Source organism: Pinus tabuliformis, chromosome 1_2 (genome assembly GCF_031772625.1).
Source record: "Pinus tabuliformis cultivar Carrire ecotype Pingquan chromosome 1_2, CPIR1, whole genome shotgun sequence".
In the NCBI taxonomy this organism is placed as follows: domain Eukaryota; kingdom Viridiplantae; phylum Streptophyta; class Pinopsida; order Pinales; family Pinaceae; genus Pinus; species Pinus tabuliformis.
Window position 1 is genome coordinate 898,736,847 of NC_142298.1, and position 72,089 is coordinate 898,808,935.

The window sequence follows — 72,089 nt, forward strand, 5'->3', positions numbered from 1 at the left end:
CAAGAGTATATGGATCCCTTAGAATCTTGGTTTCAGATGACTGCCAGTATTCATATCTCCCTTATCATTCAATAATCTGTAGCATCACATCAGTTAATGTAGCTCGTATCTCATTTTCTGGTATTTTCTTACATATACTTTCTAAATTTGAACATGAATATGGTTATCCTCTTCTTGAACACTTGGTTGCACTAGAGGTCCTCATATACTTAAAAGGGATTCTTTCACTTCTTAGAGTAGATTAGGGTAGAAGAATAAAGAAATTCCATGAATAAAGTCATTACAACAATGGAATTGGGGTTTTCTCTTTCAAAGCATAGCCACTGAAAATGCTTTTGATCTAGATTGGTTGTTAACACACACATCTATGACAAATCTTGTTGGGTATGATTCGCCTTAATACCTCATGTTTTTTCAAAATTAACCATGATTAACCACTCTAATGAAGTTTTCATCTGAGATATATATTTTCAGTTTCCCTTAGAAGGTACTATTGGAGAGCCCCCTATGGTGGACCACTCTTGTAAAGATCATAATAAGCTATTCATGAGAATACTATCATTATTAACTTAAAGAATCTTCCAATCATTATCTGGGATATTTTCAATAAGTCTTTAGGGTACATGAACTAGCCAGTAATGATTAGTCATTAAAAACTTTTCACGCCATCCTGTACTCTTAATAAGTAGATCTGCCTCCCCACTTATTAAATAACCTTTGAATTTAATTACAATCAGAGTCTACAAAAAATATTTAGGGGAGGATAGGAGGTCTCGTGATGAGCCGTCCTACCATGATCATGAGACCTAACACGCATGACTTTACTATTGGTGGTCACCAAGATAGAGTAATGGCCTTCAACTAAAAAGCTAGAAGACAGGAGGTCTCATCAAGAGTCGGCCTATTCATCCGTGTTATTTCTTGTAAGTGGCACTTTCATCAGCTCGTTACCAAGCCAGGACAATGGCCTTCATCTAATTTTTAAAATTAAATAATATAACTCTGAATCTATATCTAGTAAGTGGGACACAGGCATTTCACTGGGTTAAAAGAAATCCCTACCGAGGTTATAGACACATGTGGGCAGTAGGGCCATGTTTGTGGTGTCAAAGTTAATTTCATACTAATATTTACTCAGCTATATTTCTCTTTCCCTAAAAATCATCATTTAATTTCTTGGACAATGGTTTTAAGATGATTTGAGCATGATGCTCTGAGTTCTATCTTTCAAAAATTAAGAATCTTTAATGATGTGGTACCCTTAGTGGAGGTAATTCTTTGTACTGGATTAAGGAGAAATTTACTTTCGCATCTGCATGAAAACAAATTTAGAGTGTTCAATTTTCGGATTTGTCTAGGAAGGTGTAATTTTGTTGTATTTTTATCTCCCTTTTCTGGTATCATAACTCACTTAATTTTTATGGTATTTAGAGTGATGAATTGTTCAGCGATGATTACTGACCAGGTGTTGATGGACAACAATGTGTGTTGACTATGATTGCCTCTAAATAAGAACTTTGTGACCTAGGTACATGATTGTTGTATTAGGTGAAGGAATCTTATGGTAATTTACTTGAAATTGCACCTTTTAAACAAAGATTTTATTTTTTATCATGATTGTTAATAAGACTCTGGACATGAATAAGAGCTCTAAAATATATGAAAAGAAGAGAATTTATTTGAAAGAGGACAATGGGCATGTGATTTCTATCATAAAGGTGCAGTACACTTTTTCCATAATGTTTGGTACAAAGCATTGCTTTCCTATACCTGATCTGTTACATTGCAATTTTACCATTTCTGCACTTGATATCTTCATCAGGACTGTAACATAGTTTTAGTTGGCACAGTAATAATAATGTTACATACTTTATGAATGCTTTAAATGATGACATACCATGATATCTGAATATTTCCTTTTGAAGATTTTTGCAGACACTTTTATTGGGAAGCATAGTATGATCTTTAAACATTCCCCCTGCCTTCTTCCATGATTTTATAATCTTATGGTTTTACTTGCATGGAGACATGCAAGAAGGTCAGTGTGGGGTAGTGTTGAGCCTCCATTTTACCCAAATTTTCATGATTTACCTAAATAAGTTTATGCCTGTAGTAAGTGTCTATAATCATTATTATTCGTTTTACACATTATTAAGTTATCATTTAGAGTCATTTAGAGCTGACAATTGTTGATCTATAAACTCTTCTTGTTTTGTTACTTTAATGTGAAAATTTCATTAATGTCAGGCTCTTTTGTGGCAAGTGCTAACATTCTTGTAGTAGAAATTCCTATACCAGTTGTGCCTGCACCAACTCTGCCTGCACCAACATGCCTACACTAACATGCCTGCATTAATTTGTGGCTTTCATACATTGATACATTTCTAGGCAAATATGAAAGAGGCTTTTGTTCAAAATGATTTTTGAACAATTCCACATAAGCTAAGATACACCCATGTCGTACGGATTTATCTTTAGGCAAGAATTAATGCCTTGGCCCCAAATTCGCAACAGTTTCCAGAATACCAACTTATGCCTCAATTTCCATGTATGTGCATGTGAATAGAGAAATTATGGAACATGGATTATGGTCCCAGTATATCATATTGACAAAGCCTCAACCTGATTTCTAAAATTCGTAATGGTATAAAAGTTACATAACAATCTTTGAGGCAATTTTCTAAAAATAGATTGTTTTCTAGAATTTTAGAATCTCAAATTTCAAACAATCATTGTTAGGCACAATTTCTTAGGCAATGGATCTGAACTAGAAAATTATGAGAGAGGTTATTGTTGCAAATATAACAATCTATATTTCCTCCAAACAGTTTTCTGAAATTCGTAATGGTTAAGGAGATACGCAGAGTTCTTTTGAGGCATTTTGTTAAAAAACTGATTTTTCCATAATTGTAGAAAAAGGCCAGATTTGGGAAATTTGTGCTAGATCTTCATTCCTTCAATGGGTAAATGGTTGTACTGATATTCTATTGATGAATATCAGTTGGGATTCAATCCCCATGTTGTTTACTAAGGAATAGAGCCAAAATTATCATGAAAGAACATTCTAAAAGGAAGGAGTCACTTAGGTGTGAACGAATCAATATCGTTGTGTAGGAAGGGAGGAGTTGCACACTAGTGGGATGATCCCTTGAAGGGACTACTAGAACTAGTGCAATTTTTTTTTATGAATTTATAACAAGATTTCTGAAACAAATTTCTTTGGCATTAAATTCTGAATTTTCGTTTCTACTCTGAAATCAGTTTATTTGGAAATCACTTCTGAGTAATTTTTTTTCTCCATACTATTCTAAAGATTGTGACTTATTCGCTACAAGGGCAACGAGCTAGATGGTTGGGCCCACCAGCCAGTCTATTGCCCCAAACCTCTTAACTTTCTTTTGCTGCATTTTAGTTGCTTGGTGTGAGTGTGATCTTAGATAATTTCACAATTTCATTCCATAGCTCCTTTTCTTTTTCAGTCATTTAATTTTCAATTTCATTCCACAAGCTTTATTTTGTTGCTCTGGTTATTTAAGTTTAATATCAATGCTTTTTATTTTATTTTCATAAAGGTTGAACTAAATTAAATGGTGAATGTTTTAACTGCATCTCTTATTTATTATTACAAAGATTTACCCTAATCTCATTGTTGCATAACAAAGTCTATTTCCAGGACACAATGGTGAAATAATTGCTGAGAAAGAATTCTGGTTAACTTAACTTAACATGTATTCATGATTGCCTTTGAATATTATATGAGATGGATTCCTGCACTTTTGTAGAAAAACATTTATTCCTGCACTTTTGCAAGAAGATGCCCAGATGAGCATAAGAAAAGGTTGTGAATCTTGTTGACAAAATGGTCACAGAATTCTTCATTATAATTAAATGCTACATATATTATAAGGAAGTATTTAATAAGACCCGGGTAAATAACATGAGTTATATATTGGTTATTATTGCATATTTCTCTTACAACTAAAGTACTGAATTTTCTTTAAGAGAAGTAGTGCATTATTATCTTGATTCTTTTTAAAGCATTCAATTATTTCCTTATATTAGTTGGAATGAATTTGTTGTGTGATTTATAGTTTCATGCTTGCAACATAGCAGTAATTTTTAAGAGATTTTGCATTCTTTATTTATTGAATCACTTTCTTTTGAATAGGGCCTACATTCCTTTGTCCCCTCGACAACTGACGAAGACTTACTGTAGGAGTCAACTCAACCCAGAAGAGGAGCCAGAAGTAGATTCCTAGAGTGCATTTACTTGCTTTGAAGAGTCTTGTTTATTTTTCCTGAATGATGCTCCTTTTGAATTTCTTGCAAGAGCTTAGTTTTTCTTTAACATATCCCTGAGGTCGTATTCTGGAATATATTTTGCTATGCCTCTAAGTTTACTTACCTAGATTGACAAATTAAATGTTGGTGTAAACCTTGCATTTATATCGCCCGACAGTCCTCTCGGTAGACTTCCTTCAACCTTGGTAATGATGGACAATATTTAACATTATGTGATTCTTCATGGACAACACAAATATCAACATCTTCTTTTTCTTCATCTTGCATTCTTAACATTTCTACTTGTTCACTTAGATTGCTAAGAATTTATGTTTTAAAGTTATCAAGAAAATTTCCAATTTTATCTTGACTTATCGATCTTGATGTTGATTGACTTACTCTTGTCCTCCCTTTTCATATGTGTTTGCATGTTTCACAAATTTCTTCAAATGGTAATTGGTATACATCACCTCTACTCATGAGATGAAGGAGATCAATCCATTCATCCCTAATTGTTCTAAGAGGGTTTTTAGTGTGTCGGATCCTAAATGATATAGTTTTTCCCTCTTAACATTATACATGACCCTCTCTATTAGATCATCAAGGATCTCCTCTTCTTTTTGATTCATTGTAAATATTTCTTCTTTAAGATCATGATATTTATATTTTTCTAGAAATATCTTTTGCATATCATTCCATGATCTTATTGAATTAGTCCCTAAACTCATGAACCATTTAATATCTCTACCCTTCAGTGTTTCCAGAAACAATCTCAATTTTTGAGTTCTTAATAAGTAACCATAAGATCTACAAACAATTTCAAATTCAAAGAGAAAGGTTTCCAGATCCTTTGACCTTATAACATGAAATTTTGGAAGAAAAAATGGAGGGACGTTCTTCATGTGCACACTACCATCAGTATCTTGAATAGGAAATCTGAGAGGATTTTCCTCATTGTCATCATCTCCATCCATTTCTTCTACGTCTTTGCCATCTCTTCTTCTTGTACCTACAAAAGTGGATGGCGATGTGGATTTCACTTCACCACGTGATCAAATGGGGGGGTAGGTTGGTGTTGGATATTTTTTTGTTTTTATGATTGAATGAAAATACTAATGCAATGCACTTTTCTATTTTTGAAATGAAATATGCCTAACGAAAATATTTTTTTGTTTTTGCAAAAAGTAAAAATAAATGAATCAACTAGGCAAGAAAATAATGCATACTTTGACACCTCCCCGACAACAGTGCCAAAAAGTGATGAGACCTGGTATTGCAACAAGAATGCTGCAACTCCCAAGCTTACCGACTTTTAATTATCAACCCAGGGTTTGTAAAAACTTAAGAGGTATCAACACTATATGTGTAACATACAATGTGTCATTCCTTTGCTGTCATGATGTAATGGAGTGCATGTACTGAAATTAATCCCTAAAATAATTACAGAAAATGAACTGAAATGGAAACCCTAATCTATTGTAAGAAATAAAGTACAAAGAAAGAAACATATTATAATTGCATAAAGATCATGAACTGAATGTAAAAGAAACCTAACTTAACCATATTTATCACATGGGTGATGATCTAAACTAACTAAGCATGGAATCTAATTTAGAGAGTGCTAACTGTTTTGTGAATGAATAAATATAAAATAACTATTTCCTTTTTATCCTTTTTCTTCAAAAATTTAAATGCTAATCTTGCTTGGTTCTTTGGCAGGGGAGACAGGTGTGGAGGAAAAGGAATACAATGGTTTAGATGGCTTGGAGGGAAAGTAGGGGGCTAATCCTCGCTTCTAGTGATGATTTTTCTCAATTTGGGCTCAAAACAGGCCACTACAAGTTTCGTACTGGAAGTACTAGTTCCTACAGGACGTCTATACGATCTCTTGTTTTATTACAAAAAGCAGGTTGAAGGCTTGGGAAGTGATCTAGAAGGTGGAATGGAGCTTGGGAAAGGTGAATAATGGAATAGTAAGGCATGGAGGTGGTGGAAACTACCCAGAACTCAAGCAAGGGCTTCAATATGGGTAGATTTGCTCAATGGAAATGGAAATTTTTTTCTTATAAAACAAGAATTCAGATTTATATTTTAGTGGATTTTGGCGACATGGGTGGCTGAGTCTTGGATGAGGCAAATGAGATGAGGTCTCCCTGCAAAGTTAGAAGCTCCTGCAACAACACACATTATTTTCTACATCTATCCACAAATTCATCTTTACATGGCAAAGGTCTATTAAATAACGAAAATTTTCTTAGTCAAAAAATAAGAAAATCGAGAACTAGTGATCTAGTAAATCTATCAAATTCATAACTTAATCAAGTGCAAATGCAATGGGGTAATTTTTTTATTAAATATAATTTTTTTTGATCTAATTCAAGTGGAACCAACTCAATTGAAGCTCAATAGCATGCTCTAAAAAATAGCAGAAATTTATTATTCTTTGCTGCAAAGGAGTTCCAGAAATCTAGATTTGGGAATAAGAAGACTAATCCAAGTAGCTCAATGATTAATATTACCTTCCAAATATTTTCCAAGGATGAAATGATACTTGTGATCCTACAAAATAACTTATATCAGCCATTTAACCCAATCATATAACAAGAAATCATTAATACTAAATGCACAAATAGAGAAAAACAAAAACAAGAGATGCATGTGAATAAGAAGTGACAAGAAGAAAAATAAATGATACGTAAGGGATCTGAGGCTCCTGGGATGTCCAATCCCAAGGAAACTCAGAGACCTATGGATGATAACAAGATTTAGAACTTGAACATGACACCAATCTTCATTATTTTCATCAACACAATTACATCCCTGCAAGAAAATACAATGGAGCTACAAAAAGACTAATCAAAATCTCTCCCTAGAGGAAAATTTGACTTGGTACTTATACAAAATAATTAGGAATCATTTCTCATGAAAGGAGGAAGCTTTCTCCACCACAATCCCTTTATTAGTGGATATGGTTCCCAATACTAGGAATCTACATTAAATGGCAGGGAACACATTCATAGATTTTCTCAATCATTGGAGTTCCACAATTTGTGCCATAATTCCATAATATCTTGTTCATTTATTATTTAATATTGATCCTCTTGTAGTAGGTATCGAGTCCCTAAATTATCTCCTCCTCCAAATCTTCATAATCATCCCAATATTCTCATAATATTCTACAAAAATAAATAATATTAGGCACAAATATGCAATTATTCATAAACCTTCCTAATGAATATATTAAAGTTAAAAATACATTATCTAATGAAAAAAAGAGGTTTAATGCGCTGAAATATAGTGAGATGGGCCTTATTTATGTTTAATTCAGAGGCATGGGCCTTAATTTATGTCTAATTTAGAGGCCCATCAATAGTCCATCTGGTTATGGATGGAATTTTATAGACTTCTTCAAATTAGGGTTCATATTTTGCTACAAAGTAGTCCAAAATTCACTGAGAAATCTAGTGTCCCCATCTAAAATGATGCTACATGGTATACCAAAGTGTACCTAGACCTATCCAAAGAACATGTTTACTACTTCCTTCCCAATTATGCTCTTATTACAACGAACGAGAATGCACATGTTACTAAACCTATCATTTACTATAAACAAGTAGTCATTCCCATTGTTGAGTACTAGTAAACCTCCCACAAGTTCCATGCAAATGCTTTCTCAAGGACGAGTAGGTATAGGTAAGGGATGGTATAAAACCTATTTCTTGTTACAATGCTTCTTAGTATAAAAAACATATATTGATATATATTGAATAATTATATGGTTTTTCATTGATATCGATGTTTTAAAAGTGGAAAAAATGGATGAATCAACTCATAGGACCATTTTTATTTGTGGGACCCAACTTAGCAAATTGGGGTCTCAAACCTTATAGGAGTAATGTGAGGCATCAAACGACCTTTTCTGGGGTAAATTTTTTCTAGTTTAGTATGATACTCATTTCCTTCCTATTCTACATATAAATACCTTTCCAATGGAAAATTCCTCAATCAAAGTTTGTATTTAAAAGTTGTGTCTCTATGAATTTTACCTTCCTATTTTGACCACTAGAATTCAAGAGGATGTCATGTCAGCGCCCATTGCTAGTGGAAAAAGAGTTATTCATGTGATCATGATGAAGAAGATTCTAGAAGAGTAAATATTGTAATTATATTTAAGAGTTGAAATAGTCAAACCTAACCACTAGTAGCCTATCGAGTTGTACAATAACTAGGCCACTAGGAGGAAAATGTGTCCCATTCTATTTGAGTCCATTTTGTTCCATAGGTGAGAAGAGAAGCCATGATTGGATAGGAAGAGACCAAACAAAGAGTATTGTGTAATGTAGCAATTCGTGAGCCATATGCCTCACCTCTTTGTGCTTGCATCCATTTTCCATTTATAGAAATAGAGTCTAGTGGTCTCACCTTCCAACTAGATTTGCCCCTAAAACGGTTTCCCCAGGTATATCTTGTGTAAATTTGTGATTTGTTAGTTTTTATTTACTATTCTCTATTTTTAGAATAATTATAATTCGCTTGTATATGCAATAAATTGTAGTTTACACATCCAAAAATATAAGCAGAAATAAACCCTCATAGTGTAGCTTTTGAATTTTCTAATACATTTTATTAAATATGTTTTCACAAAGTATTGAGTGGAATCTCCACATAAATTTACAAACCATATTGGTATTAGAGGAATAAATCGATAAAATGGGAGATGAGGAAGAAATAGAGAAAATGTTGACGAAAGAACCTGGAACAATCAATCCAATTTGAGTGTCGTGAACTATTCATGGTCCTTGTTCAAAATGGAAGAGAAATTTGGCATCAAGCCCTATCATGGTGATATTTATGCTCTAAATCTAAATAATTGGTTGCAACAATTGGAATTTTATTTTAGTATTCATCATATAGAGAAAGAATATAAGATTCCATTTGATTGACTAAAACTAGAGGGTTATTCCATGGCCTAGTGAGAAATCCACATTGAGAACTTGTAGTTGGAGGGAGATCCTCCAGTGACTAAGTGGGATGATTTGAAAACCTTCATAATGTCACAATTTTACCCTATCAGGTATGTAGAGGACTAGTGGATCTAGTTGCATTACTTTAGGCAGAAGTAGGGGTAAAGTATACAGGAGTACACAACAATGTTTAGAAATATGGCATAATGTTGGGTATCTCCCCAAATAACCTAGATGCACTCCTCAAGCATATAGGGGGTGTACATATCCATATATAGAAGCACATGATGTTGTTTCAACCTACATTTGTGGTTGAGGCTTTATGTATAGGAAGATGACATGGAGAAAATAGGACAAAAGAAATAGAAACCAAGTGGGTCAAAGTAAAAGAAGCAACAAGACATTTCTAAGGAGGGGAAGAAGAAGTGTAATGGAAGAAAAAATAAAAATATGGAAGCCACAACCTATTAGTGCAAAGATCCTAGCACCCACTACAACCACTGTAACATTGACAGTCATATAGAGGAGAAATACGAGAAGTTCATCTAGAGATTAACTTAAATAAGAAAAATAAAAATAATAACAAGAAGAATCCAACAGTCATTGATTCAACCAACCAAGTTGAAAGTAGCTTGGACATGGACAACAAGATCATTTGTACATCAATGTAGAAGAAGGTGAATTTGACTAACCTTTAGCAATAAGAAGAGAATGAAAAGACCAAACTCTTATGTATAAAGATACATGTTAAAAAGGAAAAATAGTGATGCTCTGTTTGACTCATGATCACAAGAAAATGTCATTGCTACAAAGCTCATCAACAAATTTCGATTAGAAGTTCATGATCATCCAATCCCATATCCATTTGGATGGGTTAATAAGGATGGAAAAATGAAGGTAACCAAACACTGGAAAATTAGATTTTATAATAGTGATAATTTTATTAATGAAGTAGGACTAGATCTTCTTCCCCTTGATGTATGTGGAGTGGTGTTTGGGAGTCCTTATATGCACATTTTGGATGCAATCTTCATGTCGAGAGGAAACTGGTATCAACTATTAAAGGATGGAAGATCATTCACCATTAACACACATAAGGCAAAGTCTAATTTTTTGTTGATAAGTTCTAACCAAGCCAAGAAATTGATCAGTTCTTGAAAGAAGTATGTTTTATTATTTTTAAGATAAAATTGATTTGTAGAAGAATCAGTGAGAGCAAAGGCATCCCTAAAGGGATGTAATAAGAAAAATAAACATACACACAAGTATGTGTTCCAAGAGCCTAAAGGGATACCAACAAAATGGGAATGTAAAGCACAAGATATAGTTGTTTCTAGAGTCCCCATTACCAAACATTTGGCTTACTTGAAATATATTATATAAGTGAGGTGAAGAAACAATTGCAACAACTATTGGGATAGGGTGGCATTCGACCAAGTACTTCGCCATGTGGGTCACCCATTATAATTATTCCAAATAAGGATGGGTTTTGGCATATGCGTATAGATTACATGGATAAAAATAAAGTACGTATGCTTAGGATATATGATATACTAGATTAGTTGCAGTGAGCAAATTGCTTAATCAAAATAGACTTAAAAATTGGATATTACTAGATTTGAGTTAGAGAAGAAGATACTTTGATGATCACCTTCAAAACCAATCAATTTTTTTTATGAGGGGCTATTCATGCCATTTGTCCTACGCAATTCATCAAGTACATTTATGAGGTCAATGAATCGAATACTATGCTATTTTATGAATTCATTTTTTATTGTCTATTTGGATGATATATCATTATATTGTGCTACCTAGGAGGAGCACATCTCACATATGACTGAGTTGTTAGATACATTGAAGAAGAATAAAATGTTGGAAAATCTCAAGAAGTGTGAGTTTGAACAACAATTGTAGGTGTATATGGGGTATGTGTTAGATGGTGGAGAGCTAAAGATAGATCCTACCAAGATGGAGGTTATCATGAACTAGTTGGTACCTATTAATTTTTCTGATGTTAGGAGCTTCAATGGACCAAAACAATACCCGAGGAAATTCATAACCTCATTTTTAGCAACAAAAACACCACTTCAAGCCATAAAAGCTAGTAGCAAGAGTTGCCAATGGGAAATGGTTAGAAGAGGGCCTTTAGGGAGTTAAATAAGAATATTAATCAACCACTAGTTTTGGGTTTACCGAATTTGCAACATCCCTTTGAAGTGGAGACAAATGTGAGCGAGTATGTTATGGGAGCCATCTTAATAGGGACACAATATTTATTAATGCATTCTCGACTACATTCTGGGAGAATATGGACATGGAGTTGAAGAGGTCTACATCATTCCATCCATAGACAAATGGGTAGGTAGTAGTCAATAGGACTTTGGTGCAGATTTTGAGGGGTTGAAATCATCAGCATTCGAATACTTGGGGAAAAAATATAATATATATACAAGACTCTTATAACAGATAAATCCACACTTCTAATGGTATGTACCACTTTGAAACTAGTTTTGGATATTTTTTACCTTCACTTTTGGATATTACATATGGGAAGCAAGGAGGACTAATAGAGGATATTGTAGGAGATTTATTAAGGGAAAAATTATTTTTTGAGAATATTAGGTATATCCATCTATAGGTAAGGAGAAACTACAAAATTCACATGAAAAATACAAGGCCATGCATGAACAACATAGAAAAAAGAGGTAATTTAAGGTGGGAGACATAGTATGTTTATAGTTGAACAAGGAGAGGATACATGGTTCTAGTAAGAAAATAAAGGCTCTACGATATGATCGTTTTGAGATACTAGAAAAGGTGGGTGATAACACCTATAGACTCATTCTACCTCCATACATACACATTTACTCAATGATTAACGTAGATACTATGAAAATCTATGAGCCTTCCATGCTAGATAAAAAAGAGGAACAAGTGCTACTTTCTATAGAGGATTTATCACTAGATGCTTAAGAAGACTTTATAAGGGATATAATTATGTAGATGAGTTCTAGAAGTACAAGACAAGGACAACATGACCATTTATATATTGGGTTGAAAGGATAACTTCCAAGCAAAGCTAAATGGTACACCTGAGAGAAGGCAGAAGAAAATTTTCCTCACCTCATTTAGTAAGAGCTTTTGTGGCCCAAAAGACTCAAAAAAATGGGGATTTGTGATATAAATTGGATCATTATATTATTTGTAATACATCTCAATATTTTTAGGGTGGAAAAAAGTGGAGGAATTATCTCGGAAGGCCATTTTTACCAATGAGACCCAGTTTGGGAAATTGGGGTCTGAAAATTATCGAGAGAAGTTTGAGGTATAAAAAATATTTTTTTTGGGTAAATCTTTGTCTCTTTAGTGTGACACCTCCTTTTTCCTATTTTACTCATATATACCTTTCCAATGACACAAGAATCACATCAATGAGAGTATGCATACAAAAATTATGCCACTCAGAAGTTTACCTTTCTATATTTACCAAAATAATTCAAGAGGATTCCATGTCAGCCCTCGGTACTCATGGAAAAGGGGCTAGACACATGTTCATGATGAAAAGAAATTTATATGATTCAATATAGTAACTCTAGTTAAGATTTAAAGGAGTCAAACCCAAGATTAGTAGCTATTGAGTTGTGTTATAACCAAACCACTAGGAGGAAAAGGCATTCAATTCTATTTGAGTGCATTTTGTTCCATAGATGGGTAGAGTAGCCATAAGTAGATAGGGAGAGTGTGAACATAGAGGATTTTGAATTGTAGCAACCCATGGGACATAGATCCCACTTCTTTGTATTTGCATCCATTTTTATTCAAAGGAACAAAAACAAGAGTAACTTCACCTTCTAGTTGGGTTTTCTCCTTAAAGTGTTTCCTAGGTATATCTTGTGCTAATTTTTTATTTGTGTGTTTTATTTTGTTCTTATCTATTTTCTACATAATTATAATTTGCATGTATATGAAATAAACAATAATTTATAGATCCAAAAATATATGGAGGAATAAACCCTCATGATGTGTATTTTATGTTTCCTAATGTTTTTTACTAGATATGTTGTGACAAACTATCCAATAGAATATCCACAATAGTTTATAGATCATACGTCTTCTTATGAGCTTAGCTACATATTCTTTCATTTTGGGTAAGCACACATACCTCTATAAGTTGGCCACTATCTTCCCTACACCAAAATTCCTTACAACCTTAAAGATGTGAACTTCTCTCATTAGTTGTTACCACTCACCTTTAGGAACACATAACTTGTTTAACTTGTACAATAACCCTTTTTGGAGATGATAGTCAATTGTGCTATAACTAGAGAAATTTTGTTATATAATGATAGTGGAAATAATAAGATAAGCTTAGATTACTTCATCAAGTTTTAGAGGGAAAAATGAAAAAATTACATTTTCAACTCGTATTTTCCACTTATCTCCCTAGGATTTTCCTCAAATTTTGAGTGAGAGCACTCATTTTAAGCATGATTTAATTTTGCATCCAACGAGTACCCATGTTGCATACTTTTGGTGGAGCCTACTACACGGAAAATGTGAAATACATAAATAAATAAATAAATAAATAAATAAATAAATAAAAAAAAAAAAAAAAAAAAAAAACATGATTGCAATCACATTTTTTATGTATTTAACATTTTCTGTGTAGTAGGGGCCATCAAAAGTATGCAACATGCATACTCCTTAGATGAAAAATTAAATCATGCATTAAACGGGTGCTGCAAATAAAATTGGAGTAAAATAGTAGGGAGATAAATTGAAAATACGAGTTGAGAAAATAAGATTTTTTTATTTCTTTATTTTTTTACCTTTTTACTCCAAAAATGGTGAATCATCCCCCAAGGATGACATCATCATATTGAATCCTATTGCTTCTTATAAAGTTGATTTTGTACAACTACTAAACACCTCCTTAAGGTCCTCATCCTCTATATATTTTTGTCTCTATGCATCATGGGTGAAAGGCTCCATGTGAATTACAGTTCCCAAAGCTATGACTTTTGAAGTGCGTGGCCTTGAAAGCTTGTCGGTTGACTTGTTTGTGCTTCCTTCTTGTACTGAATCACTAAATGAAAATCTCGTAAAAATATGATCCACATGTAATGGCTGGTACATTAAAACTTACTCTGAGCTTGTAGGTAACGTAGCAATTAAATATTAATGTGGATGATTGTCTCCTTTCTCATCAAAGAGTGTTTCAACTTCTTAATAGCTTGTACCAAGGCATAAAGCTCCTTACCGTAGGTAGGATATTTAAGAACCACCCCATGAAACATTTAAAAATGGTAGCATATAGGTATTCTTTCATGCATCAAGAGAACTCCCATAACATGCTCATTCACATATGTCTTCTCTTCGAAAGGTTGTTGAAAGTTTGGTAATGCAAGAATTTGTACTCAACTGATTTTCTTCTTCAACACCTTAAAGGTCTTCTCCTCACCCTTCCCCCATTGGAAATTATTTCCAATCATTGTCATGTGTGGAGTGGTATAGCTATTACTAAAAATGAGGATATATATTTCCTTGAGAATTATGTTACCCCAACGAAACTTATAACCTTAAACAAATTGGTGGGATTCAACCATTTATTGATGGCCTTGATCCTCAAAGGATCTATCTTAAACTCTCCTATCTTGAATTGTGTTTCTTCAATGTATCTAGAACTTGCATCAACTCTGTGATGTGTTCCTCTAAGGTAGCATTGTATGCCAATGTATCATCGATATTAACAATAACAAATGAATCTAGAAAATGGCATAGTATGTCATTCATTAATCTCAAGATGTAGCATGTACATTACATATACCAAATGTCATGACTAACCATTCATACAAACCCTCCATAGTTTTGAAGGTGGTACTCTAGGCTTCTTCTTCTCTCACTCAAAATTGGTGATAACTTGCTTTTAACTCCAACTTGGTGAAATATTTTTCTTGTTGCAGCTCATCCAATAGATCATCAATCGTGGGTGGGGGTACATGTCCTTGAGGATAATTTTGTTCAGCACCCTTTAATCAATGCATATTCACCAAGTCCCATCCCTCTTAGGCACACTTATGATAGGTAACGTGCATGGTGAGGTACTTAGTCAAATAACACGCTACTCCCACAGTTGTTGCAATTGCTTCTTCATCTCATTTGCTTCTAGCATGGACTTCTTGTACAACCAAATGTTTGGAAATGGAGAGTATCACAATAGTTGGATCTTTGGCTCCACTTCCCTCTTGGGAGGTAGCCCTTTAAGTTCTTGGAACACTCCCCACCTAAACAAAATATTCCAATTATTGTATATGTTCCTTAGAACACCCCTTCAAGGATGGGAGACTTTTCTTTCATTAACTCTTCTATAGACTACTTTTCTCTTAGGAATAACAATACATACTTTTTGAACTGAGAAATTTTTCATCTTTATTGGCATTTACTAGTGAAATCTTCGATTTGTCATTCTGCTAATTAATAATGAAAGGTTATTTGTCATTTATAAAATGATACTAGTTAGCTCTTCACATAAAGATTACATCCCACATGATAGGTACCCCAAACACAACTCCAATATAGCATATCTCTTCTACAAAATATGAAAAAATAAAAATATTTAGACATTTATACTCTTGATTGGGTGATTGCTGATTTTCATATTTTTTACCGTTTATAAAATCCATTTTATATCTATGTATTTGAATTTGAATGTTAATTTTATAACTATGTATTTCAGTTATTCAAAAATGAAGAAGCTTTTTGATCTAAATTATTATATGCGACCAGAACCAAATTTAACTTGTATTTTTTAAACATGTAAAGAGATTTATCATTCATTTGTTAAGCCTTCTTATTAGTCCCTGCCCTCCAGGCATGGACTATAGTAATCGTTCGCGACAGATATAGCATTAGTTGACCTGCTTTTAGTCCCCGGTCATCAACTATATACCAAGTTTTGTAAAGACATATTGATAAATCATGTTATTTGGCCTCTTCCCGAGGACCTAAGGTAATTCGAAGCTAATCCGAAGCTAAAGCATATGTTATTCGCTTCATATTTTCAAACTGGTAAAAATACTAATCGAATGCTGGCATTAGTCCACAGCACTAAATGCTAGCTCCGATATTTTGGATTTCCATGGTATATCACCACCTATACCCCTATACGCCTGCCTGCCACAACTTCCAGGTGCCTAGGTGCCATCTCTTATGTTCCAGGTGCCATCTCCTATGTTCTGCATGTAACCAGGTGTAATGTTATTCCAAATCTTATTAGAGGACTAGCAGCACTGGAAACTCGCCATACAAGAGGAATGATTCATGAAGAAAGGAAAATGAATCATGAAAAAAAATAGAGAAGCTACCTCCTGCTTCTACCCATGGCCTCTACCATATGAGGAAAGGGCAGAGTTGCTAGTCGCGACCCTCCAAATTCCACAGGTTCTGTGTAATACGACAGCAAAATTTTATTCAGTTTCTTGGAATACGGCAACATTAAGGTCAGAGTATTTATTCCATTCGGAACTTTCATTTTAATTTTTTTTAAAAATTCAATAGTAAACAGAATCTTGCAAACGTTACAGTAATTCACTAATTTCCCCTAAAATCTTTACCGAATTCTTATTAAATTGCATCAAAAGCCTGTTGGGGCTTTTCTCCCATCTTACCATAGCTGTTGTGTTTACTTTAATATTCTGTCCTGATAATAGAGAATATTCTACACTCACATACTCTGCATAACGCCATCCCCAATATCCCCTCCCCAAACTTAAGCTTCTGCCAAGAGATCCTCTGTTGCATAGAAATCTCAGTTTTGGTTAGAGCTTGAGATATATTACGAACGCCCAGATGGTTATAAATGGAGAACAAAGAGTCCAAAGGTATTTGAGGATCAGAAGGGTTCGGGTGCCAAGAAAAATTTACCATTGGTGAACGTCCTTTGAATAATTCTTTAAGCTGCAAGTCGTCTGGGATATATGCTTGGGTTGCACTACTAACACGGATATCTCCATTATTTGTGCAGACAGGGACTTTACAGCCGCTTCCAAGATATTGTTTTGTGAGAGAGGAGGAACTCGAGCACTTATGCACAATATGTTTCCATACCAGACAACACACTGATTCAGTTATGCACCCACATGCAGTCCTCGCATACGGATTAGCTGCTATCGCAGGGCATGTATATACATCGGCTTTAGTGAATTTTCAGCGCCACAGTCTGCAATATCATACAAATGTAAGAAGAATACATAAATGAGATTCTAGAAACAACAAAAAAAATGGATAAAAATATTTATCCTTATATACATATAATGTTTGCAAACAATAAAGCAACAGACATGTTCAACAAACTGCTAGTCTTGTCTGTTACCTGTACAGGAGGCTGACCAGATATTGGACACGGAAAAATTAACCACAAACAGTCTTTCCACTACCCTTTTAAGAGCCTTTTACAGATGCTAGCTATCCATTTTCTACAGGTAATAGAATCAGCCTAGGGTTTCTACCGCAGAGCGCATCCCTTGCAACAACTGAATAAACTAAAATAGTGAGAATTCTACTTTGTTTCAGATCTAAGCACGAATAAAGATCCAATGCTAGAAGCCGATCTGCTAGCAGAGGTCAAGGTGACCCATATTCAGTGCCATTAGCAGAATCTATCACTGTTGTTAAGTAAGCAGCTTCAGTAGCAGAGCCTGTTGTTTAAGATCCCAATTACCCGCCTGTTAAAGAGGCATTTTCTCAAGATAGAGTTCTAGGCATTACTGAGACAGTAAACCTGCTACATTAGCATATTTGAAGACGCAAACCACTCAAGTGAAAGACCACTCTCAACGGAAAGCGCACTGTGCTCTATTCTTCCTTCCTGCTAGTGGCCTCCATTGCTACAACATCTCACAGGACAGGATTAAAGTCGAACGGAACTACTCAACCGTAGAACGAGAAGGACTTATAGTTGTTATTATTGTAGGACTTCTGCTCAAGGAATTGTATTTGCACCTGGAACGACTAGCTCTCGGGCTGCACCTTTAGCTGCTCGTGCATCTTGGTCAACAGAAGAAATTGTTGCTGGATGATCTGCGCATGGATCTGGAACAACACCTTTAACTACTACCTCCGCAGAGCGCATTTGGAACAACACCTTTAACTACTACCTGCACCTCTGCGGGATCGATTAGTGAAATGGTAGCTGCGCCATAAGCATAGCCATGAATGATGAGCATGACAAGGAATGAGAAACATAGCCCCACCACGTAGACACATATCATCCCCCCACTAGTCCACACATAGCTTATTAAAAACTGGAATTTGTGCTGCTTGACACCTGCAATGCAGAAGACACTTGCGATTCATGCAGACACCGCATATAAGTAACATCGTAATCATCGATTTATAATTGATTTAATTAAAAAACTTCTTCTCTCTCTTATTGAACTAACACGCAAAAGTGAATAAGATTAAATATATAGTCGCTAATCTATGAAACAAGTATATGGTAGTTTAAAAATAGAATTGGCACAATACTTGTGGGTTAGACTTTGATGAATATGCCCTGCTATTTCGGTAAACCCTCCATCCATTAATTTGTTCGTTGCCTTGCAAGGTGTTTGGGTTTGCTGGCCTTTAATTTCTATCATTAGCGGTCTGGACCTTCAGGAAGATTTGGCTTTTAGGTCGTTTTAAAGGCCATTGACTTTCTCTAGATTGTTCTATGGACAACATTCGTCTTTCTTCGACTTCGGGATTTGTAAGCATTGATGCTTTTTTATAATTAATATTTTGTTCACCCAGTTTAGGCGTTCAAACCTGGACTTATTTCATGATGAAGGTCGTGTCTATGATATTTTCTTTTTTTGAATTGCGGATATTATTCGTTGTTGTCACGTGCAGTTTCGGTGACATATATTTGTGCGTTTATACCGATTGTTTTAGATTAAGCCTTTGATCAGAGGCAGACTCTGGGTGTTTTAGTTGGGTTTCAGTGTTTATTTAAGCTATCTTCTTGACCTTATTGACCTAGGCGAAACTTTACACCATCTGACTTTGTATTTGAAGCGTTTGGTTAGGCTCTTATACTATATGTCCATCTGAAGCATCTTGGGCATTGGCTATGCAACTATTCCTAAGTCTCAGGAACACTCCCATGTGAACATCCGGAACATCCGCTTTTTGATGTATAACAGACTAAACAAGATGAGCTGAGCGCCTTTGGAAAAACCTGGGCGACACTGAGTGGGTGCATTTGCAGGGACTTGCTGCCTCGCAGCTCATCTTGTTTGTACTTGTGTTATCAAAAGAACCTTTAAATCATTGAATCCGTAAATCCATCGGATCATTAGACTTTTAAAAAGGCAAAACTCTTTAATCCACAAACCGGCGGTGTGTTTAGAATTTTAGTAAGAAAAGGGTCGTTAGGCTTTTAACGAGCAAAGAAGGGGTCATTAGACTTTTATAACGACAAAACCCTTTAAATCCATAAATCCAAAGGCTCATCAGACTTTTAATAAGAAAAGAAGGAAGAAGGGTAGGTATTCAATGAACGTGATATCCATGAACACTTGCCATATAAAATAGCAGCAGGATTTTTTGTTGTTAAAACTGGACCACTCGTGTTCATGTATTGTTAGGCAAAGCCATTATTCATATGTTCAAAAGTCATTCACGAGAACAATCATGATCCATGAAATTTCCAAAAGTAATTAAATCAAATGATCCTTCTCTACCATAAAGTTTAGAACTTTAATAATTAAGTTAAAGTGGTGTTTGAAAAAATAATTTTTAACAATTAATAGTTTAGGACTTTGGACATTTCATCTTCATGGTGAGTTCAAACTGAAGTTTTCACAACTAATTGAATGTAATAATGGGAGGGTGAGGCATGTTTCCAAACATTTAAAAAAACATATAATTTTAATAAGGTTTCCAAATAGGGATAATGTGAATCAAAAAGACTAAATATCAATGTTAATTAATTTTAATAAAATTTTAAATGTTTAAAACTTAAAAGAATAAGAGTTGTTTTTAATATAATTTTTAAAAAATTTGGTGTAAGAATCACGTGAAAATATTTGAAGTTAAATCTTGATTTGTGTTATTTAAACTATTTGTTTCACTGTATATATGAGTTCAGCACCCTAAAAAAACTTCTAAAACATTTTCATTGTATAACCATCAAACTTGTCATTTTAATAAATTCATGCTTGATTTTAGAAAAAAAAACCACTGAAATTTTTTCCAAAAAATAACACTAAAAGCAACTGCAATCTAGAAAACTTCAAAAATAACTCCTAACCCATAAAATCAAATATGAACATTGAAGATGCAGTAACTATTTATTCCATAAGCTTAAAGAGTGTTTGTTAGGGCAATGCCCTTATTGTTAAACTCTCTGATTCTGATCTGATTTTAGATCATTTAACCTTCTAACCTTCATGCATTCACGGTTGGTTTTGCACAAATTTGATAGAAATATTGCCAAGAAAAATTACAGAATCGATAGTTTAAACTACAATACTGTTAATATTTCCTGGCCTTGAGCTGTCGATATGCTTTGCTGTGAGTTTAGCCCGAGCTCGGCGTTAGAATGTACATATTGACACCATGCGAATCAACCATCGATGTGAGGTTGCTTTGTAAATTTGATGGAAGGTATGATTGCTGCAATGTTAAAATAGGAAAAAGTGTCATAATCTTTCCACTATATAAAATAGGAAAAAGTGTCATAATCTTCCACTATATATTTAATTACAGGCACAATAATTTCTTATATCAAGTAAAGAAATTGATGCTTATTGACATCCTAAACCAAAACTTTCTATCTGGTCATGATGATAATCATTTTGCTGTTTAAAGAAAAATATAATATAGCGCAAGAAGAAACAGCCATACAGCCCACAAGTCTCTAGCTTGAACTAGAGCATCAGAGGGAAGGCCAATGTCTTCCCATTTGGCAGTTATGACAGCTTCTGAACCGCTTCTGTTCCACAGGATTACAGCAACTCTGTCATTGGACAGTTGCCCAGCCCAAACCTGCAGTTATTTATTTGTGTTCAAGAATATGGTCAGGGAAAATATAAATATACAATAATTGAAATTGTACATACACTTTGGCATAATCTGATATTTAGCAACATTCGATATTACTCACCCGTACATATGGTATATAGAATTCTGAGACACAAGCAATTTAACATAGACTAAATATTCAGCCTACAAGAAATACATACCTCGAGATCCCCTTCTTGGCGGACTTTCTTCCCTTGAACTCCTAATGGGTCTGCCCAAATCGAAAAGAAATGAAAGATTTCATTGAACTCAAAATAAACTATGAAGATTATACTGAAAAAGCCTTCTTCCAAAGGATTTTCTATAGCTAACCTTGGTTAACATTAATGACTTCACTGTTGCTTAAAATCTCTAATGTTTCTGAGGTAGCAGACCTTATATCACATCCAATCAGCAAGGGTGCCTGAAGGACAAAAGATTATCAACTAAATCATCATCAAACATAGAATTAAATTATTAAAATTTTTATATAAATAGAAAAAGGTGTGGATCTAATTAATACATGAAATGTTTTTTTGGTAGGTAGTAAGAAATATAAGTTTAGTAATAATTTATAAAGGGATTCAACACCTTAATAATTTTGATAATAATTTGATAAGGCATTTTATATTTGTAGAAATAACTCAAATTTATGAATTTTAAAAAATTCTAGCTAATTTAAAACAATATGGCCCAAAAAATATTCAAGAAAAAAACATTTCATCTATTAATTAAACAAACAACAAAATTGCCCAAAAACATATTAGAAAAAATAACATTTGATGACTTGTATGTGTGAGGAATTCATTGACCCTCCATCAAATCCCGCCTGTATACTTTAATTTGGTCCGTTTTTCTGTGTTGAGCAGTCACAAAAGAGATATATTGTTGACTTGAGTTGTTTATTAAATTTTACAGGTGGATAGTTTGTTACCTTCATCAAAGCCCATATGCTGAAGTGTGAACGGTATTCAACGTTGCTCATATTGCCATTTCCAACCTCCAACATGTCAGGATCTGATTCAAACAGTGACCAAAAACAAAACACAAATTGCAAAGAGACGTTGGAATTTATCATAGAAATATTAGCAAAAGCATAATGACCATTTTCTAAATACCGTTGTTAATTTACCATTCCATCCACCAGGCCCAGCATATGCTGCCCACTTATCATTCATGTCAGCTCTAGATGTGATGCTGGAAGAAACAAGTTATAGTCTGAATATTCATGAAAGGCGATTAAATATATAACATACACAGTAAAGGCGATTAAATATATAACATACATAGTAATGTATATTTTTTCAACCTCTGTAAGATAACATACTCTAGCGTATACCTATGCTGTCCATTACCTGTCCCAATTGTCTTGAATGTCACCTGTAGTTCTCCAGCTGTTTGCAATCTTGGGTGCCCAAGTTGCAGGATTCTCATCACCCCTGCAGGATCAAACAAAAACCGCGTGTCGCATCAGATTCACATGAAAAACCAAGATTCTAGGTGTCCTTTATTCATTGATTAAACACAAGATTAGTCAGAAATGAAACCTACCATTCACACATTGAATAGAATATAGGACGCCCTGAGTTAGTAAGAGCTTCGCTCATTTTTGGGTACCTGTATATTTTCCATAAAAGTTTAATACCCATGTTTTATAGAAGTCTAGACCAATGTTTGAATATCAAGCATAGCACAAATAATATGTACCTCTCTTTAGGGTTTATGTCATCATTAAAACAATTATCATATTTCAAGTAGTCTACTCCCTGAACATTCATCCACAAAGTAGTCATCACTTTTTCAGTATTGAAACAATGGTCTGATTTAAGATCCAAATCTAGCAAGAAATGAGTAAATGTATTTACCCATGAAGCAAAGGTTTTAGCATCTTGTTCCTCGTATCCAAGGGAACCTGGCATGGTTTTGCCGCATGTATAATTTCTGGCAAAATATATGAAACTCAAAACCATTCCAAATGCGCAAAACGAGAATGAATCAGATTTTTTATATCTTTAAGACCAGTTTTGATTAATCTAATATTTAATGTACGCTTACCCAGCATCAGAATATATTCCAAACTTGAGTCCTTTAGAGTGTACGTAGTCTGCGAGAGCCTTAATTCCGGAAGGAAACGTTGAAGCCTTAGCAACCAGACTACCCTATCAATCAATATGGTCAGCTTTAGTAAATCAATATTTCTTGCTTTCAGTTAAAAGATTTATAAATCTCAAACAAATCAATAATTGTATCAATTAAAAGATTCATAACTGTGAAACAAATGAACAAGAATTATAACGTAATTCTCTTTGTTTTCTTTTTTTGGTATACCGACCTGATTATCTCTGTTTAGCTCACCCCAACAATCATCTGATAATCAAATAACACAGTCAGGAATTTAACAATATATAACTAGCTAGATTCAAAAACTCATGTTTTTTGCAAACCAAAAGGAAAACTTGTAATAATATATATTACCTATATTCACGTATTCATATCCAATCTTGGATAAACCAGAGGAAACCATTGCATCAGCTGTATCATGTATATTCATAAGAAGTACCCAGTTCAAAATTAAAATTATATTTTAAGTAAACTAACTCTTTGTAAAGACCAACCAAAACCTATTATAAATGATTGTCTGCAAGCAAGATAAGAAAGCTACCTGTTTCACGTATAATATTTTCATCAATGTTGCAGCCGAAATGATTCCAACTATTCCAGCTGAGCACAGATAACACCCAACTCTATCTATGTGAGTATCTGTCTAATTATTATGATATCATAATTGCCAATAACATATTATGCAGAGGAAATTACCCCATCTGAGGCGTCTTGCCAAGCCCATTGGAGGATAAATGCCTATGAATTGGTCGACCTCCACTGGTCTTTTCCCACAACGCAATGAAAACAATAACCACAAGAAAAACAGATACCATCTCTCCTTGAAGGATAAAGCGAGAGAATTGCAATAAAGCTGTTGTGAACCCCAAGCCTAACTGGCTTTATAGATTTTCTTGCCCATCAATTATACAACCTGACAATACTGTGTTTGTCTTTTAGCTTGACAATTGAAAACGGAGCCTCCATCGATAAGTAAGCTTAGTCAGCACTACTTACCATTAATAGTTTTCAATTCACTTTTGCAACTTCCTAATTGGACGTCATCAAACAACTTAGAGTGATAATAATTTGTTTAGAGAAGATCCATGCGCCTTCTTATAAAGTGGTGTTTCTGCTCATCCCCACTTACAAAGTGGTATTTCTGCTCATTCCCACTTATCGAAAGTGCTGTTTCTCACATTCCCACTTATGATATACGTGTCAAAATGTAGGCGTACTATATTTCTTAGTGGAAACTGCACTTGTCTGTCAATTTTTTTGTTTTTTTTGCGAAGGGGTCTGTGTCATATCTGGATAGATGAGCCAATCCATCGATTAGCAACTGACAAAATCTACGCAGATTCTTTAACCGTGCAAAATACTTTGGCAATTGGGTTGTTGGGTATTTCACGAATTAATTAAACAGGCAACGACATCGTGTCTTACATAACTTTTTGCAACGGCAGAAATGGTTGGAGAATCTAATATTACTATTTATATGACAAAACTGTCCCTCCAAGTGTACCCGTTTAGTTTCAGTTAAGAACAGTTTCATTCTAGTTATTTATGACTCAAGTTTTCATGTAATTTTATTTAAGTGATTTGTAATCCCTAAAAGAGTAAACAGAGTAAGTCGTCTAAGTAATCTGTTTCATATTTTGTTCTATTCAATTTTTGTCATGGCATTAGAGCTTTTGTTCTATTCAATTTTTGTCATGGTATCAAAGCTCAGCCTGTCATGGCATCAGAGCTTTTGTTCTATTCAATTTTTGTCATGGTATCAGAGCTCAGCCTGTAACACTTCTTGAGAGCAACAAAGAGACAAATTTACATAAGACTAGCCAGAGAGCAGCAACCTAAGAGAAAGGGGAAACCTCTTTGAGAGAGCAACAAAAAATTGAAAAGCCCTGTGAAAAGCAGCCAGAGAACCAAAAAATCAACTACGTCAAAGCTAAAGGAAAACTGATTGAAAAAAATACAATTTGAAGTCTGAATTTTTTTCCAGAAATTTTTGACATATTAACGGACCCACATCATTGAAGTGTGAAAAAGCAGCCAGAGAACCAAAAAACCAGCTACGTCAAAGCTAAGGGAAACTGATTGAAAAAAATTCAATTTGAAGTTTGAATTTTTTTTCAGAAAATTTTGACATATTAACGCACCCACAAGCATTGAAGAGTGCGTACTAATGCAGCACAGAAATTCGTAAAATGCGTTAGCATTACTAGCTCAACACCGCAGCAAGCAAAGGCGTTAGTTTCAAAAAAAACTTACACCATTTCTTCTCCCACGTGGCCACAGAGACTCGGAAAAGGCGTTAAGCCAAATTCTGTTGCAACAGAAAGAGGTCCACGAGGCACGAGAGTATAAAGGTAAAGGCCGAAGCGGATTTGCAAATCGTATGCCTCAATTTTTTAATTTGTAAAACGGAATATGGTATCATGATATTTGATCAACACATGCGCATGTGTTAAAAGGCCTGATGTAATTTTTGAGTGCGTTGTTATTGTTTTATAAAAGGCTTAAGTAATTTTAAATTGCCTTATTAAATTCGTTTCAAAGGAGGCCTTATCCCATAAAGGCTATATAAGAGGTATTTTTTTTAAACAAGGAGGTGGGAGTGCTTCATCTTGTAAAGAGATTTTTTTTTAAATATGAGATTTAAAAAAAAAGGCATTGTTCTATTCCGTTTTTGGTATTGTAATATTTTTGTGAAATTTTTTTTATAAAGAATTTTTGAAGTAAGGTTTTTGTAGAGTAATTTGTAGATTTGTTTGTTTATGGAAGCCAAGCAATAGTCATATATTTATTGCAGTTAGATGTGATGTCTACAGTTTGTTTTCTTTGTTAACTTGTAGTGAGTTAGCACTCAACAAATGGGAAAATACATGAGATTGAGAAAGTCAAAGGACTACATGAAATACTTGAGATCTTTTTAGATGTGGAAGTGAACATGCAAAAAGATGTCTTTGCATTGAAATGCATAAAAGGATATGTAGATGACAACATTCTTTCCCTCATTTCAGAAGCCAAGACAGCCAAGGAGGTCTTGGATATTCTTGAGACGTGTTTTTGTGCAAGGGGAAGTATTGAAGTTGAAGATGAAAGTGGATCTATAGCAAATGAATGGATTGTTGAAACCCACTTTGCTCAGTAACACTTGGATGATGTTTGTGAAGAAGTCGTAGAAGCAAGAGAGAAGGAGGTAGATGCTCACGAACCCCACTGTACACACAGCCACAAGGGGACAAAAACTTGGAGATTCCAGCAACGGAGCTTTGGTGATCAAAGTTTGGTGAATCAAGAGCTTGCTGAAAACAATGAAAATTCCGTTGGAGTTGTCTATGCTAAGGTGAATTAAGCAATTAATATTGCTGATTTAAAATTTGATGAAGAGAATTTGGCTAATGATGAATGGTTGCAGGTGATGCAACAAAAACATCATATTGACATGATGTTATTTGGTGAGACAGTTGAAGGCAACATGTTTGCAGCAGCGCAAATTAGTGAATTAGTCAAAGAGACAGAGACAGAAACAAAGATAGAGGAAAACCAAAGAATGAAGCTCAGAGAGAGAAAATAGAGACAGATGTAGAAGCACAGCTGAAAGTGCAACAATAGGAAAACGCTTTCATTACAGAGCATAAATAATAGAGCCAAAGTGGTTCTGTAGATGTTTTTAAACTTACCATTGATTTGAAATATGCAGGTAGAGAGAACAATTACCAAGAAGAGTTAAATTTCCTTGAAACATGGCTTGCAACAACATGCCTTGATGAAGTCTACATAGAAGGTGCAGAAATGAACCTTGAAGACAACATGCATGATGAACAAATTAATGAAATTTTCAGGTATTGGAGTCCTGAAGAGATGAAATTATATTATGGTCTAATGTTGCAGCAGATTGAAGATGAAAATCGCACTACAGAAGATAATATTTGGCAGTAGTCCACATACAACTTGTTTTTTGAAAAATTCCATGACTTGCTTAGACAGCTTGGAACTATGGAAGCCCTGCACCAACAACTGATGAAAATGAAATTTGAATCCTACAACAAGAAGGACATGCTGAAACAATTTAGAGGCTACAGGATCTAGACTAGTAGGTATCTTAATTGAATTTTTATGTGGTTGTAATTAAGAGGAAGTGTTAGAGAATCTAATTCCAACCAATTGTTAGGTGTCAAAAATGTCCCTCCAAGTGTCCCAGTGTAGTTTTCTTTCAGTCAAATTAAGTCGAGTTTGACTCCAATCATTTATTACTTATATTTCTAATATAATCTTATTTAAGTGATTTGATGTTTTCAATATAAATTTATTTAAATGATTTGTAATAATTAGAGAAGTAAGTGGAGCAAATCCGCATTTTGTTTTCTTCCATTTTTGTTAGAAACGAAATTGGGGTGAAACAAACTGGAATTTTCATTGCCTAATTCAGCACTCGCTGCAAAATACTTTCGCAATTGTGTTGTTGGCTACTTTACAAATTAATTAAACAGGGAATGGCATCGTGTCTTTACATAACATTTTGGAACGGCAGAAACGAAATTGGGGTGAAGCAGGGTGGAATTTTCATTGCCGACTTCAGCACTCAGAGAATCATACTGTTGATATCACTTTCCTATCAATGCTTTCGTAAAATCTAGAGGTCATAGTGGTCGAAACAAGGCAAAGTACTTTGGAGGGTGCTAGTTGATGTTTCATTTCAATAAAAGCTGGTTCATTCTCTCTCATATATATATAAAAGTTGTATGAAATAAAAGTGGTATGAATGATAATGTATAATATGCGATTATTAAAATTGATGTATGCTTTATAATTATTGAATATATATATATAAAAGTTGTATGAAAGATAATGTATCTTATGTGATTATGAAAAGCAATGTATGCTTTATGATTATTGAAATACTAAATAGTTAAATTAAAAAAATATTTTATATTTAAATTATTGAATTAATATTAGTTTTGAAGACATTTTATTTTTGGTTTGGAATAATGATTTCATGAGATTTTGTTTTTGATAGGTTATATGAGTTTTGGGAAGATTGGCACTTTTCACTTGTGGCTTGAGTAGTCACAACCCAAAGACATCTATGCCATCAAAATCACTAGAGGATTGCACCCTTTTTGGCCACAAAAACACCTAACATGGCTAGATTTTTGTGTGACTTTTACACCATTGAGTGCCTTAACAAAACATCATTTCACCATATGCTCTAGGCCTCAAGGGCCAAGAGAAAAATAATTTTAAAACCAAATGAGTATTTATTTAAATTGAGCATGATCAAAGTTTAAACTCCACTTTGGAAGTATTTTATTTTACTTGTATTATTATATACATGATTTTAGGGTTTCCTCGAAGGTCTACTAATGTTTTTAGCCAAGGATTTTCTAATAGTGATGAACTACCCGTTTAATAGAAAATTTATGGATATATTTATTGGTGCTTATTACCCCCTCACTTTTAGTTGTAATTGGAGGATATTTTCATTGATGATATACATCAAAGGCATTGAGCCTCATGATGACAATTAGGATGCTTTATAGGTAATAGCTCATATATGCCTCTTAGATCATGATCGAATCATTCATTTGACGATTATGGTGCTCGACACAGATTAAGTACATTTGTACATTACTTCAAGTGTTTATGCCTAATTTATTTGGCATGGAAACAAGGATCATTGGTTGAATTAGATAATGAATCATGATGCTTCGAAGGTATTTTTATTGTCTCATTTCACTTGGTGGTCATGACCAATTTCTGAGTCAAGTGTTGCCACTCTTGGGTAGAAGGGTAATAGTAGCGAATTTTGATAAGGGTAATGTGCCCATGTCCTTTCTGTATGCAACATACTCCAACTAGTTCTTCTCCATTGTCATTTCTTTTTTGTTGGATATCTTATGTCTATCCCAAGAAGGATCATGCTTAATAATCCCATGAGAGGAAGGAACTTGGGAGGTTGATGTGGCTTTATAAAAATAAAAATAAAAACATGCAATCTACTCGTTTGCTATGAGTGAATTTCCCTATGTCCTATGCAATAAAGAACATAATTAAAAAGGACCAAGCTAAATTTACCTCAAAGTATCATGCAATGAAACATATAATAAAAAGGGACTACATGGAATTATTTTAAACCCTTATGCAATGAAATGCATATAGAAGAAAATGAGCCATGTGAAACAAAGTAAACGAAAAGAAAAGAAAGCAATAAATAAAAGGAAGTGTTGGGGAAAGAGTAACTCAATATATAAGTGCTCCCTATATAAAGGCACTCATGTGGACGAATATCATGTGGGTCTTGGATGTCAATGACATCATCCGATGAAGTTAAACTGAATCATATCATATGTCACTTACACTTACCATTTGATGGTTTTATTGGGAAATTCTTCTCTTCTTGGTTGTTGGCACACCAAATAGGGGTTATTGATGATATTCACTTACCTAAGCTTCACAAATTGTAAATTTGTGAGCTAGTGTTAAGTTTGAAGATGGAACTTGATGTGATCTACCTAGGGGATTTTACATTGGATATGACTCACTTTCTATGTTGCATTGACTCTTCCACATATTTCAAATGGTCACATATGGATACTTGGAGGGCCTCCTTGGATGATATAACCTACATGGTTGTGAAGGAACTTGAGTTCTTTAGATGACATTGATGAGTCTTCTCCCACATTTGATTGAGGATGTTCCATACCTTTTTGAGGATGATGGACCTTATGATGGCTTAGCACCCTTGTTTAAATTTCATACCACCTATTAGAGATGAGGTGTGACATGTGGATGATGATATGTTTCACCTTGATGATGGATATTGCACCTTTCCATGTTGATTTGATACTTTTTATGAGATAACACACCTCTTGGGACATGATATGACATTTAATGATAAAATGCAGCAACCCTTAGAGGAAATATTCTACTCATGGAGCATGTATAGACTACTTGAGTGAGTCATATACCTTCTAGAGAGAATTTATGCCACATGTTGGGCCTCTCGAATACATTTGTAAGGGATGACGTTAAGTTTGAGCATGATTATTTCATTTATGAGGCATCATTGAGATTCTTAAGACCTATCAACTCTTTATTGTGGATATTTTATGGCTTTTTGCCTTATCTCTTGGGTTTGTAATAAATAAGGCATTATTTTATGTTTTAGGGATTCTCATGGATGAGGAGGGCGCTTGATCTAAGAAATTCTCACCTGGAAATCATCACTACATGTGGAGAAACATCATTACTTCTCTATTGTTGTTACCTTTTATATAGATATAGCCATGGATGTATAGATAAACTAACTTCTTGAGGAGATTATTTTCTAGATGACTTAAATATTCTATGGATGCTTATTTCCAACGTTTTGAAAGATGAAATATTTCTTAAGTAAGTGGTGTCATTTTATCTTATGATTTTGTTTATGAATGAATGGAAGTATAATTTTACTTCTTTAGTGATGAAAATGTGTTCTTTTGGTTTCTTCTTGAATGAATTTCTGATGGAGTACCTTCCCTTGAACCATCTTGAAGTTTTCATTAATGTACTAGTTTCATTTTCTAAGGTTTGTACTAGACAATCTTAGAAACCACCCTAAACTTACTTATATCTCTTTAAGGGGAATCTTCAATTGACCCCATATGCTCCAAAAAAATATAGTATGAAGTAGCCTTCTTTATTTTAGTAAATACTATTTTACATAATCAAATTGTATTTTATATTTTAGGGTAAATTTAGGGTTTTCTTTAGCTTATATTTACTTTTGGATCATCAAAAGCACTAGATGTCTATATTTTTCTTGCACATTTAACCTAAAATCATTTATTGGATAAAATATTCCATGTTGATTTATATTGCTACATAATTGGGGCTATACATCTTGTTTTAGTTGGTTGTTATATTCCTTATAGTTTTTATAATTTAAATGTTAATAAAACCATAGATTTATTTGTTATCTTAACCATATTTTCGACTAACTTATAACATATTTTGAGGGTTAAATTGTAATTTTGTTGTAACTTGTTTACTGATGTAATTTATTTCATTTTATAGAATTCTTACAACAAGCATTCATAATTTTTATATTTGAGTCCTTTGGGGATCATTTTACATAATATAGCTTTTTGGTAAACCCCCTATATCAACCCTATAATACCTTAAACAAAATCTAGAAATGACCTTCACTAAACACTTAAACCCTAACTCAATTGATACAACTCTTTGGTGATGAATTGAGTAGTAACATATGAGGCCTCAAACTTGATTATATCTTTCATAGGATTCCTTAACACAAGTAGGTAAATGATTAATTATGTAAGAGTCATCATTCACTAAAATGACGGAATTTGTTACCTAGGTGACGATGGTAACACTTCCATGTTCCACTAGTCTTAACATCATACAAAAGGCTTCATCCTATGCCACTATATTTGGTGATAAGATTTTGGCACTATCGTTGGGAGAATTGAGTCATTTCAATATATATCCAAAGTATATGCTTCAACCATTATTAGTAAATTTACACCAAATCCTAACCTAGTGAACTCTTCTAGTAGCTCCATAGTAAGAGAAGCCATGTGTTGGAAGTTCCAACTAAAATCCTATCCATAGATACATTGATCCTATAAACTCCTATAAACTAATTTTTCACCATAACTTTCTTGTAGCTAAAAATCCTTTTCAATAATCCCCATCTTTAACTGCAATGGATTTACAACCATAGGATACCAATTCCTACAAGGGCTTAGACAAGTATAGAATTCAAGTTCACCCTCATAATATGCATGATAAATTTGATAAGTGATTGTTGGCTCAGTGGGTCATGAACCAAGTTCAGATTTAATTGTGCCAAACAAAACCCTATAATACTGGCCCTTTTGGCATTAGCCTGCATAACATAGGATAAAGTCTCACTAGAAGAAGTATCGGGGGATGCTGGAACCAAGTTTTCACATCCAGAGATTAATGTATTTTATTGCCCTAGATCTGCTTTTGCACAGATCTATAAGCCCCTAGGGCCCAGCCCTGCAACTCCCTTTAAACAGCCTCTAGACCTTCACAAAGGTATACGATAGGTCTTTGCAGACCCTTAACAGATGAATCATCCACTTACATGCATCAAAAAATACCCCTAGTTCCGAGCTCGTGCAGATTTACTCATGTATTTAATAAACACAACATAATGTATTATAATCTTCACAAAAGTACTTAACATGCATTACATACACTGAATAAGACTTATCCCATAGAGTCATGCATTAATAGATCAATATTTCATAAAGACATTATTCCATCATAGCATATATCACAAACATAAATAATAGAGGTAAACAGATAAATACATATTTTTCAATTGCCTTCTTCATTGATCTTCAATATGGTATTACAAACTCAAAATTTCCCAGTGCACTCAACTGCAGGGGTCCGTGCACTCAGCTGCAGACATTACTCTAGGCTTCCGCGCACTCAACTGTAAAGCCTTTTCCCTGCTATCTACCCACTTCTTAGTTTCCCTTTTTTCCTCTCTCATACATAAACATGCCTTAGACTCTCTTAGACACAACTATTTATAGATTTTTACATACAATCCCATGGTCCATGGACCATGGGTGGATCTCAAAACTGACTTGACTTTAGATAGACAAGGGACTAAAACACCTTTTGACTCCTAACTATCTACGTGTTACACATCCACCAATTGAAGAGACTTTATATATTTTACCAAAATTTACATCAATACTTGGGTTTATAACCCCAAAACTGACCTAGGGGACCCTATCCCAATAAGCCCCCAACACAAAGGTAATGACTCGCCCTCGAGTCACTCAGATGGAGGGATGAACTTGCTGCAAATATCCCCCAGCTCCACCTACACAACTGCAACTTCAGCAACGCTATGTGTAGCTTCCTACTTGACCTATTATACAAGCTTCTTTGTAGCTAGTCCATCTGTGGCGAGCTTCATCATTTGTTGTGTTTGTTGCAAGCCCATTAGCTTCTCCTGAATGTTGATTGTTACTTGGTAAGCCTCTTCTAACCAAGGTCCCAACCTAGCCTTAAGCACGACCTCCTTCTTCTGAGCCTCTTCTACCTGTGTGAGGAGTTGTTTCCCCTCCTATAACTTGGTGAGGTGTTGTGCTAGATCAATTGAGCGCGCCATTGCCCTAACCTCATAATATTGCTTCTTGAGCTCATGAACCTATGTATTTAGAATGTGCAGGTTTGGTTCTTCCTACAGAGTCGTTACCAACTCCATCACCTATTCAAATAAGGCCGAGCAGTCAACGAATGTGACATCCAGAGTGGCCATCCCTTCCTTGATGGCAGATCTGTGCTACTCCTTGACCTTGGGTGGAGTCATAGACTGTAATTTGAGCTGCAGCTCCATTATTTTCATATTGAGTTGAATTGAACTCGTCCAAATTCAACCTTTGCCTCGTGCACTCATGCAGTTAATTTTCGGATCTTGGCTTTCGACTATGTGTCCTTTGGAATGTACAGCTCCGGCACTATTTTGTATGCCTCTGTTACTGCTACCTCCAACCTAGAACTTTATGCCTGCATTGTATCTTTTTCCTTCAAGTATTCTGTTTTCTCAGCGAACACTTGTTCATTATTCACCCTATATTCTCTTATCAAATTGAAAGCGTGCTACTCTTGAGCTCTCAATTCCGTTGTCACCCCTACTTGCAAAGCATGAACAAGCTCATTGGGGAGCATTGCAATGTTTAGCCCAATGTTCTTAAGGGTACTTAAGATTATGTGGTCAACGGCTCACTCTATGCATAGGGATCCTTCCGATAAAGCAATTCTGTGAAGGTCCAGGGTCCTTACCAATTCTACAACCTGACTCATCCCCGGTGCTAGGCTCACTTGTGTTGTGCTCGCTTGACCTGCGCCCACCTGTATCCTACTACATTGGATCTACATCTCATGCAGATCCTTCTAGATGCTCCCGAGCATCTGCATATACTGCTACTCAAACTATTGCAACAATTCAGTTGTAGTGTCCCAGACTTTATCGTCGATCTCATCGAGATGGCCTTCGGTCAACACCATGGGATGAACCTGTGACTTGCCTGATTTCTAATTTTTCTGGGGACCTTCCCATTGCTCCTATCCATGCTTCCTCAACCGAAACATGGTGCTCTACCCCTCATCTCCTCTACCACCCTATTTAGACTATTTGTCTTCCTTTGTCGTGGGAGAAGGGGATTTTCCTCTTCTATGTGATTCGTTCTTCTCTTGCTCGGCCTGCTCCTTAGAAGCGTGCTCTTTCTCCATCCTGGCCTTTTCTACGACTTCCTTCTTCTGCTGCACGACCAACTTTTGTGCATCCTGCTTAGTTGTGTCCTTCCTTTTCTTTTCTCTCTAGCTCCCCGTGCGCTTACTCGTTCGAACATCCAAGTTTGATGGGGCACGCCATTTTGTTGGTCAGTGCTTGATTCCATCATGTATGTCATGATCTGTGACCAAATATGGTAAATCATAGAATTTTTGTTGAGGGTCCTTCCATGTCTGAATGTAGACTCAGTGGAAGTTAGCCTTAAACGCAGAATAAGTTGAAAACTGCTCATACAAGGTCAGGGACAACCTTGGGCACTGGTTGATGGCCATGCGGATGCTTGGTTCCATCAAAACCCAGTATATTTTGATTTATGTGACCCGCGCGGGATCCTTTGTGGCCCATATTTAGGAAAACAGTGTGGCCTTTGACAATTCTTCTTTCAACGGAGGAAACTTGCCATCCTTCGGCAGCTCCCATGCAATCAACATGATGGAGAGAAGTAACCAAGCATAGTGGAATGGCTTGGTCTCATCCTGGACCTTGTAGAAATTCGCAAGAAATTCACTGCACAGGTGTCGTGCCTAGTTGAACTGCACACCCTTCGCACATTGTGCAGCTAGTGAAACCACGGGTGCTGGAACATTATCCACGCGACACTTCCTCATTAATTTCCCTACCAAGATTTGTGTGGCAATCTGCACCGCAGGGTTGTTGATAGAAGTGATAGAGTATCCGTGTTACTTTTTCACAAGGGAAAATTCCTTCTTCATGTTGGCCACCAAATCCTTTTTGTCTGTCTTTCCGTCAAACTCCTTGGCCAAATTCAAACCCTCATGTGGCAGGTGCGTGATCCTATGGATGAGCATGTCAGTGATGGCTATAGGCCCTCCAAGCCATAAGCATCCATCATGCACTAGCGTAAGTAATTAACACATGCATGTTGTGTTAATAGTGGTGCAGTGAAAATGGTACACCCATAGCAGGTTCAACAACCTCAAATTCTCCACTCTACAGATCCATTCCACCATTTCTAACTCAGTGACACCTAAGTACAGGTAATAGACATGCTTCGTATAATTGGCGGTTGATAGGTGAGGAAATCACTCATGATCTGCCAGGTCCCAATCTTGTATTTTTAGCAGAGGGATCCGTGCAAGGCGTGGACCTTCAAAGGGAACCTATTCTAGCAGCAGGGGCATAGAAATGACAAACTTGTCCGAGTCTGGGTCCTTGGTGACCTTCGGCTTCCCCTTGCGTGGAGGGATATAGTCAAGAAACTTGGTGTTGAGCATGGGATCCCACGCAGCAGGTTTTGGGGCTTAAAGCCCGCATTTTGGTCAATTGTATTGTAAGACTCCACGAAGTATGGGTGCAGAGAGCGAAAGTCTAGGATGAGTCAAAGGGTTGTCCACCCTCAGTATTGTAGAATAATGTAAAGTTGTGTTGGCCTACCCATGGTCCACAGACCATGGGATCGTATAAATAGAGAGAGGCTCTAAGTGTAAAGATAGTTTTTTTAGCAAGCAAGTAATAGATAGATGCGAAGACATGGTTAGAGCATAGAGGGAAAGTTGAAGAGTACTGGGTCACAGTAGTAGAAAAAGGCTCTTCATCTGAGTATGCAGAGGCCTAGTAGAGTCCACAACTGAGTGTGTGGACCCCTGCAGCTGAGTGTGTAGAGCGGAGTTAGGTCTGTAAGTGGGATTGTACTTGAAAAGGAATACTAATAAAGATAAGTTTGATTCGGAATATTGTGTATCTATGCTTCTGTTTATCTTTATGCATTTATGCTATTTATGATTATGCGCACTTACCTGAATGTTGAAGGAAGTAGTAAGAATATTGGGCTCTCACAAGTTAGGTTAAGCACTAATATAATAGTGCAGTAAGAATAGAGGTTAGGGTAGTACTTTCTTTGTGCCCTTACAAAGGTATGTGGAGATAGTGGCACAAGTCGCGAAGGATATACAGCTGCACGGAATAGCACAAGCATGCAGGTTTAGACTGCGAACCTCCAAAAACTTCATCAAGACATCCCTAGGGTGCAGAAACCTAGTTCCAGTACCCTCCCATACTACTTCGGGTGAGACCTCAGTCCGCGCTCCACGGACTGTTGCCGAAATTAGTGCGCAGAATGGAAGCCTCAGAAGATAAGATAGTGTGAGCTGTGGACCACTGGCTTGATCAAATAATAGGAGGATTTATCATTGAGTTTGCGGTGGACACAACCGTCAGTTAGAGTGAGGTAGAGTGATGCTTTCTCAAGGTACTGTGAGGTAAGTATATTAAATCTTTGAATACCTGGATTAAGATGTTGTTATGTGACAAGCAGGTTATGCGAATAAAGTAATGTTTCAGACTATGTGGAGCAAAAGAATCTATAGAAGCGGAAGTAGCGAAGAGTTAGAAAACAGTCCCTTGATTTCGCCCTCATTGGAGAGCAAGGACGAGCTCGAGAAAGTTTCTCCGAAAAGCGTGGTTAGTTTGATAAGGCAGCGGATTCTGCGGTTACCACCCACACCGCCACCCACTTCACCTCCTTCACCTCCATCTCCACCCACTCCACCTCCACGGTTCAGTATGGTGAGCACAATCAAACTACCAGTATTCAAAGGAGTAGGGAATGAGGATTCGGACCAATTCTGGTTCGTGGTAAGAGTAGTATGGGAAGCATAAGGTGTCACAGACAACAACATTAAGAGGGCTACATTGGTGAGTGCGTTGTAGGATCATGTATTTACGTGGCACATTAAGAACTCTAACAACCACCCAAACACAGGGATAGCAAAGATCTAGAATGCGTTAAACAGAGAATTTAGCAGGCCAAACTCAAAGACATAGTCAATTATCAGGTTTAAAGAGATTGCAATGCTTCTGGGTGAGACCCCCTGGGATCTGGACCAAAGGTCAAAGAGTACGATCCGCGAGGTCAATATGACGCTAATGGATGCATAACATCGCGGATGGTTTATAGCATCTCTAACGCCACACTTGAGGATGGCGCTATCACAGCAGAAACTTTCTACCCAGGCTGAAGCGTTGGAGATGGCGATGAGATTACATGAGACCCCGATATAGGACTTTGGGTTGGGAGTTCAGCAAATCCATGTGCAACTACAGAATCTGTGTTTGGAAATGCAAATCTTGAATCAGGATAGGGCACCATGGCCAGAGGCGCGCGAAGAGGTATGGTGCATAAGATGGATCATGACATGGATCACTATCCAGTGTTCACGAACTACTTGGTAGGAGGAGGGCCAATCTCGTTGAGACCAGAGGCACAAGTAGGACTGAGCATGGCACCCGCTTTATGGTGCGTGATCTATCAAATAGGATGGAAACATGCATCAGACAATTGTCATTTGCTATAGAAATATACACAGACACCCCAGTAATTTTTTTGCAATTTCTGCAGGTTGGTAGGCCATGATGAGAGCACTTGTCACAGTTACGAGCTAATGATGGATCGGACCCCAGCCTATAGAATGTAGACTGAAACATGAGCCCTCGACCCAGAAGTGGGGATGACATGCACTGGATTTTAGGGGTGAGGTCAAGGAAGAGGCGGAATGGGACCAGGAAGGGGCCATGAATAGTTAATTTGTTACAATTGTAGAGGACCAGGGCACTATGCCCACAACTATACCAAATCGACGAGGATATCTTGTATGCATTGTGCTCATTATGATCATGAAACAATAGACTGTTCTATATTGATCACAAAGATGTGCAAGAAAGGGGTACTCCAGCGTCCCCGACTCAGAATATACAAATGATGAGGTCTGAACCATGTGAAGAGGACCTGAATGTAAATATGATGCTCAGAAGTCGTGTGACCACGGGAGAGAATAAGGGAAAGAAGCTAGAGGAAAGTACGTGGGTTCGCAAGGCTCCTTTAAAGGAACTCGAGTTTGACTTAGAACGCATAAATGAGACATTCATGGAAGCTAAGAATAGCTTCGCGGAGGCCTCCACTTTAGGTAGTAAGGATTAACGAGAGCCAAGAATGGATCCTTCAATCCTTACTACCTTTCTGGAGACATGCATGAAATTGTTGCACAACAACAAGGCAGTTAAAGGACTATAGGAACTGATAACTAGGTGCACGGGGTCAGGGGAACTGCACATTCTCTGCAAATTGGGGAAGCATGCATTCTGCACTGGAAGAGAAATGAGGTTGACTGCACAGATTGGGGAATATGAAATGGATCAGGTAATCCTAGATCTAGGTTTGGACGCGAATGTTTTACTGAATCAAACATGGGAACATATGGGTAGGCCCACGTTACAGTGGTCCCCTATTCAATTACGAATGGCAAACCATCAAAAGATTTTTCCCATGGGAAGGTTACAAGGGGTAACAATTGATATTGAAGGCACGAGTACAGAGACAAATTTTGAGGTGATAGAGATTTTCGATGACAGCAATCCCTATCGCGTGTTGTTAGGAATAGACTGGGCCAATGATATGAATAGAGTCATCAATCTGAAGAAGAAAAAAATGATCTTCGAGAAAAATTTGAGAGCACAATACTGGAATGATAGCGGTTCGATGTGTTGAAATGGGCATTATGTGCAACACCCGCACGAAGGTGGGGTACACATCAAGAAAACTTTGAGGACTGGCATAGATGTAGAAGGATGATGCACCTACGATTTGGAAGCCCTCAACTTCGAATGAGTGTTAGGCAGCCAGGACCAAGCAGCTTGGGTGCCCATCTATGTCAATGGGTACAGACGTTTGTTGTGCAAACCTCATAAGCACACCCCAAACTAAGGGTCGAAAATCAGAAGAGGATGAAGTAGCAGGAAAGGCGATGTGCACCACAAATGTTCCACGTAGAAGCATTTAAGAAGGTATGTGGAATCCTAAACAAAGTTCACCAGGAGAGACAAACTGATTGGGACCTACGCGAGGACAAAGGAACTATGAAGCTACGCGAGGGTGAAATAATGCATATATAGGAAGCCATTTAGCAAAGGAACCTTAAGCTTCATGAACTCAAAGAAGATCGGGTACGACTAAGGAGGAAAAACATGTTAATGGATGTGAAAATCAAAAACCTGGAAAACGAAATCGCGCAAGCATGTCACATCGATAGAATGACATGACAAGATAGGGGAAACCATACTACTGCATTAGAAGATTGCCACTGAAAATTTGTAGCTCTGCTACCATGGCTGTGACTGCACCTTCCCAAATAGAGTAACCAGGGGAGCACACCACGTAAGTAGGAATGTGCGGTGATGATTGCAACAAGGGTAACTGAGGGGCACCCATGGACCAGGCTAGAAGGTGAATTGAAGCCTCACACAGGTAGTGCGACCACCTAACTATCCGTAGGGAGCATAGTCTCAGCGCTCCAAGTAGTTGAAAGAGAGCGCAAGACTATAAAAGAGTCTATATGGGAGCTGCATGATAAGAAGGTTTCACGTAGGATCAATATGTCACAAGGGTCGCACCCACGCATAGGGGCTGACCTACCACACGGGTAGGCTGGAAAGTGACCATTGGTGTCACTGTTCATGACAAGATGTCCAATTTAAGACTATGAGGAGTGGATGGTGGAAATTAAGTCATGCAGTCAGAACTAGATTTGGGATGACCTGCTACCAATCTAGCATTAATGGGCCAAATTTGGGTGGAACAGTCGAATTTGAATTCAAAAAGGCCTATAAATCATAGAGGGCTATCCACCGAGCAACCCTTGGCATTTTGAGAATTCAGTTGTTAAGCTATCAAGTGGGTATGGACCTTATGAATTTGGAGGCTTTGGAAGCAAGTTCAGTGTTTGAGACATTGTCGAAGGAGATGCAGGGCTTCCTGAATAAAATGATGTTGACAACTGAGGAAACCCCATAGAGCCCTATGCTGCTGATGGGGAATGCACTGGAAATTCTGAAGTTGCCCCGGACACCGAAGCCCAAAAAGGATCCATAGGTAGTAGGACCAGTCCGCATGTCTCCTAGAAATCTACAGTTTGGTAAATTGTCTATGGAAGACAAGGGCAAGAGTGTTAATCTTCAGACAGATGAGGAGGAGGAGGATCTCCAAGCTTCCGTAGAATAAATTGAGGTGGGTGAAGAAATGGAGGAAGGCATTCAACCATTGTGCACTACAGTAAAGCTACCCAAGTATGTCCCTCCACGGAGAGGAAAAGAAAAAGTACCCAAGGATTTGGATACCGTTAAGAGCGTACTCCAAACCTCGCTCCTCCCAGATGGAATTATATTTGAAGGTTTGGTTTTGGGCCGCGTGCCCACGATGAAATTTGAAGATTGGGACCTCGTGGACAGCAAAAGGCTCCCACATTTGGAGATTAGCAAACTCATGAAAAAAAGCAAGGAGGGGTTAGTTATAGCACTAGAGCTTCGGAAATGGCTGCGCAGTGTGGAGGAGGCCAGGCTACTCCACCTACTATGGATTCCACACTTTCATCGAGCACCGATCACGATCGTTGTCATCAGGAAACTACTTTTCCTGGTGCACGATGGGTACTTGTGGCTGAAGGATCCTATTCCCATCACGGTGGAGCTTATTCATAGGATTTCTTGGCTTCCCTCTATGGGAAGGGACACTGTGGAAATAGCTCATAAAAGCAGAGATTTGGTGCTCGCAGAGCCCATGAAGAAGAAATACAAGCTGGAAAATAAGCAGAGAGGCTACATAATTAGTAGCATTCAAGACAAAGGTGTGCATGTAGTCACCCAGCTGCTAGTGGGGAAGGTGATGATAAAATGCCGCGGTAACGAGGTACCAACGATGGTCATCGCACTGGTCGAAAAATGTGCAAAGGAGGTCCAATTCAACTGGCTTGAATTCCTCTGTGAGGAATTCCTAACAACTACGATGAAGTTCATGAGCAGGGAAAGACCTTCCACTACACGTGGTTTCTCTTGTATATCTTATTGGTGACAGGGGAACTACCTGAGGATAGCCAGTTCCCTCCCCTTGAACAGGACCTGTGAGAGGCAGCAAAATACGCGTCACTCTGGGTGATGAAGAACACAATGCGAAGCTGTGAGACCAAGATCTTCTGGTTTCTCATGGATCAACCGAGTTACTCAATTCCAGCACCATTAATTAATTCAAGTAATTTGGGAGTCTGTTTCCACTTATCCATTGGGAACAAACAACAAAAATAGTTTATCGGCTTTCATACATCCATCCCCTTCAGTACTCAAATCTTGGAGCCCTAGTTTCTCTTCCTACTCATTGATTCTTCCACAAATAAATCTTCGTAGATTCTTTTATTTATTTTGAAGATCAACTTTCGAGCAAGCTGGGATTGTCGCATGGGGGGGTTGAAAGTTGAAACTGGGAATTTAGGATAAACTTCTGTGAAATTTTGCTTTGAGATGACTCTGAATTCTGTTTTGAATATCAAGGGACGTCACCTTTCAAGCATTACACTTTAAGTTCACAACATTTGGAACCAACTGGAGGTTCAATTTGGACATTTACTTGTTTAGAGTTCAAGAGCCAGAGATTTTTATTTGTTTCCCAGAGTCACAATTTACATATACTTTCATGAAATGAGGACACATTTTGCAAATGGTTGTGATCTTTTGATCTGGTAAAATGGCATTGATAAATTGTCTTTATCTCTATTCAAGGAGGCTTGCAGAGGCACATATCACTTGTCAATAACTATAGACACAGTTTTGGAGACTTTGATCCTGTCAAAACAAATTCTCAGAAGCTGAAAAGCAGTATTATATGGAAAATTTGAAAGAGCCCATTCTTCCTCCTCGACCTTTTGTGTTTGTGGTACATGAAGCTCCTTGTCGATAAACCATGCCTGGCAGGCCTCTATTTCAAGGACTAGGCCATTTGGGAGTTAAAAAGAGAGGGCAGAGGATTCGATCATGGATAAGAATAGATAAAAATCGGAGTTCTCAAGTTTTGGAGGTAGATAAATTACCAATAATGAAGCGTTGTGACTTGCCGCCATCTTGTGGATCCATTATTTGTATACCCCTCCACTATTATGGGATGAGAGAGAGCAATTGTTGTGAATCTAGAACAGATAAGGTGTATAATCACAGCTGATGAAGTATTGTTGTTGAATTCATTTGATAGCTATTTTCGACAGTATGTGGTTGAACTACAAAGGTGTATGAATGTTAGAAATGACATGGTTAACAATATGTGGCATTCTATAGAACAAGGAAGCTCAAGATTTCCACTAGTGTCAAGTAGACAAGAAATCAGGGATGATGCCATGTCTGGTAGCACACAGTCTAGCCAACAAAAATTAATTAGTGATGCTGAACTTTATAGCGGTTCATCTACAAATGATTTTCCCTTTGAATTTAGGGCATTGGAAGTTGCTTTGGAGGTAGCTTGCACATTTCTAGACACCTAGGCACGTAACTAACGTTTTTATATTCTCATATCTTGATTGATATACCTCTATTGATTGTGAAATATGTTTAGTAATACTTTAACTCCTGTCTTGCCTGATTTGTTTTTTGGATATCTCCCTCACACACATACTCTAATACCATATCTTCATACCATGCATGTATTTTCACTTTCCATACTATGTGCAAAGAGCGCATGGGATTTGGCCAAAAGCTAAAGGTTCAATTTCCAGTGAAATGTTGGCAAAAGCTATCAAAAAATGTAGTGTAATTGAAGAGTAGGGAAAAGCTATCAAAAAATGTAGTGGAATGGAAGTGTAGAAACATAGCTATAAATGTTAAAAGTGTCAATTGAATTTGTAACCAATGTCTGCACAGTCAAATGTGTGAAGGCCAATAGTAAAGGATAATGTACTCTTCCCATCTAGGGGCTATTTTATGTTCATACTTCTTGAAGTTATTTTGTTTGACATGTTTAGCCAATTTGTATATGAAATATAAGCCTCAACTTTTGATACACCCTCATGCACAGTTGGTGAACAATCGTATACAATTTTGAGATTACTTCTTATATTGACATAAAAAGTTCTTTTTTCGGATTTTCTTAATAGGTGAAAAAAATCACCGAGTCTACTCCCAAGCCAAACCATACTTGGGCTTGCTGTCAAGCCAAATTAACTCCGTCCTGAGTCTGACTCTTTGTCCATGAGTCAAACTTGCCAGAAGTGAGTTGATTTTATGAGTACTCATGGGTTATTTTCTTCCTAATGAGCGAAACTCATGAGTGGATGGAAACACTTGCTAGGGTATAAAATAAATGCCAAAACATGAAGGAAATGACATTGTTTTTAATTATTTTACGATAGAGTTTTTGCCAATTTTGAGTTGAACTCTTAAACTTTGCCCTTGCAGAGCTTAGTTTTCCAACATTAAATTTTCTAAAGTATCAATGAATTCATTTAAATGGATTTATTTTCATAAACAGGTATTGTATCAAACTAACAATGAGTTTAATCCTGCCAACATTTTATTCTCTTCTTGGTCCAAACTATTGATTTAACATCCAGTTGTGCTTTTATTAAGGTTAGTTGTGTTCACCAAAGGATGAATTTATGATCTGTATTCCAGTGGATGAGTCATAACGTATCTCACTACGGATTTCATTGAACTACTATGGGAAGAAAATACCCATGCATGCATGCTTATATGGATCTCTTTGTTCTATGCAACCCAAGAAAAACTGGATAGATAAATGTGCAACAACACTTACAACATCGCACAATGCATAGAAATTTTTTAAGTTGGAGAAACCCTCACAAGAATAAAACCCTGGCATGTTATTAATTTACAAACCAATGCTTATAATAATTTTCCTTAGGCTTCTGAATTTGGTGTGATTTCGCAACCTCCCAGACAACCATAGGATTCTTGAATTGGTGGCCTTGGATATTATATTCTCACACTATCTCTTATTTGGCTTAACTGGGCTACATATATGATCTTCCCATTGTTTTTTTGCACCTTCCTCTCTTTCAGTCAGTCAGTCTTAGCTTACATGCAATGGACCCACACTCTCTCAACTCTCTCTTTTTTATGCTTTTTCTCCTAGATTTTATTATAGCCTATGTTGATTTTATTTGGGTTGTTGGGATCGGTATTCCTAGCTACTCAATTTGTGACCCTAAAAGAAAAATTAAGAAGAATAGATTTGATTCAAATTTGCCTCCAAAAAATTTAAAGTCGGTCCACCACAAGGAGATGTGCCCCTTGGGCACCTCATGACCACTATAAATACAAAATCAGCCTCCATTTTTTGGCATCAATTCATATCACACAAAAATCATTTGTTTATAGTTCACACATGCCAAGGGGAGAGAGAGAGAAGAAGCAAGAAGTTTGACTAGTGTTGACCATTTTTTGACCGAAATTTCTGAGGCACTATTTGCCCAAATTTCTGAAGCAGTTGACTGAGCTCTATCGAGGCAGTTTGACCAATTTTCCTGGGCATTTGACCGAGTTTCTGGGCAGCAGTAGTAGGTCGAGTTTCGGCCTTGTTGACTGAGGTTGACCAAAATTCTTGGCAACAGTAGTAAGGCCAAACTTTTCTTGTGTGGATTTTGTAGTCAATTTGACTGGAAAATCAGATTGTACTTTTGCTGAATAGAACAATTTCTCCTAAGAAAATATTGTAGGCTTTTTCTTGAGTTTGGGTTTTCACAGTGTAAAATTGTGTCTCGTTTTTTCTTGGATGTCTCTTTATGATCCTAATATCATTATTGCATTACTATTGAGATTTTCTATGTATAATTACTTAATGATGTATGTGACATAAGTGAACTTGGTTAAAGAAATCATTGGAAAGTAATTATAAGATTAGAAGATCATATTATCTGTGAAGAAAGATGATACCATGTTGAAGAATCTAGGGCAAACATAATAAGGTGATTCTTCTTTACTATGATAACAATTTGTGAAGCATTTATACAATTTATCTTAACTTAATGTTCCATCCATTATTAGTGGGTGTGTTTACTTCATCAAACTGCTACCAAAAACAAAAGAGAAAAGAACAAAAATATTTGGCTTTCTGCCAAGGCTAAAACCTCTCCCTCTTGGAGAGGAAAACCCACGCAAAATTATTCTTATAGAGATTCCATTGACGAAATACCAAAACTATGACCCTTGACACAATTTTCCTCTCTAAGACCAAGTCATCAATCCTATTCTTCATTGATGTTGGGATCATCATCCTTTTTGCACCTTTGTCTCACTGAGATCTTCATGATTGTCTCTTGAGATTGCCACATAGGTGATCTTGGCTTTTTCATTGAGATCATTATTGTGACCTTGATTTTGATCCTTGATCAATGCACATAGGGCTTCATTGCTGCTACACCATATTTGGATAATCACTGTACCCTAGCTAGAAACATCATCATGCTAATTGTGAGGAGTAGAGAATGTACTTTATGACAAAAATGCCAAGACAGTGATGGCAACGATAGGATCAATGTGATGCTTCTTAAGCCGAGACAGTGAGACCGAGGCTATATGAAAACAGTAAGGATTCCAAGATTCTTTCCATCACATATATGCATTGATTGCCATGAATTAGGTTCACTGAAATTGTGAATACTTTCTTTCTTTTACTGAGATCTTACTTTCCATTTAAGCTGAGACTGCAATGATTAAAGCTACTCCTTATCATGTGGAGACTATAATAGTGTGAGATCATCGAGATACACATATATATGCCTAGATCAAAACTACAGGGATATATGTGAGGGCTTTACAGTCACCATAATAGCTTACTGTGTCACCCGAAGTCATTGTTGTCCCATCCGAGATTATAGTGATCCGAGAAATGCACCTTATAGTCATGCGAAGGGTCTTAGAGATATGCCAAGATCCTGTCCTCACTCAGAGTTGCATACTTGTCCAAGATTTTTCCTTCCTGCTTCATATACTCGAGATCATGGTTGTACCTAAAATCCAAATGAGGTGTAGTCAAACCCTACTGCGGCTCTAATCCTATATGCAAAATTTCAGAGGCATGCACAATTTTTTCTTCATGTATTCTCGCTAACCCTAGATGGGTATTTTTAGTGGTTATGTCCATATTTGCAATCTGACATAAACTCATGAACCATCGTCACTATTTTATTGAGCTGACATTACTTCCATTTATTTGATTTAATTCATTTTCAAGCCGACATGAAGATCCTCATAATTTTTCTTGCAGTTTCAATGTTCTTGCATTTGGAGGATCATTCTTGGTCTTGGATGGTTGTTACATTTACTTGAAGATTTTTATACCTTTGAATGACACAGAATGCGAGTTCTGTGTCACTTAAAGAAAATGTGAGTTGAATATTTGTAATCATTTTTTTCTTTGAAATGACTTCGCGAATGCAAGGATATCTATAGGATAGATGGGTTATCTTGCATGTAATAAAAGGGATTAATATAATATCTGACATGCAGTAAAGAATATATATCTTCATGAGATCTCATTTGGGAGATATAAGAAAGATGATATGAAAATAATCATCTACCAATCGATATGGAAAACTGCCTACTACCCATTTTTGTGTCAATACCTAACTACCAGGCAATACCATAGCAGGTATTCCAATAGAAAACTTTGGGAGCGGATGAGATGTGGTCAATAAATTGATGTTGCCAACTTCCTTCTCCTAATCACAGATTCAGATTCTTAAATTAGATTGATAAATCCAAATTAGTGTATGCCAAGTTTTCAATGCTCATAGCCGAGTCCTGGCTAGGTATTTAGGTGCATCAGAGGAACAAAACCAAAAGGAATAGTTGAAGAATACTTACATGATTTCTTGGTCAAGTTTAAAACAATGTAAGTGCTTCTTAAAATTTTACTATTTTACATATAGTTTAAGGTGTATTTTTCTTATAATAGGTATTATAGTTTTGAGCTTGTGTTATCCTGTGAAGTTTGAGAAATGTTTTTCTTCCTTGCTACTAAATAGTTTAGTATGTCTAATCTATAAATGCTAATTTTATTATTTTTGTGGGATGGTAGTGGCACACCAACTTGGGTTTTTCTCACAGACACTAGCAGAGGGAGAATGTAATGATGAGAAAGAGAAAATCACTATTGCCAGAGCATTTTCACATCATAGGTCTAAGAAGATACAATTGTTCCAAAAGTTGAAACAACAATGCTCAACATCTAAGAGAAAGATGCTCACCAAGAGAGAGAGAGAGAGTAGAATCCATTATGTTGAACACCAACATTATGAACCTTGGGCTGGAGGAGCATCATAATGGATTTCTTATGATTTTCCCGCATAAGGTTGTTCCAACTATAGTTCTAGTCACAATCCTCATTATCAGTAACAGTTGCATCATCCTACTCTACCATCGTCTAGTACTAGGTTTTATCCCCTAGTTATGTCTATTTTTCTGCAGAGGAATATATTGGTCTCTCTTTATGATTCACCTTCATCCTCCTCTCTCTCAAGGGAAATTATTGTAACAAATAGTTTTCTTGTTGGTGATTGTGTTAGGAGCTCTCTGTAGGAGCCATTTCCATTTCCAAGAGCACTGTCTAGGGAAGTTATTGTAGCAAACAAAGCTGATGCAAATGATAGAACTGTACATAGAATAGCATCTCAGCAAGTGCCCACCCATTTTAAAGAAATTGAGAGAGGCGTAGAGGAATGGATTAAAGGTGATATCCCAAGGGATAACAACATTCCTACATTAGGAATTTCCAATGAATCAAAGTGGGTTGCAAAATTTTCTTCTAGCAGTTTGTTACCCTAGTCTAATTCAATGAAATATTGGGGTTTGCATAGGCAGCAGTAGCAGCAGAGGCAACAATAATGGATGCCACAAACTATTCCTCAACCTGGGTCATCCTTTTTAGCACCTGGATACTATGGGCCTACTTCATCAATGGTTGGACCTGTGACAATAAGGACATCAATACTAGTTTTCTTAGCCCCTCCCTATCAAAGGCCTCATTCGGATTTCCTAAGAAATGACACCAATTTGGTGCCTTTTCCACTCCAAACTGCACATGTAGTTACAATTCGATCTATTATCCTAGTTTTCTCTAGTCCACCTGTTCGGAGGACTTTACCACAAAACCCAAACCCAAGTTCCTTAGATAATGAAGACTGGAACTTCAATTGCTCAATCAGCTTAGGCTTTGAAATTTTTCTAAAACAATTTGATCTATTGACATTCTTCACATTTAACTCTAAAATTTTCCTCTCTTCCAGGCTACTATTGATATGAGAGGGCAGTATCTATTACATATTCTAACTCTGCTTTTCCCTTCCTGTGTTTTATGAGGTTATAGAGTTTAATGTTTATGCCATCTAAGCCCAAATATCTAAGCCTATCTAATGTTTCTAGGTCAACTTCCAATATAAATTTATCTCCTTAAATTTGTTCCTTTTGAGGGTAGAGAAAAAAACTAGGGCTTGGAACAAAATTTTAGGGAGGATGGTTTTTGGTAGCTTGAGAGCATAAAAATCAAGAGGTGGGTCCTGGATACATGACCTATCATTTTGGTGGGTATCCACTCAAATTTTCCCTCGGAAGGAAACCCTAGTTTCTTCTCCCTCAACTTGAGGAATTTTTAAAGGGTTTCATGAGCCTTGGAATAACTTATTATCTTTCCAAGGAACCCTTTCTCTTTGTTCTTGACCTTGTGAACACCTATCACCATTGAAAAACATCAAAACCGTAGGTCTTGAACCTTGATTTCTAAGGCTTTTCTTAGAGAGTGTTTTGCTTCCTTGAAGCTCTGAAACATTATTGAATCTCTCTCTTGAATGAGTCATAGCTTGATCACCTTGTACCTTGTACCTAGCATATCCATTTTAAGTTATCTCTCTCATACCAGGAATCCTCCCATTAGTGAAAGTTCGTAAAGTGTAGGGGTTTTGGCTAAGGTGACATTAGGGCTCCATCCCATTGTTAGCATGTGGTCTAGCTTTTAGTCTTGTAGGGTGTTTCTCTCCAAAGCCTACTAGATTTTGTAGTAACATTTCCATTTGCTACATGCTAGATCTTGTAGATCTATTTGGAAATCTCTACTAACTTCCCTTCAACATGATCAAGGTATACTTCATATTTGTCAATCTTCCTCCTCCCTCTAAGCTCAAGATCACATCTAGTATAATATCTCTCAACACATCACCAATTATAAGAATATCCTCTTCTCACAAGCTTTACTTTGTTCTTCCAATTCTTCCATATGCTGTCTGAGCCTTGGCAACCTTCTCTATGTACCTGCAATCCTCACCAGGAGGTCATGGAAGAACAATTATAACCCAACAAAGAGAAGCAAAGACAAGAGGATAGATAACAACAATAATCAGGGAAGGGAGATATAAGTTACTTATCTTTTGAGGATCATAGGAAATGTTAGCTCCCTCTTGATCTTAGTCTTCTTGCATCCATCTTGCAATTTTATCATCCTTGTCCTCATCATCAACATGATTCCATTCCTTGCATAGGCTAGGGTTTCTTCTTTTAGCAAAAACATTAATCTAGATCTAGGGCTTTATCTACAAACCCTAGGATTTTTACATTCAAAACTTCTAGGATAAATCCTAGTTACATTTTACACCCCTTGCAAGTCCAATCAGACTTTGTAATGTGCCAATTTTCCTTTTCATAACCAAATGTCCAAAAAATCGTAGAGTCCCAATGCCTCATAAAACAATCAAAGGATATTTCATCTTGATATCAAACTAAGAGAATGAGTCAAGATCATGGATCTTCCAATGAGATGTCTTCATCAAGAGATAAATATGATAGACCCATAGCATACTTGGTTACTACTTCAGCAGTACTAGTAAGGATATTCCTGCAACTTTGTACTTTTAGCTGAACATTGATTTTGACCTTTTCAATCTAAGTAGCTCATCCTTTATCATATCAGTTAGTAATAATTCAGTTTTTCAAAAAAATCATCTTTCTTGAGAGTACTCTTGTCTTCAAACTTGAAAGAGAACTCGACCCTTTTCTTCGTTATAAGCTTGTTATGTCAAACAGTGAACTTCCTCCATCACAATGTGCTTTGATAGTTATCTTTTTCCTTATTTCGAATTCTTAACTTTCAATATTGAACAAAAATACGTTCCATCCTTCAAATTCCCTTGATAGCAACACTAACCAAATGCATTGCATCTTCCAGGTCCTTTACTTAACAATGTATTATTCATGACAACAAATGGCCTGATACTTTCATGAGCTTTTCAACATCCTACTTCTGAATACAATGCAATATTTTCAAGAAAAAACACAAGTTTTTTATCTCACACTTCAAATTTTAGCATTGGCCTTATCTTTCTTTGACCCATAACCCAAATTATGATGTTGTCATTTGAAATATCAAGATGAATTTCCTAGATCAAAAGGCGTATCAATATTTCTGTATGATTGAATATCATATTGTGAGTTTCATCACTAAAATTATAGGTGACATGGTTCCTTCAATAGCCATCATAATTATCCTTAGATACATTACTGTGATCTGACTAAGGAGTGGATCACAACTTTGATACAAGGATTTTCAACCAAGCATTTAAGTAGTCATTTCTTCTAGCTGAGGTCTATAAGAATGTTGCCAAAGAAAACCATTGATCCCAAACGAGATTGTAAGAAAATTGGTAGAATATATCTTACATCCAAGCATCAAACATTCGACTATGGTAGACTTTTGCTAGTCTCTTTACAGGGTTGTATTTCCAAACTTCATACTCATCTTAGAATCATCACTATAACGTGCTTTCCATGGAATCTATAACGACCCCTATTTTTTTTTATTTTTTTTTAAATGAATAATACATTCAACACACAACACTTAATTATATATCTTGACACCATGTTGTGATAAGTAATGCATTTAACACACAACACTATCTTGACACCATCTTGATGTGTATATTCTAGTAAATATACACTAACGTTAAATGGGTAAAAAAACAGACATCACTGGCAAAGATTTTGAGCACACAGAAGCAAATGGTTGATGTAATGAGGTAATAATTTTGTGATATATCGGCGTTGAGCTTGTTACCACTCATCAACCAGAATAAGAGATTACAGACAGTACACTATCAAGGGAAGAAATTTTAAATGGATTGATATTAAGGCCTAGATGTAATTATTTCCCATCCATTCAATAAAAATGAATACTACCTAATTGGTTTACAATTTTCCATTTAAGAGAGAAGAAAATGATTTATTTTTGTAATTTTTCAAATGTGGTCGATTTGATTTCATTACAATAAGTCTACCATCTAAATGAGCCAATGCAATCTGAAGAAACAAAACACTAATAATATTCATTTTAGTTTATTATCTTGCAAATCTTGTCAGCTGGTTTTCATCATAATAATTGGATTGACTTCGTCACATTCAATGGTTACTTGATCTAAATATCTGATCTCAATTGACATGAGGATCCTATTGTATTATATTCTAGATATACATAACGAGTCCCTTTTATAAAAAAATTACCAACATAGAAAATATTTTTTGAGCACATTGATAGATCCTTTATTATATCAGAGGTCTTATGGCTATATTTACCTCACACTGCACAGTAAATTATCTAGTACATGCACCAAATATGGTTGTTTGACTAGTAGTATCCATGCTAGATTTAATCTATCCATACCAGCTACACAACCACTGATAAGGCATGTTAAATTATGAAACAATTAGGGACAAGTGCAGAAAATAGTAGGCTTGTGATCTTTGTGTATGAGATAGTGAGGTCAATCGTAAACCACATTATTGTTTCATTAGGCTTGAATTAAGGATTGAAATGCCTTTTACCAATAATGTTGGATATAACACACTGATGTTAAGTGGCATACTGGTGCTTAGCCTTATTTCAATACCTCTAAGAGTACCACTATCCATACAGCCTGTACTTGCAATTCATGGGGTTACCAATGATGCCTAGTGAGAATCACCAGTAGCATCACATGGATTAGCTTTCGATGAGTCTAATAATAGATTATGATGTTGCTGACTACATATTGTAATGCTACCTTATGCTTCTATGGTAAAACAGGGTAGTGAACCAATGACCTCACATGTACCATCCACGCTAAAAGCAATCAATTTATTTACTGTGATGATATGTCATGCAAGGGTATTGTATTTTTGGACGATAGGTCCCATTTAGATAGTAGGATGCATACTAAGATTTCCTACAAAGTTTTTGTCCTGTCAATACTAATCCATACAATGGGGTGGCATACAACCAAATGGTTGAAAAGATTACCAAATACTATTTAATATGGCAGAGTGTTAAGAAACTCACAATAGGAGAGTAAATCCCTTGTTATGATTCCCGAGGATTACAAAATGATGCACATACTGGCCACTAAAATGCCTGATAGTTAAACCAATGTAGGAAACAGGGCACGTATCTAATCTTATATGTCTAGGCACTATACATACCTTGAGACTCTCATGCCTCAGGATAATATCCAGGGAAACTATGTGTTGTCCTTCTTGAATCCACTCCTTTAACCATAACTAAGCATGCAATCCTGAAGTTTTGTAAGCGAGCCAAGGCCTTAGGTTACTCAACAACGTGTGATCTGGGAAGGGAAATGGGACCAAACTCACAACTCTCTGCCCATTTGTTGACAACTGCACATATAATGTTTCCAGGTCAACTTCCAAGATAAATTTATCTCCTTAAATTTGGTCCTTTTGAGGCTAGAGAAAAAAACTAGGGCTTGGAACAAAATTTTAGGGAGGAGGCTTTTGGTGGTTTGAGAGCCTAAACACCAAGAGGTGGGTCTTGAATAAATGACCTATCTTGGAAGTTGGCTTGAAATCATTTTTTCTATAGTGTTCTGATCCTTTGTATTCGCTACTCCACCTTGATTTTGTTGTTGGGATTACATTGAAGGATGAGCCAGAGGATACTACTCCAGTGTAAGTGTAGGATGTCACCATTTTTATCTCCTCTTCTTTATAGGTGATAGTAGTATTAGATGCCTCATTCTCAGACATGTTGAAAGCCTGAATATTTTATTTTGTAAAGTTTACCTAAAAACCATAAGCATCTCTAGATTCCCCAAGAAGCAAGAAACACTTGCTCGCATTTCAAGATATTGTGAACAAAATGACATCCACTCTCCAAATGTCATAGTCTTTGAATCACTCGCGTATTCTGCATGGCTCCATCTTCCTTGCGAGGATGATGAGAAAACTAGAATGGTTGGTCTAGATTTCCCCTTTGCACGCAGTACTCGAGTGAAATATTCCCTTGTTAATGAGCTCATGCAAAAAGCTTGTGCTCATAGATTTTTGTTATTACAATAAACTACAGATTTTTGTTGTAGAAGTCATGGAGCTTGTAGAGCTCACTCCTTTGAGAGATTCTCTTATAGGGTTGCCTAGAGTGACAAGTCTTTCTACAGAGCAAAGGAAGAGAAGCCATAGCAGTGGAACTAGTTGCCAATCCTTCTATGATCTTCATGAATGAGCCAACTTCTAGACTAGATGCCTGTGCTGCAGCAATAGTTATGCGTACTATTTCCAACATAGTCAATACAGGTTGAACAATTGCTCGTACCATCCACCAACCCAACATTGACATATTTGAAGATTTTGATGAGGTTAATTCAAAAACTTTCATGATCAATCTATGTGAAAAAAACGACATTTTTTATGTTTCTTTTCTTGGCTTAACAAAAGGAAAGGGGTGCAAAGGGCTAGAATAAAGCAAGGTTCCACATAACCAATAATTGCTAAATCTTCAGTTTTATTGGTTTCTTGAACTACAACTCTTTCTCTTGAAAAGGGATGGCCAAATCATCTACATAGGTCCTTTGGGTCGTCATTCTCATAAACTCATTGAGTATTTTGAGGTAAGTGTGATTTTTTCTTTGGTGTATTTTATAATCTATTTAGTAAATGGTTGTGCTTAGCATTATCAATCCATGGTAGAAAATAGTGATCTTGTCTGATTCATGTTTGGTTTGTTAGGTCGTTCCAGAAGTACCATAGATTATAGAAGGATACAATCCAGTGACATGGGCACTATAAGTGAGTTCCATAGTTGTTGAGGAAAGGCTTGGTGTGGACTTTGTTGAAATCTATAGAAAATCAACACTTTATGAGTATGTCTAGACGTAATTGTAGGAACTTGTTTGAGAAAGAGCTTTTTCATTGCGCATATCTGATTTTGCTATTTTTTTTTCACTTGTAGCCCCGAAGAATAGACTGCAATTTTTTTAAACCTTTTTTGACTGATGTGTTGTTCTGCTTTCAGATGGAATCAAGCTCTTATTAAAGAGCTAAGCACCCCTGCTCCTGGCTTGCAGGATTTGAATTTTCCAACACAGTATGCACAATCCTTCAAAGTTCAGTGCCTAGCATGCCTTTGGAAGAAACATTGGTCATATTGGAGGAATCCACACTATAATCTTGTGCGGTTTTTCTTCACTATAGTAGTTGCCCTATTGTTTGGAACCATCTTTTGGGACCTTGCAACAAAGAGGTTAGACACTCTCTTGATAGGAATAATAGAATTATTTGCAAAATTGGTCCAACTTCAATTTGACATTTTGTTTTCTCCATCATTGATTAGTTTATTGTCTATTACATATTTGAGTCAACAGAGTCACTTAGCATATTTAGAAATCATTCTGACGTATGTCTTCTAAGTGAAGTTGTAGTCTTTATTTGTTCCCTTGAAAACTATTCTTTTGTTCTCTGTAAGCAGAGTAAATTGTGTTTCTCTTAACATCTTTTTCTTCAACTGATCAATGTTGTCTAAGTATTCTTCAGTGTCCTTTTACAGAGGAAAATAGAAAGATCTAATGAATATTACGGGATCAATGTACTGTGATGTACGTTTTCTAGGTGTTATCAATTCATTGAGTTACCAGCTAGTCATCGAGGTTGAAAGAACTATATTTTATAGAGAAAAAGCTATTGGAATGTATTCAACACTTCCTTATGCCCTTGGACAGGTAATCTAAATGTGAAAAACTAGTCAATTATATTTTTGTTATGAAGATAAATTTCATCAAATGACCATCCTTGTTATCTATACCAGTGGCAATTGAGGTGCCCTATGTTTTGATATAGTCCATAGTATATGCCATATTGTTCTATTCTATGATTTATTTCGAGTGGACAACTCCAAAGTTCTTATGGTTCCTCTTCATTATGTTCTTCACTTTTCTATACCATACATATTATGGAATGATGACAGTAGCCTTGACTCCAAGTTACCATATTGTTGCAATCATTTCATCAACTTTTTATTCTGCATGGAATATCTTCTGTGGTTTCATTATTCCTCGACTTGTAAGGCCATATTTACAACTCTTGATCCCTTCATCAATTTTTTCTTCCAACAATGACTAGAATTGGAATGTCGACTGAAGTTGGCAATGCCCCTATTGAGTGATCCTAACGAGGTAAATTCTCTGGTTGAGTTTTGAAAATAGAAAATACCTGTATGGTGGAGATGGTACTACTGGGCAACTCCTGTTTCTTGGACACTCTATGGTCTGATTGCTTCACAGTTGGGTGATGTAGAAACCAAGATGGAGACAACAGATGGAAAACTGAAGGTGGGCATTGATTTGTGCATGGTTTTGTGCACAATCCTATAGGCTCTACAATCTCTGCCTTAGGTTTTCAATTGTGCTGCTATGATCCTCAAGTCTGACCACAAGGGAAATCAAGTTATTTGTGGCTTCAAAAAGGTAGGCTGCAGGAAAAAACTAATTAGTTGGAGCAAACTGCAAGTGGATTGGCTTATAATGATGTGACTTACAATGTGCTTATAAGTGGGAAATTGGATAAAGTCAAGCAGTTGATGCAAGAAATGAATAATGTAAGCTTGAGTGTTTTATATTTCACTTACAATCCTTTGATCAATGGAAATAGCAAGAAAGGAAACATTATTGAAGCTTTTCGCTTCAAGAATGAGATTGCAAAAAAGGGTAATTTTCCTACTATCTCAACATATAATATGTTAATTAGTGGGTTGTACAAAATGGGCAAGGCAAAGAAATCATAGGAGTAGTTTGATGAAATGTGGAATAAGTGTCTAATCCCAGATAGTATGTCATGCAATATACTGATTTATGGATACTACAAGGATGGAAATATGATCAAGGCTCTAAAGTTGTGCAATTACATGCTCGTTGTAAGTCTTGTGCCCATTGCAGTAAATTAGAATATGCTCAATGATGGGTAGTATGGAAAGAAAAAACATGGAAGAAGCTCATAAGATCATGATTGAAAATATTAGTACTATTGATGCTCCAACTGCTATCAAATTTTTGCTAAGTTCTTTGCATGGTGAAAAGTGGAAGAACATATGCTTGGACAAAAAGTTTCTTTTAGTAGAGTTTTTGATTGTACCATTAATGTAAATGCTCAAGACAGTTGCTTGGAAAACTTTGTAGAATGTGTATATAATTCTTCTAATCCCATATGGAGAATGGATGGAGAAGATTCAAAACTTTTGGAGGCTCCTAATGTAGAGGTTGGAATAGAGGCTAGACACTTTGAACTGTCTTGTAATATCCAAAATGAAGTTAGTAATATTCATTGCACACTAGAATATGATTTAATATAGGTTTGATCCTTTTCAAATGACAATGAATAAGGAAAGCTTCTAGAGAAAACTTATGGTCTGTTTTAGACTTTAATAGGGCACAAATTCATTGCATACAACCATCTCTTTAAATTAGTTCAGTATGCAATTGATGAGATTCAAAGTCTTCTACTAGAATCACCAATGCATTATGTAATAAAAAATCACCTATATGCATTTGATTCTTATAGTCTCATCAACCTCAGAATGTGATAAAATATGTGAACTTGTACATTCTTGTGGACTAGACAAATAATTAGTTCATAAAAAATGACACAAAAGATTCTTAGGAAATGGAAATCCAGGAAAACCATATTCTTAATGATAATTTCACAAGCCTTGTTTTGGATGAGACATTATTGAGGGATAAAAGTGACTAAATAAATTCATAAAACAAAAGAAACGTTATAATTTTCTCACCACTCAAGCTTCACTTGAAATGAATGGAAAAACAAAATGTCACAGGTCAATTTACAACTAATCTCTGTTTTTGACACTTATCTTATGAATGACAACCATAGGGATGGATGCAACACATAGAAGAAATGTCACAACATGACATGGAAGATAATATAATGCTTGAGAAATAGCTCTATTTATTGCAAAGCATTTATGAAAAGAAAATGTGAGAATCTAAGTTATGAGGAGATTTTAAATATTGCAAAGAGTTTTTTCATTGAAGAAATAAAGAGGTTTCATCCATTCTATCTAAAGGATCAACCTACAATATTAAAGAACAACAAAAGGCATCATCTACAAATTTCTTAGGTTCTCTTCTTTAGCAAAGTTTAAAAGACATTTTGGCACAGGTTGTAGAGAAAGTGATCTTGATAATACTCCACAACTATTAAGAAACTCATATAAAACCAAAATACTTTTTCCAAAGTGAAGCAATATTTTTTTACAAAAACATTCCACTATGCATGCTAATACTTAAATGAATGAGGATTGGAGGTTCAACCTCTGGGGGAGTAGATGACAGGGGAGCACCCCTTGTGTCACTGATGTTAAAGGGACAGAAAGAGAGAAGAGAAGCGCAAAGATGTGGGGATCATTATGACGGGCATGTTGCCATCAATGACAAAGGGGAGAGATTGTTGAGGTGTTGTCACGTATGGAAAAGTAAGGGCTAGCCATGATCAGAAAATTGCAAGTGAGAGGCCAACATGTTTGGATTTTTGGTGAAAAAGAAATTGGAAAGCAACAACAACTAAAATACAAGAAGATTTGATTTTTCACACAAGAGGTGAGGCAACATTTGTGGGCTAGTCACTTATATCCATTGGCAAAAAAGAGTTATGTTATTCATTAGTAAACATTTACGACTAAAATTAATATGTTTCATTGGTTAATGGACCTATTTATACAATGAGGATGTTTTCTTCACTAGACGTTGATTTTTTTCATGTGGAATACCCTAAAACTACATTTAATAAACACCAAAATTGATGCATAGGTCATCCTACCTTGAGATCAAGTCAACCTTCCAAGAGAAATGATAGTTCAGTAAGGTATCGACTAGCGGTCAGACTTGAGGATCATAGCAGCATGATTGAAAACCTAAGGCAGAGATTGTAGAGCCTATAGGATTGTGGACCGAGCAATGAAAACCTATAAGGAAAGAGAGGAACTAGAGGATGCCAGACCAGCTGAGCCAAGCACGAAGGATCTACAAATGGAGATCCAGTCTATCCAAATGCAACTGTACTGAAATAACATCACAGTAAATAGGATTGAATAGAGCATTTAGGATATGAAGAGAAGCGAAATCCTGGGCTCCAACGCCAAAACCCCAACCCTGCTAGACTCATCAGATGAATGAAATAGGTCTTTAAGTAGAATTTCGTTAATATGACGATTAGCATTTTCTGTTTTAATATGAATTTTATAGTAGATAAAGTTGCCAATGTAACATGGATGGTAATGAAAACATTTTTTAAATTTTGGACAGCATTCGATGCACGTAGGTGGCCAATAGACCTAGTTTCCTGGGGGCAGGTTGAGGCCACCTGCAATTTTTATTAAAGATATACTTATTTTTAGGAAATATTAATAGAAAAAGGAACTACCAAGCTTACACAACAAAAAAAGTATATATGGTTTTATACTTTATCAAAAATTCACCAAGACTTCACAATGTTTTATAACTTAGTAAAACAATTACTAAGACTTACAAATTTTTATTATTCAGTGAAGGATTCGCTGATATCTTACAAGATTTTATAGTTCGGTGAAAGATTCGCCATGATTTTACAAGATAATATAATTTGGTGAGAGATTCACCAAATTTTATATATATATATATATATATATATATATATATATATATATATATATATATATATATATATATTATTAATAAAATCACCTTCCGTTTTTCCTATGTATCATGGGGATTTCCCCATTTATTATACATATAAATTTAAGGGGGTTCTTAAAATTTTCCTTAGCAGAAGTTCTGCAGGAAGGCAAGGAGGAAGACAATTCTTCCCAGGAAGACCAGCCCATCCAGGAAGGGAAGTGGCCAGAGACTTTGGTCTAGAGGCACTATGCAAGGCAAGTGTATGGAGGCTGAAAGAAGAGGGTGATGTTACTCTCATTTACTGTTCATATTAGTATATCAGTCCTTTGGAGACCAAAAGTTCTTTTAGTGCGAAGGCATGATCCAAAATGGATTTTAGATAGACTCCTAAGTCTAAGTGTTCCTCACAGAGGAAAATAAAATTCCAAGGAAGATCCTGGACATAGACCCATTGCAGAGATCTTTTCATTCTGAATCTGATACAACTTGAAAGGGAAAAAATGGACTTAGGATGTAGAAGTTATCACAAAAAGAAGATGCCTTTGTTCTTTGGAAAAAGAGGCAAAATCCCTTAAAAATGGTCAAAAAACCCTTATAAAGGGAAATCACATCGGAGAAGGTTCAAAGAGGCAGACTTAAGTGGAAAGGGGAGAAACCCCCAATTTCCGATTTCCAATATATTAGGTTGGTGACAGGCCTGTGTGCGATGGCAGGACCTCGGTTAGTGCGATATTGCGATGCCACATGGCAAAGGATGGACCCCCCGAGCCAATGCAACTTGTGGTTGCGATTTATCGCATCGCAACGTCGCATCGTAGCGATGTACAAGGGGATATAATGTTGGACCCGATGGACTCTATAGGTGTGGTTTGATAACATTTGAGTTTCACCATAAAGGGAATTTCCTGTGTAAAAGTGCGTTTCGGTGCAAAAACTGAAATACAAAGGAAAGCGATAAAGCAGACTTGAAGGGGAATTATAGGTGCAATTCATATGATTTGAGTTCCAATAAAGCAGGATTTCGGGCAGGCGTCGAGCGATAAATGGTTTTGGGTTGGCTCTGCCCGATCCCATACAATGAACAATGCGCACCTAGCGGAGGAGAGGAAAACCGCCTTTTTAGGCAGGTAACCTCCATGCTCCTAAGCTGCTCGAAAATGCATGATGACCATTGGATCAAAGATCACGTAGATCGATGGTGGGGACTGCGATAGCAGCTAAAGGCGGACTCAATGTAATCTTAAGGTAGATACGATAATATTTAAAATTCGATAAAAAGGATTTTCACGGGTTTTTCAATGATTTCCCGTGTAATTGGGATTTTACCCAATATGCCTACGCGATGCGATATAACGCCTAATGGAAGACCCGATAGGGATTTTAGGGGAAATTGAATGGAATTTCATGTCCAAAATACGCATCTGATAGTGTATTTTTCAGAAATCTCTGTGCAATCAATTTTATCCGTTTTCTGGTTTTTGCCTATGAAATGGCCCCGATTCCTTTCATAACCACTCTTGATCATCATGCCACACTACAACAAGAATTTTTATAGGCAATGATGCATTTTGAAGCCACAGAGCCGCAGAGCTAGATGGCCAGTCTAACTGACAGGGAGCAGATAAGCCGTAGAGCCATAGAGGGATAATGAAATGCAGAAGAGAGGTTGGGGTAGCCAAAAAGCCAGAAAAGCAACTCAAAGGAGGTGGAGAGTTCAATTGAGAGGGGGAATCAGAAGCAGTTGTAGAGCCAAGGGTAGAGAGAATGAAAGTTACTACAAAGAGCAGTCGAGGGAGTCACTTCGAGGTCAAGTGAAAAGCAAGAGAGCTGTAAGTTGCAGCGGCCAAAGAAGCGAGAGCCGAAGAGTCAGAGCCAGAGCTAAGAGCCAGATCCAAGAGCCAGAGCCAGATCCAGATCTGAGACCTAGAGCGAGAGCCAAGAGCCAGAAAGGCGAGAGATTCAAGAGCCAGGGATAAAGTGGTGTCTAAACCCATTGTTTCTGTGTAAAATAGTGGAGTTAAGCCAAGAGCTTATAAAAAGGACTTTGCCATAATCCCAGGGAGCCTAGACGAGTTGACTAGAGCTCACAGAGATGTAGCTCGAGAGTTTTGGGTGAACTCCTAAGTAAATTGTTGTCTTATGTGTTGTTTTATGGCTAAATTGTTTACTGTTACATGTATTTTACATATCATCACAAACAATAGATTTTAAAGCATATAATCAGTTTAAAACAACAATAAGCATAATCCTTATTTTCAAGCACATATTTAATTCCACATTGGCGAATCATAAAGACTTGGGAATATTCGAGCTTTGGAAGTGGGAGAGGTTCTTGTAAGTTAGACAAGAAGCCTAAGTGCCCCATTTTCAGATCATATTGTCAATGAACTCTTGTTTCGATAAAGGCCTCTTATACATTTTCAATCGGTGTCCATTAACTAGCAATGGAATGGCTTCTTTATATATATTTCTGATTTTCACTGAACCATTGTCATGGCATCTTTCCACCTCATAAGGTCCCAACCATCTTGTCCTTAGCTTACCCTTGAAGTCTTTATACCTAGAATAATATAACAATGCCCAGTCTCCCTCTTGAAATTGCTTCTCCTTAATATGTTTGTCATGCTAGATCTTCTTCTAAAGCTGAACTATCTCTGTATGTAGGAGAGCCTGCCTTCTAAATTCATCCAAGCCATTAAAATCGAACAATCTTTCTTTTTGTGCATGATTGAGATCCAAGTCTAGTTAGGTTGCCATCCTCAATGTGTTATATTGAAACTCAATGGACAACAAAGCCTTTTTCCCATAGACCAGTTCATAGGGTGTAAATCTAGTGGTGGTTTTCCATGTTGTATTATAGGCTCAGGTGGCCTCAACTAGTCTCTCTGCCCAATCCCTCCTGCTACTACTCACTACCTTGGTTAATATGTTCTCCAGTGCCTTGTTGGTCACCTCCACTTGCCCATTAGCTTGTGGATGATAAGGAGTGGAGGTCCTACACTTGAGTTTGTGATGGCTGAGAAGTTCTTCAATTATGTTGGAGGTAAACTAGTTGCCTTGGCTTGTGACTAGCTCTCTAGGGTACCCAAATTTGTAGAATATATTCTACCTTAGGAACTCAACGACCTTCTTCTTTGTTACTGCCTTAATTGCCTTGGTTTCAGACGACTTAGTCAAATAATTAGTGCACACAATGATGTGTTGTTTTTGCTTTGAAGGAGGATTTATAGGCCCAATGAAGTCCATGCCCCACTTCTCAAATGGATCAAAATTCACTTGAGGTTGTAGGGGCATTTCATCTCTTGGAGTAGGCTTTCTCATCCTCTAGCATCGATCACACTAACTAATGTACTTTTTCACATCCTGATGAAGAGTAGGCCAATAATAGCCTACTTGCAACACATTGAATGTTGTCCTCTTTGCCACAAGGTGACCTCCAAAAGGTCCATCATGACAGGTCAGAAGGATGTCAAAAACTTCCTCTTCCCTAACACACCTTCTCAAGATTTGATTTGGGCCAAGTTTGAACAGATTTCCCCCAATCTAGGTGAAGGGGGCACTTTTCCTGACTATATTGCTCTTTTCTTTGGAGGGCAAGTTTGGTGGGAACTGTGTTGATACCAAATAGTTTGCTATATCAGAAAACCATGGGGAAAGAACTGAAATAGAAAACAAATGCTCGTTTGGTAACTAGTCATATACCATTCCTTCTTCATCTGCAGGCAGATTCATCCTAGATAGAAATTCAGCAACAACATTTTTCTTACCAGGTTCATCAACAATAGTTAGATCAAACTGCTGTAATGAAAGAAACCATCTTATAATTCTAGCATTCACATCTCATTTGTTCATTAAATATTTGATTGTAGCATGATCAATATGCACAAATGCTTGATAGTTTGTAATGTAATGCCTAAATTTGTTTAATGAATGCATAATAACCAGGAGTTCCTTTTCAGTCACAATATAATTTAGCTCAGCCTTTGACAGGTCCTTACTGGTAAAATACATGGCATAAGGCAATTTCTCTTCTTCTTGACCTAAGGCTGCTCCTATGGCTTTGTGTGAGGCATCAACATGAATATGAAAATGGAGGGCCCTGTTTGGGCCTCAAAGAATTGGTGCAGTGGTTAACTTACCCTTTAGAATGTCTAAGGCCTCTTGACAGTTCTTTGACCATATAAACTCAAAATATTTGGCCAAAAACCCAAAAAAAGAAGATGTCAACTTGTTGAAGTCCTTTATGAACCTTCATTTGTATCTAGCTAACCCTAAGAAACTCCTCACATCTCTCTAATTTTGTGGAAGTGGGATCCTTTGGATGATTTCTATTTTGTTTGGGCCCACCTACAGTCCTTGCTGAGATATTGAATGACCTAGCACGGTCCCTTCAGTCATTAAGAATTCACATTTCTCTGGACTGAGAGATAGTTTCATTTCAATGCATTTGTACAATACTTTGCCTAGTTTAGTCAGGGTTTCTTGAAAATCACAGCGATAAGGTGTAAAGTCATCCATATAGATTTCCACAACATCATGTTCTAATTCAACAAAAATACTCAAGATTGCTCTCTGGAAAGTGGCAAGAGCATTGCATAGGCCAAAAGGAAGGACCTTATAGGTGAAAGTACGACAAGTATAGGTGAATGTGGTCTTATCTTGGGCTTTTGGGCAGATTTGGATTTGGTTATACCCACTGAATCTATCTAGGAATGAAAAAACTTCTTCCCTGCCAAGCCATCTAGCACTTTGTCAATGAAGGGTTGGACAAAATGATCCTTCTTTATGGATTTATTCAATTCCCTGTGATCTACACAAATCCTCCTCTTACCATTTTTCTTGGGAACTAACAATAAAAGAGAGACCCACTCACTGTCTGAGATAGGGTAAATGTATCCTGCATCTAGTAGTTTTTGCAGCTCTTCTTTGACTATGTCTTTAAAAGATGGATTCATCCTCCTTTTTGGTTTCCTGACTAGCTTGAAACTTTGTTTGATGTATATGTTGTGAGTACACACTGAGGGGTGTACTCCCTTCATTTCCTTGTAACTCCAAGCGAAGGCTTCTAGGTTTTCTCTCAACATGTTGCATAACTTTTCCTCTTCTAAAGCAGAAAGAGATGGATTAATGTTTAAAGTTTTCTTTGGGCCAAATTTTATGGTTTTTACATAGAGTGGGTTGGAATTGGCCAAGCATAAGTCAGTTGGATGATTGTTCTAGGTTTCCCTTACTTCTTCTTCTAATGGTAGTTGGACTTTGGAGCAGGTGTTCAATTAAGTCATCCTCATCTTGTTGTCCTCCTCCTATGGTTGCTTCCAAAGCATAAAGTTTGGCAGAATAAACCTCATCTTCTTCCTCCTCCTCCAACCATAAAGGTAAATCATGCTCTAGACAAGGTTCAGTAGGAAGGTATAGGACTCATTGTCTGGATGCCCATTCTTAATGGTCATATTGCCAACTCTGCAGCTAATGTAAGCATTAGTTGTGGCCAACCATGACCTCCCAAGGATAAGAGGGTAACCAGTAAGCTTAGCCTTAGGCTGGAGAATTAGGAAATCTGCAGGGTACTCCCAGGAGTCAATGGAGACCATCACATCCTCCACAATTCCCTCAGTGGTGACTGTGGAACGATCTACAAGTTGCAGAACTGTTGTGGTCTTACTCAATGACCCTTGGAGGTTGAGCTTGAGCATGGTGTCCTTGGTCATCACATTAATGGTAGCCCCAAGATCAATCAAAGTGTGTGGGACAATGGTGCCACTGATGTGCACATCTACTACAGGGTTTCCAGGGTCCAATATTTTGGACATGTTTCCTGCCCTAGCATTAATTCAGATTGCTACCCAATGACATTAATAGTAGGGGCATCCCTTTTTCTTCTTCCTGGATGCTTGAATCACTTCTCCTCAATCAACTTATTGTAAATGGGAACATATTTGATTGCCTGGAGAAAGGGGATCTTTACACGTAGATTTTTCAATTCTCCCAGAATTTCAGTTTCTTCTAGGGTAGGCTGGAGTGTTTGGGCTAATCTCTCAAGAAAGGGTGGATTTAATTGAATGTTTCTTTCCTCTCTTTCTTCCTCAACCTCCCTATGTGGAGAGGGAGGTTGGTTGTCTGGGAGAATTCTCACATATCTTAGGTTGATCTCGTGTATTTCTACAACATAAGCTGGGTATGATGTCTCTCCACTATATGCTTGTTGAGCCTACCTATTGTTTGGGTTGGGATTTGGCTAGGCAGGCATCCAAGGTTGCTTGGGTGGAGAAAAGTGCAGGATTTGTGGTTGGGTAGGTGGTGCAGGCAATAGGGTTGGAACATTATTGAATTGGGGCCTCCACCCCTAGAGTGGTGTATTCCACTGAGGTCGTGGCTAAACATAAGGTTGAAATGACTAGGTGGATGGCTAGGAATGCTATTGAGATGTATAGGACCAAGGAGGGGGTGTAGACTAGGAAGGAAGAGTAGGGGGTCCCCAAGAAGTTATATTTGTGGTTTGGTTTTGGTTCTAATATGCATGGGATGACCCTTGCATACCCTGCTGGTATCGTCTAGGCCCATGAGGTCTCCTTTGGTTGATGTTGCAAATCTACTAAGTCACCCCTTCAACTCCTTAATATACAAATTTGAGTCCACGTAAAGAAGGGCACTTGTCTGTGGAGTGGTTTTCTTCACAGACTGAGAAAATCTTAATACAGTTCAATGGACATTTGTTCCTAGGATGCCTCCTGGTGTATCTAGGAGAAAAGATGGCCAAGGCTCTCTCTGCTTCCTCTTGCTCCCTTTTGATGCTCATGGTTTCCAATTGCAAGGAAAGACTTTGCAGTATATCACTTTTGAAATCTTCCAGCATATTTCCAATTTCACCCTTGATGGATGAGTTGGAGGATGATGTATTGGCCATAGGTTGACTACGCCTACCCTTTTTCTTGGATGCTCTAGAATGGTTTCTAAAGACAATCTTGATATCCTCATAGGTTAATTGGTAGATATCTCCTCCTACTAACATGTGTAATGTATCTAGAATATCTTCCCTTTCTCCTCTAAGCAGGACCATCTTTAGTGACTCAGTGTGCACCTGGTCCTTTTGTAACTGAGTTGGAACCTTTCTTCATAGTATTCTAGGGATTCATCTTGGCCTATGGTCATCTTGAAAATATATTCTTTAGTATCCTTTGACCTAGAGTAGTCCCTATATTTGTCGTTAAAAATTTGTTGCATCTAAGCCCAAGTTCTGATGCTATATCCAGGTAAACCCATGAACCAATGTAATGTTGCATCCTTGAGGGTAGATGGAAATAGTTTTAACTTTTGCTCGTCATTTGTATAGTCATAGGTTCAGCATATAACAACAAACTCAAATAGGAAAGTGTCAGGGTCCTCTGTGGTCAAGTCATAGAAATGAGGTAGAGAAGAGGGGCTTATATTCTTCATCTTAGTGTCCCCATTGGTCTCCCAGATGGGGAAGGCACTCTCAATTCTCTCTCTATCTCCTCTGTCATTTCGGTTTTCAGCCATTGGTTCAATAGGAATGGGTTATTCCTCTTCTTATTCCCTTATAGGTTCTTCAAATATGTAAGGTTTCTCACCTAAAGGTTCCTCATAATCACAGTCACCGAAGAAGAGATAAGGTTGACTGTTGGATGCAGTGGGGGTACTTGAAAAGAATTTCCTTGAATTGTCCCTATTCCTATGAGGCATGAAAGGAAATTCTTTTGGGTTGGATTTTGTAAGATTTTATTTAAAGATAGAAAGTACTTTATAGAGATGAAATTATTGATTGAATGAAAACTACTAACAAAAAACTACTTGCAGAATAAAAAGGAAAGCAGATAATGACAAATGAAAGAAAGGAAGCTAATAGATTAATTTTGCAAAAATAAACTAATGGAAGAAAATTGAGGATAAGAAGTAAAAGAAAAGAAATTTGAAGACTAGAAATAGAAGAAATCAGTAATCACATTCTACTTAAACACCTCCCTGACAACGGCACCAAAAAGTGATGAGCCTAGGTATTGCAACAAGAATGCTGCAACTCCCAGGGCTACCAGCTTTACTTATAAACCTGAGGTGCGTACAAACTTGGAGGCAACAATGCTATATGCACAAGTAAAATTGCAGGATGTCACTGCTCATCTGGAAAGAGACATTAGGGGTTCCAAGCTAGACTTATATAGGGTCAGAAGAAGCTTAATTCTTTCATGGAAGAAAAGAAAATATATTCTAAGAGAGAGCTAATCTACTGCAGTAATGAAGAAAAAACATGTAATTCTAAACCACACCATAACCTAACTAACCATCTAAACAACTATGCTAAGCAGAATTGCTAAAACAATCACTGACCTAATGTTACTATCTAAGTTGCAGAGGTAAAGAGCATTAAACTATACTAAGGTGTAAGCAAAGGAAACTAAATTAAGTCTGATTTCAAGTGGAAAAGTAGTTGGAGATCGAAATTGGTGAAAGGAGGACGTAAGGATACAATAATTCATAGGGATCATTGGATCAATCAATGAACAAAAGATGGACGATGGAGATCTTATTGCAGGGGCTTAAGAAAATAGATGGATGAACAGGGTTAATGAACATGATGAACGGTAGAGATATTATCACAGAAGATTTAGTGAATAGGTGAACGAACAAGGTAACGAAGCACATGAACAATGGAGACCGTATCGCAAGGAGTTAAGTGAATGGATGGACGAAGAGGGTAACGAATTAGATGAATGACAGAGATCTTATCACAAGGATTAAGTCAAGAGATGGATGGATAATATTAATCGAAGGATGGATGGCGGAGATCATATCGCAGGAAGAAAATGTGCGAAAATGATGGAGGGGGTTTCAAAGGCAGTATGCAGTTTCTCACGCGCCTTCAAGGCTGTAAGCTGTATTTCTGAATTTCACATGATTAGCCTAACTGAGAAACACGTAGCATGAGAAAACCACTTTTCTCGCATGCTCTCAGGTGGATAACGGTTGTGCAAGAATCCTCATGAGATTGCATGATAGACGTTGGATCAAGCTAGATAGATCAACAGTAGAGATCAACGAAGCTAGTTGGTAATCGAATGACGTGATAGCCATCAGATCATGTGAGGAAGATCGACGGTGGGGGTTTAAAGTGCATAAAGTGTTGAGGTGTCGTGATAGTCGTCGGATCAAGTGAGGCAAGTTGATGGTGGGGACTTAAAGTGCATAAAGTAAGTGGAATACCTCACGTGAGGCAGTAGTTGGATAAACTAATGAATCGGATAGTGATTGCAACATTTTGCTGTGGATCAGACAGTGAGAAATGATGCATGAAGAACATGTTGAAAGAGGTTTCAAATGAAAGAAACAGAAAAACCAGTGAGGGTGAACAAGTAACTGCATCAAACAACAAACTCCATAGCTCATGTGAGAACCAGAAACCTGTGTTTTTGGGGTTGCTAAAGGGTCTCTTCCTTAGGTCATGGTCCCAAAGGGAGGAGAAGAGGCCAAGACACCTACGCACAACCTTATCATGATATTTTTCTCCTAGCTAACCTGTAAACTGAAAGAGGTCACAAATGGAAGTAAACTACAACACAATCGATTTACTCTACTCTACTGTAATGAAAATGCATCTACCTAAGAAAATGAAAAGAAAAACCATAAACCTACACTATACTGTTGTAATGAAAATGCAGCTACTTAAGAAAATAGAACAGAAGACCAGGAAGCTACTTAAGCAAATGAACAAAACTAGAAATCTATGCTAGCATATATGTAAAGTAAAGAGGATCTTTGGCTACCCATTTTGGGCCCTAGCCCAAGAGCTTCAGCCCTTTGAGTTAACTCAGAGCTGGCTCAAAACAGAGCTCATCTTTATAATTTATAAAAGCCATGGATTACATAACAAACTATCACAAGTCTTGCAGCTCAGAAATAAAGTATAGTTTTACAATAATAATCTAAATCCTAGTAAGGTCCTCAGTCTCTCTACTTATGCATGTGAATTCTCTAACAAATTCCTTCCCATTAGGGAGGCTCTGCTCCCCATTCATGATAAACTAGTTTCTGTCACTTTCACTTGCTCAGCTTTCCTTTAGTCCTAAAAGTGATGGCTATTTGCACTTCGAGCTGATGAAGGAATATTCAAATGGAGGGGTAGTAAATGAGGAGGATTTACCTCCTATAATTACTCTCCCTTGTCCCATTCGAGTTTTTACGATGGTATTAGCCACAGTTCCTTTATTTAATCCTTTATTCCTGCATTACACACACATTAGACCACTAAGTGAAATATCCAACTCTAAATCATCTCATAAGCAAAATATAATCAAAAGTGATGAGCCCTGGAAATGGGTAACTATATGGGCTAATTTTGCCTATTATTCTCATTTAATCCACCATTCTCCATAGCTTTGTGCATGCTTTTGAATATATTTATGTTAATTGAGTGAATGGGAATAGTTACTTGACCACAAAGTCTAATACGTGCTTATTGCATATTTTTGGACATTTTTGGGACCAAGATCAGGCATTTATGAGCAGGTTGGTAGCCAAATATGAAGAAACAAGGCTAAGGATTTATAGGAGGGGTGTCTCCTGCACTAAATTACCCCTTCCTCTAGTTCTCCACCATCATCTTGGAGTTCAATAGCACACCAAAGATGATTTCAAGGGGTAACCGAGCCGGTCTAGTGAAGTGGCTAATTAACTGAAGTTTTGGGCAGCCAAGCTCCAAAGATAAGGAGGATTGTTGGGAGTACTCATTTACATAAGTAGGAAGGCTTCAAGACTTAGTAGTTTAGCCAATTAATAGTCTATTTTCACACTTCAGTGCAACCTTGTATGAGCACATTTTCGAGTTCTTCTTGCAGACAGTATTTGTGATGTAATTATTTTTTTTATCAATGAAGATGGTTCCTGCTTTGCACTAGCTCTGAGCTTTCTTAGGAGGCTGTAGCTTTTGGGTTTGGGCCCAACCCAAGTTCCTAATACCTCCTTTGTGTACTTTTATGTGTTTTTACTGCATTCATAGAATAATTTCTGTTATATAGGTTAAATCTTGTTTTGTTACTCAGGTTGTTTTTGATGATTAAGATAGTTGTTCATGCTTCAGGTTGATTTGATAGTTTGGTAACAGGAAACGATCCACCAAAAGACTATCAAGTAGTCCTTGATCTCATTTCTCCCTCCTGGGGACATGAGTTGAGACCAAGGAATACTTGCTGCCACAAAAACACTGTTTTTGCCTTCCAATGCAATTCCTAGTGTTAGATTTTAAGTTGGAAAAGTTGCTATCAGTTGTTTTTTCATATTTAGATATATTCTTGCTTAGTTTCCATAGATTTCTTGAGTAATTTCATGTCTATAAACTTTTGTTTATCATGTTTCTGGTTTTTTGGTTAGATTAGGTCAAAATAGATAATTCTCTATTTTTTTAGCCTTTGCTTGGATCATTTTCGAAAAGTAGTGTGTAGAAAACCTGTAAGACACTCCAGCCTAACCTACCTCCATCATATCACCTGATCTAGTCCTTCACTCAATATTTCCTTCCCTCATTTGCCACACCTTCCCAACTCACCCTAATTTCTACATTTTTATGCAACATTGCTTCCTTCATCCTTGAACAGATCCAACCATCTTCATCACTCCTGAGCTTCATCTACTAGATCCTATACCACTTAACATCCTTATCCATCCTTCATTTCCACTTTCCCACCATTTTTCCACCATCAACCTTCTAAAAACCACTTTCGGCCTGATCCTGTAGAACTTCCTGTAGAATTTCCTATAGATCCCCTATAGCCTCCTGTAGAAGTTCAGGCGAGCAATTTTTCAAAATCTGAGCACAGTGGAAATCTCCAGATGGGTGTTAGGGGCTCCTTAGGTCCTCTCCACACCTTCCCAACCTCCTACAAATTCCTACTCCATTTTCTATCGCCAATAAACCTCTACACAGTCAAATAGTCAAAACACAAGCATAATAATTCTACATAAAATTGCTCAAAAATACAAAAAGATTATTTTTCCATATTTTCCTTCAGAAGTAGCTTAAACACATGAATTTTACCTTTTCAAGAGTCAATGGAATCCATTTCAGTAGTTTACGTCTCTTTTCTTTCACAAATAGGATTAGTTGATAGAACTAGGGTTTGCCAGGGTTTGTGTTTCCTTTCCGCTTTTATCTCATTTTTGCAAGTAGACTAGCCTCTTTTGAGTTAGCTTTCATCCATCACAGTTAAAAGATTCTTCTAAGAACTCGTAGAAGTTGGCTTAAGCTCGTAGTGAACTTGTACCAGCTGATCAAGTGACAGCCTGTAGTAAGAGCTAGTACTTGTGCATATAGCACCATCGCTTCCAAGTTTGTTACGAACTACCGGTTTGATAAAAGTAAAGAAGGGAGCACAGGATTTGCAGCATCATTGCTACAATACTGGAGCCCACCATATTTTTGGCACCGTTACTGGGGAAATGTCAGAGTATTTTTTATTACTGCTTTTCTTCTATTTTCTACTATAACATTCTGCTAAGTAGTTTATTTCAGCAAGCATAAACTAGACATTTCATGCTTTCACTTCAATTCCGCAATTGCAATTCTGCAAGTGTAGCTTA

The 72,089-nt window shown here is 36.7% G+C and overlaps 1 protein-coding gene across 1 annotated transcript; it reads right to left on the minus strand.

Annotated features, from left to right (window-relative positions):
* Positions 1 to 20,579: 20,579 nt before the first annotated feature.
* On the minus strand, positions 20,580 to 24,250 carry LOC149208848 (alpha-galactosidase-like). The gene is made up of 15 exons (XM_089394159.1): positions 24,108 to 24,250; positions 23,953 to 24,011; positions 23,766 to 23,822; positions 23,623 to 23,657; positions 23,346 to 23,449; positions 23,156 to 23,231; positions 22,998 to 23,056; positions 22,842 to 22,907; positions 22,646 to 22,729; positions 22,423 to 22,487; positions 22,225 to 22,307; positions 21,624 to 21,714; positions 21,473 to 21,522; positions 21,135 to 21,275; positions 20,580 to 20,903 (listed from the first exon to the last, which is right to left on the minus strand). Exons 1-15 carry the CDS (start codon positions 24,224 to 24,226, stop codon positions 20,808 to 20,810), a joined length of 1,185 nt encoding a protein of 394 aa, XP_089250285.1. The 5' UTR covers positions 24,227 to 24,250; the 3' UTR covers positions 20,580 to 20,807.
* Between the last annotated feature and the right edge of the window lie 47,839 nt (positions 24,251 to 72,089).

Coding starts and splice junctions, on each gene's coding strand:
- LOC149208848 (XM_089394159.1), bottom strand. CDS start 24,226: ATGGTATCTGTTTTTCTTGTGGTTATTGTTTTCATTGCGTTGTGGGAA. Junction 23,823..23,952: donor AAATATTATACGTGAAACAG/GTAGCTTTCTTA, acceptor TACATGATACAG/CTGATGCAATGGTTTCCTCT. Junction 20,904..21,134: donor AAGCTAGAGACTTGTGGGCT/GTATGGCTGTTT, acceptor TTAACATTGCAG/CAATCATACCTTCCATCAAA.